Source organism: Planococcus citri, chromosome 2 (genome assembly GCF_950023065.1).
Source record: "Planococcus citri chromosome 2, ihPlaCitr1.1, whole genome shotgun sequence".
In the NCBI taxonomy this organism is placed as follows: domain Eukaryota; kingdom Metazoa; phylum Arthropoda; class Insecta; order Hemiptera; family Pseudococcidae; genus Planococcus; species Planococcus citri.
The window spans coordinates 60,973,651-61,029,983 of NC_088678.1; the positions used below are offsets into that span (position 1 = coordinate 60,973,651).

The window sequence follows — 56,333 nt, forward strand, 5'->3', positions numbered from 1 at the left end:
GGCGGTCCGACAATATAGCACAGATGAAAAAAGTGATTACACTGGAAATTACTGGCAGTAGGCAGTCATAATAAATGGATAAGATTAAAACCATTTAAAACATCTTGTAAGATTGATGTTAATTTCTCCCTCTTTTGTGATTTTCTTAGCAGTTTTTTTCTTCTCATTTTCTTGTTGTATCTGACGACGAGAGGTTTTCTTTTTTTTTTATATTGCATTCTTTTGGTTGTTTAATTAAACCAGAAAGTCTCTCTGAGCTTCGCTCTACTCTTATTACCGGAATAAATTTAATTTATTATGTTTTTCGTAAAAAGATTTTAATTTATGTTTTTTATACTTCTATCTTTTTACAACGAGGTAATAGGTATAGTCGAGGTACCCGTTTCAAAGATACTATGATCCCTAAGGGTGGTCTTTTCATGAAGATACTTCATTATTCATTTATATATTGCAATTGAACGAGATGTTAGAATTCATCAGCAGATTAACGCGAAAAAAGAAAAACGTAAAACGAGTAAATATTTATTAAAATGTTCCCATTATTGTTCAGATAGGTATAACGAGAAATTTTGAAATACCCCTGGGTTGATTTTTATTAAATTAATTCACTTTTAAAATTTTAATTAATTTAATACGCTCTTGAAATAATAAAATCATAGTCTATACCTTGAGAAATTAATCTCCAGTGGTCACTTGGAATCGTCCATTCGATAACCTAAATGCATAGGCGTGAATTTCCGCCCATTCCAGTACACATCACGTTCATGTAAATTATTCGCAAGATGTCTCCTCCTCTTCGAAATAGGGTAGTCGATGGTATATAGGAATTAGAAGGGACGAATCGCCGTCACTTTCCCTCATCGTGTATTATCAAGACACACACATACACACTCGTCTATTTTTAAAGAGAAAACGAAAAACGATGAAGAAATTTTAAAAAACATTACTTCGGTCGAACTGGACGGTTAAAAAAATCGCAAACTAATTCGCGCACATCGAACATGTTTCGAACTGAGACTAGTCGATTTATTGAACACCGATATTACAATTTCTAGGTCAGGGCAGATGTGTTTTTTTTCACAACAAGGGTAGTTTTGCATCATGTATTATTACAGGGTTTCTCAAAATGTTTTCGTATAGGGTAGCTGTAACGAGGTGTGGTGTGGAGCTGGAAGGTGTTGAGTTGATCGAGTAGATCGTAGATATATTTATGTGATTCCTTCAAGTTTCTAGGTTCAGACGAAGTACCTAGATTTGTAAGAAAATTTGCTGAAAGCTTCGGAATTATTTACTTGAAACATTATTAAAAATTTGAAATGGATATCTACTACATGTTACTCTCTAAGATAGAAAGATGGAGGGAGAGAGGGAGGGAGGGGAAGAGTTGAAAAAAGTAAATAAAAAAATCATGCGAAAAACCATCGTCAATCTTTTCAGAATTTTCGATTTTTGATAATTTTTTTAAAATAAAATTTGGGCCAAAAATGGGAAAAACTGAATTTTTCTAAATTAATCTCGTGAAAGCTGAAATTTGGTGTGGATCTTATTTTCGATCCTCCCCAAAAGTACTGGGAACGGTTTCGAAGTGTTTTGATTAATTTTGGAGCCTTCACACGATTTTTGAAAATTGAAATCCCCAAAAAATTAAATGAAAGGAGAATTTAAAAAATCATAATTAGCCATTTCAGGTGCTAACTAGTGAATTTTTGTAAATTAATTGGGCCCAAAAACGGGAAAAAATCAGAATTTTGCTAAATTGACCTTAAAATCTGAAATTCAGTGTTCATCTTATTTTTGACCTTCCCTAGCTTGAATTTACTGAGAACGATTTCGAAGAAATTTGAGTACTTACTCGAAGTTTTGGAGCCTCCAAAAGATTTTTGAAAATTGAAATCGCCAAAAATTAAATCAAAAATTAAAAAATTATCACCAGTCATTTCAGAAGTTAACTGTGCATTTTTAGAATTTTTGAAAATCAAATTCGGACCAAACATAGGAAAAAATCAATTTGGAGGGGTTGTAGGCTTTCTTAAATATCCAAAAACACGTAAAATAGGCCAAAAATCCACTTTGTTTGACCCTGGAGAAAGTTCAAATAGGGTTGGAAGGTTGAAACCTGCAAAAGGCACTTTGGGTTCATCCTCCCATTGTATTGTGAAAATCTGGACCCTCTAGATCGATTTGGAGGGGCTGTAAGCTTCCTCAAACGTCAAAAAACACGTAAAATAGACCAAAAATCTACTTTTTTGACCCTGGAGAGGGATCAAATAGGGTTGGAAGGTTGAAACCTACAACAAGTACTCATGAAGCACCCTCCCATTGAATGCTGAAAATTTGGACCCCCCCCCCTACATCAATTTGAGGGGGAAGGGGGTAAAAAATAGGGGTAAAATGTGGCTTTTCTCACCTTAAATGGAGTGGGGATGACCTAGGAAGCTGAAATTTGGATATGTTGGTTACAATGGCAGTATTGACCAATGATATGATTTTGGACTTTTTTCATCCGTTTGGGGACATATTATGCCCCTTCAAAAAATGACCTTTCTGTAATTTTCATATTTGACCCTCTCCACTTCAGAGGTGAACTCTAGCTCCCAAAAGAACTCTATTCCCCAAGTTTTATCCTATTTCATTCATTAGAACATCTCCGGATTGAAAAAGTAAAAAAATTCAAGTTTCGGTGAAACTGGTATGTAGACACATAAAAACTGACACACTGGAAATCGTCTAGTTTGCGCTCAAAACGTCGAGAAGTCGAGAACTATCAAAATTTTTGACCCCCGACCTTTTTATTCAAAGTTGGGCCTACCGCAATATCCATCATTTTTTACAAAAATTTGGCTAGAAATCAAAATTTTGCTAAATTGACCTTGAAAGCTAAAATCTACTGTGCTTCTTATTTTCGACCCTCCCTCAATCTACTGGGAACAGTTTCGATGCTTTTTGAGTAGGTAGTTTTGGAGCCTGCAAAAGATTTTTGAAAGTTGCAGTTCCCAAAAAATTGAATCAAAAAAGCATTTAGAAGTCATCACTAGTCATTTTAGAAACTACTTAAGCATTTTTAAGTTTTCAATGAATATTTGAAAATCAAATTTGGGTCAAAATAGAAAAAAAAATCAGAATTTTGATGAATTGACTTTGAAAGCTGAAATTCAGTATTTGGAGCCTCCAAAAGATTTTTGAAAATTGAAATTCCCAAAAAATTAAAAAATCATCCAGCCATTTTAGATGCTAACTGCTCATTTTTAAATTTTCGATGAATTTTTGAAAATCAAATGTGGGCCAAACAGAGGGAAAAATCCAAATCTTACAAAATTTACCTACGAGCAGAGCTGAAATTTGATACACCTACATCCTTTATTTTCAAACCTCCCCGAATCGAAAAAAAATTTGCTCTATGTATAGTTACTCTAATTTCAATGCATCGAGTTGACAGGAAGTGGTGCTGTTCTGAAGCTTTCAGCTATATCTTGGAAATTTCCGATTTTCATCGTTGCCTCAATTAGAAATTGAAAAGGCAACAAATAAATTTTATAAAAAAAATTGTAACTTGAAGAAATGATCATGAAAATGTACAAAATTTCTCTGAAAAACTCGTCCATTCGCCATAAAACTCCAACAGAACGAAAACCCCCACCCTTTCCTAATCAATTCCTCACATAGCCTATCTACTCGATCAAGTTCATATTAAAGAATTAAATTAAATCCTCCATCCTATCTCCGCGATCCGCTCGCATCTGCCTTCTCGAACCTCCACCTCGACAAAAAAGTAACTCATCACCAACATAACCTAGCATATATATATTCTCATCTGATTGAAATGCTGCACTTGGAGCAGTATACTTAAGCTTAAATGTTGCCAATTCTATGCACACAGGCTGACATTGGCAATAGCGTTTAAAAATACGACCCAACATTCCCCATTTTTTTCACAAACGTTTTAATAGTTAAAATCCGTGAAAAAAAAAATCGATAAAATATTTCGACGACGGTGTGTTGCATTTTACACAGAAAGAGAGAGGCAGAGACAGAGAATGAGTGAAGCTGCGGCGAAAACAAAGCCAGTAAAAAAAATCGATGCGTGGGGGTTGTAATTGTGCTTGCATATTGAGAGGGTGCATAAAAAACTGCGTTTATGATAAAGAAAGAAAAAAAACGCGGTTAGGGAAGGGTAGCGCAGTTCACCCCCTGGGTGCTGTTTTTTTTCTATGTACTACGAAGGGTAAGGCTCTCATCGTTCCGAGGGTGACGAACGAGTTTTTTTTACGTACTTCTACTTTCCTCTCTCGCTCTAGTCGCGCGTTTCAATTGTGTGTATGTTTTTTAATATATTATAAGTAACGGTAGGGATTACCAAAATTCATCTGCATGTGTAAAAGTCGAACAGCCTCATATAGGACTAGGTATATATAGAGTATGTTTCGTCCTAATTACAAACCCTATACCGAATGTTATAATTATCGTATAGTACTGTCCATTCAGGGATTTCTTTCACACCCTCTTATGTGATATCAAACTGACCGGTGACCACTATACCCACAAGTATTATTTGTATCATCGTGCAGCAAATGAACCGAGCCTTTTTCAAATAAATATAAAGGTATTTTTCTTGCACATTTGTACAACGTAATGCTCGGCCAAGCTTGACCTAAACATAACAACGTAAACAAGATAGTACCTTCCTAACATCTCTAGTGCTATATCCTTTCGCTGACCACTTTTTTATATTCTCGTTCGTGCTCATCTTTTCCTCGCATTCAGTAACATTAAATGGTTAGATTCAACAGCAATAGTAAGTATAGGATGTGAGCATTTCGAGGTGTTGTAATTTTCCAAAAAAAAAAAAATGTCTAAATCCATGCCACATGTCATATGAGTTTTATTGCACTTACTTTATTAGATTGAGCTGCATGCAGTGTGAAGGAAGTCATTACATTTTTATAGCTTAGGTAGGTATTAGATGAGATAGGGATATTAGTCTATACTTATTCTGGTCATCGTCAAAATTCAAATTGGTTTTTTAATTGTCTCCATTATCTCGAATAATCCATCCATAGTTTATTTATATTGCGTATTGAATGTGCATTTCCTACTCTTGAAATATGTACAAAATAGAATACTTCATTAATTAGCATCAGTTTATCAAGTTGCCAAATCATGAACCAGACTACCAGAGTTCCATTAGAAATATTTTCAACGTTTTCGAAAATTACCTTGATTTATCTGATACAGTTCCTCCTTCCCCTAATCGGCATAGCTACTTAATTCAATCGTTTGAAATTGAGTTTAATATAGATGAAGTTGAATTTCTTATCAACATTTAAGTGCATTTGACGTAATCAATTCTGTTCAAAACCTGAGCCATGCTTCTTGGGAACTTCATTGAGTGTCCCTCGTGGATTTTGATAAAAGTGGTACCTACAGATCGGATCTCTTGAGCTACACATTATGCTACCAAAATTGTAGTTGCTGATTTTTTGAGTCCAGCCAGACCTTTAGCAAAATGTTCATACCTACTTAAATAGGTAAGTTGAAAATGTTGAAATCATGAAATGAAAAAATTTTCACTATTGCAATATCTAACATGAGATGTCACACTCCGATTTGAACGGGACCGCGATTTTTGGAAAGAGAATGGTCTAAAACCCCCAAATCAAATTTTCAGCTGTCCAAGTTCATTTTTCGATTTTTGGCGAACGTTTGAAAATTCAAAATTGACTGTTTTTGGCGATTTAGGTATGATTTTTTTTAAAAAGTACGTACTTTATCAGTAAAAATGGTCAAAATAAATCCCAAAAACTAATATCAATTACCCAAATCCAAATTTCACCATTTCTAGCCATTCTGGAGCCTCCAGCGCGTTTTTCAATTTCTCCAGAATTTTGAATTTTCTCCAGAAGGCGTGAATATGCAGTTGGGCAGCTAAAAATCGAGTTGTGTATTACACTCGACCTGTTTAACAAGTTTATCCACATTTGAGCCGATTTTGGGAGTAAATTTGATTTTTTGGATTTTTTAATTTTGAAAAAAGCTGGTCAAAAAACCACTCTTGAGGTGTCACTCCCAAAATCGGCTCAAATGTGGATAAACTCGTTAAACAGGTCGAGTGTAATACACAACTCGATTTTTAGCTGCCCAACTTCATATTCACGCTTTCTGGAGCAAATTCAAAATTCTGGAGAAATTGAAAATCGCACTGGAGGCTCCAGAATGGCTGGAAATGGTGAAATTGGGATTTGGGGAGTTATTTATGGATAAAATACAGCGATTCGCGCGAATTTCAAAAACTTCCACGCAAACGGGAAACTTTTGATTTTTTTGATTTTTTAATTTTGAAAAAAGTTGGTCAAAAAACCACTGTTGAGTAGTCACTCCCAAAATCGGCTCCATTGTGGATAAACTCCTTAAATAGGTCGAGTATAATGCACAACTCGATTTTTAGCTACCCAACTTCATATTCACACCTTCTGGAGCAAATTCAAAATTCTGGAGAAATTGAAAAATCGCACTGGAGGTTCCAGAACGCCTGGAAATTGTGAAATTTGGATTTGAGGGGTTAGTTTTGGACAAAATACAGCGATTCACGCACATTTCGAAAGCTTCCACGCAAACTGGAAACTTTTGATTTTTTGGATTTTTCAATTTTGAAAAAGCTGGCCAAAAAACCACTTTTGAGGTGTCACTCTCAAAATCGGCTCAAATGTGGATAAACTCGTTAAACAGGTCGAGTGTAATATACAGCTCGATTTTTAGCTGCCCAGATGCATATTCACGCCTTCTGGAGCAAATTCAAAATTCTGGAGAAATTGAAAATCGCGCTGGAGGCTCCAGAATTGCTGGAAATGGTGAAATTTGGATTTGGGTAATTGATATTAGTTTTGGGATTTATTTTGACCATTTTTACTGATAAAGTATAGTTCCATGCCTAGACTAGTGTTACAGAAATATTTTTGAGATGTGGCCCTTAGTCAAAAACTCAGTGTGTGATGAAAAAAAAAATTCAAAAATAGACGTAGGTAGTCTTCTAAAATATTAAATCTGGGATTTGAAAAAAAAATCAGTTTGCCTAAAATATTCCAAATTGTACATATGTGAAGACTTCAAACTTGAAAAGCTTCTGTCAAAAATTACTTAGGTACAAGTGAATTCACTTGGAACCCCAATATTTCTTTTCAGTCTTTGACCTGGAGCTCCCCCTCCCTCCTCCCATCACCCCATCGGGCACAAAGGCAGAGGCACAAACATTTGAGTTTGCAGCCTATGTAATTATGAATTTCAACCAATTCAAAGACATCAGAAAAATCTACCTACATATTTTATTATTCAAAATAAAATCAATTTTTAAAAATCAAAACATAACCCAACTTTTTAAAAATTTTTATTCTTGAAATTCTGGGCCCCTATTCTTAAAATTCTTTATCCCCGTTATTCGTGCAATTTGTGTTATTTTTTTTGTATAGGGGTATTCTTGAAATTCTTTATGGTGGGTTATCTGTCGCTATCTGTGCTCAAAAAGGTGTCGTTATGAACGTTATGAGTGTTATTTCTTGTAAAGACAGTTGGCTAAAAGAGAAAATTTCAGTGCAGAAAGTGGAGTTGTCCAATGAAAATGTGATAAGCTAAGGAGATCTTGAATTTTAGAAATTTCAGCTCAGCTTGAAATCAATTTTTTACTCCAGTTTTGAAGTTTTGGGTCTGATTAAAGTGAAAAATGTTCTAAGGATTTATAGAGGTGAAAAATAAATGCTTTTATAAACTATTTTTAGCACGCAAAATTTTCGTTAAAATTTTTTTTCAAGAATACGAATTTTAGATAACATTGATTACACTGATAACGACAATTTTGGGATAACTCAAATTGCACAAATAACAGGGATAAAGAATTTCAAGAATAGGCGCCCAGGGTTGTTTTATCATCAAACAGTAGTGGGAGCTCATAAAAGACCACCTGACTAGAATTTCCAAGCCCTCTTCATGCGTGAGAACGGCAAGAAAAATAAAATTACACGAATACTTAAATTATGGTAGCAATATTTATTACAATAATTTTACACACCTACATCGGTAACTTTTTCACAAATAGTATTAGCAACTAAGTCGGCCACAGGAACCGAAAATATTCTAAAATTAATTTCCTGCTCGTTCAATCCCTTCTGCGTTATCAACGGGTATTTATTACTCAATATCCATAAATTACCAGCCGAGTCGATCTTCAAATCAGAAATATTTACCAATGACGTATCGTTTTTAGCCACAACTCCAACCGTCCCTTCGGACAAATCGTATCCAAACTTTTCAGAATTCCAGCACCCGATAGCATTTTGATTGACTAATCCATAGAATAAAATTCCATTATGTTTTTCAAAAGCCAACGCGGAAGATTGCGAATTTTTACCTTTATGACCGAATACTTTAAATTTATGGAAATTATTATTAGCTTTAGAGGGGTCTTTGAGGATATCAGTCCTTACGAGGAATAAGTGATTGGAGGACTGGGGCTGAAATATGAGCATTTTATGATTACCTTTCGGTCTTGATAAAGCCATACCTAAAATACCTCGATATTTTTGGTAATTCAGATTACCGGTATTGTAATCGGTGGATAAAGGATCGAAATTGAAGAACGCGTGATGAACACGCCACGAGTCGTCATCTTTAAAGCTATAGACGACTAGAGCTGGTCCTACAGGATCGGCTATGTAGGCATAGGCAGATTCGCAATCGGTTTCGTTCACTTCGACGATAAGATTACGAAATGAAGATTTGCATTTGACGTGCTGGCTGAGAATGTGTTCTTTGATGATTATATCGGTGTTTAAATCGATCACGAATAGTTTGGGTGAGATCGAGAAGTTCTTGCTGGACGAGTCGTCGATTAGCCAGAGTCTGTCGCAGACGTCGATATGCATACGATGCACTGACTTGAATGGGCCGTATCGTAAGTGGTTGGCTTTGAGACTCGGATAAGGTAGCAGTTGCGGTGATTTTTCTGTCGTGTCTGTAATTTAATGAAAGTTTAATTAGATGGTTGATGATGATTGAGAAAAGGGGAAAAAAGGTGTTGGTAAATTAGAAATTAATGGTACTAACTGAGATCGATATAGTTCAGGGTGTAAGGTATTTCGGATATGTTCCTTGGTACGCTTATGAAGAGCTTTTGTTTCCATATTTCAAATCCTCGAGGGTACACGTTGGTCGGAATGTTTTGACGAATTCCCTCATCGTCCACTTTGAAGTCTAGTTTATTCCAGTAGAATTTTTCAGTCAAGTCGAAAGCTCCGCTGATTCCAATCAAGCAAAACAGGCCTAAAGGAAGAAGGAACAGCTTCATTGTGGAGAATTTTGAATCCTGAAAAATCAAGAAAACAGGAGGTGTTATTCATTTCGAAATAAATTAAATTGTTCGATACCTTATTTTGATTCCATAAAATCGTCTATTATTGTGCGCTCTTTTTCACTTTCATTTCAAGCTGCACCCCCTCCCCCCCTCCATCAACCAACCTTAGAATGTTCTTTTTTATTAGCATACAATCGTCAACATGGTTATATTTTGGTCTCATAAATAAAAAATTTAAGCAAAAAATACATTGAAATATCATTTTGAAACTGAACGATATTAGTTTGAACAAAAAAAATCCGTAAGTACACATATTCCTTATTCATAATTTCTGGATTTTTTCCATAATTTTCCTGCTGTCATTTCCCAAAATCATAAACAATTTTCAACATCTAAACCCTTTTAGCTTCAAATTAATTAATTAAAATGACAGACGTGACTATCAATTTTCAAATTTTGAGATAATTTTTTCTTGCAAGTTTCAAGAGGACTTTTCCTAAAGAAAAAAAAATGTGAACTCAACTTACAGTAGGAATATTCCTCTTCTCAATCATGGAATCATTTACAATTCCCTCCCCAGCCCTTCCCAACTCCATCGATCATGAAAAATCACTTCTTAGAAAAATTATTGAAGATGAACAGGTTATTCATGAATAAAGAAAAACGTAACATTTTCAATGAATTGTAAGTATTGATAAAACCTAAGCCATGATTGATAATTAATTATTTTTATCTCAGATGATTTATTATTCGTGCCTTCCTGTAGAAATTGAGGCATTTCCTTCATGACATAAAAATAGTATTCTGAGAGTATTTTGACCATAAGTACAATTTTAAGAAAACTGAAAATTAAATCAAATAAGTACGTATCTAATGAAAATAATGAGCTACCTGAAATACGTATATATTTTCCAACTAAAAATTCAATTTTTTAAAAAAATGAATTTGACGTAAACCATTTTTTATGTAAGTACCTACCTATTTTCCTAAAACTAGACCAGATTTAAAAGCATTATTGAGGTGAACTGGTCTTGACCTGAACTGTCTCCAATCCATATATCCTTAATTGATTAGATCACTTTTCTTTGGAGTGTGACGACCCTCCCCTTCTCCCTCTACTTTGACTGCCTGCAATGTTCTTTCTCTTCACTTTTTTGTGAAATATTGGTTCATCAACAAATAACCATCGATTTTCTACATGAATAAATCTTTTTGAAAAATTTCAAATTTATTCATTGTTAAAATCGTTTGATTTACTCAAAGTTCATGAGTTTTCAAATTTTTGATCAAAATATCACGAAACGAAGCTTCATACTCGTAGAATAAAAATTATATCAATGTTTAAATGAAAAAGTATAGGTAAGGTTTTCAGTTTCTTTCAAGAATCAATGATGTTGTTTCAATATTTTGCACAGGTTTTATTTTTGAAATATTTTGAGTAAGTATAATTTTAAAAATTCGAACAATTTCTTTTTTAGAACCTGCCTCACGAATAAGCTACTCTGTATAATAAAAGCAGGAGAGTGGAAATTTAAAAAATATGTGTTTAATGGCCTTTCCAATTGAGGGAGAAGGACAATTTCCACTGGGGAAATTTTTATTTTAATTACCTATAAATATTTGAGATTTTTTTCAAAAGAAAGTAAAGTCTCTTCCCCAGAAAGAGCTTTAAATTACGGATATGTTTTTGGAATTTTTTCCAAATTTATAAGTCTCACAGATTGTATGACATCATTTCAGGGAAAACAATTTTTGAAAGTTAGACTTATTAACTTTGGCAATTTCTAATTATTATTTTTTCAAATTTCTCTGTTAAAATTGAGATTTAAAGCTACGATTTGGTCTATGTCTTATTTTTTATCTCACAAATCGATTAGTGATTTGAAATAATTGTCATAAAAGGTTCTCATTTCAACACAAGAAAACCTAAGTTTCTCCTGGAGACCAATAGCGTAGCCAAGGGGGGACGAAGGGGGCCATCCTCCCACTCACGAGCAAAAATTTAAAACAAAACATGCAAAAGTGGACATTTCTTAGTTTTTTCAACCCATTTTTTCGAAAAATTTTCGCTCTCGTCGCTTCGCTTGAGCAGTAATTTTACCTTCGTTTTCATAAAATTATCACACATTACAATAGGTTTTCAAAAAGTTACCCTTAATTTCGATTTTTTTTATGCCTAAAAATCTGGTTTTACCCTTCCTTGAGAAAATCCTGGCTATACGCCACTGTACCTACCTAATTCGAAGGCTCGAAAGCCATACACCAAATTTCAGCTTTCAATCTCAATTTTATTAAATTTTGATTTTTCTCGTTTAAATTGAGCCTTACCTATGTTTAAATTTTCAAAAATTTCAAAATTGAAATTCAGCCTCTTGAAATTTGGTTTGAGATTCTTTTTTTTATGGAATGAAAGGGCAAATTACAAATCTGCCTGAAGCGAAAAATACTCAAACACAGCCTTAGAGATTCCAAATCGAGTACTTTTACAAAAATAATATTATGTAAGTACAAAGTACCACGTTTTAGGTATTTTTGGAGAAGTCGTGAACCTTGCAACGATTTTAATCCATCGAATGTCAAGTTCTATAGTTTTTTTAAGACTCGTTTTCACTTTCATTAACTTTACAAATGAACTATTTGAAAAAATATGGGAATTTTTTTTCATGAAAACTAACAATTTTTGACTGAAGAAATCCAAAACATAAAACTTCAACGAAGGACCCATCTTTAGACATACTCACTTAATTATTTTTTATAGGTACCTATTAAACATCTTGCTAGACATTGAATTTTCAGCTGATTTTCATTTTACTTTGTTTGAAAAATTTCATCGTAATTTTTTTTCCAATGGGAAAATTTCTGAAAAAAATGCATGTGCCTCTGGTTTTTTTCAGTATGCATGGGTATACTTCTTTAAGGGGGGGGGGGGGGGGGTGAGATTTTCCCAGATCTCTGAGTGATTTTTAGAAACTGTCAAACTGAATAATATACCAATATTAATTTTTTTTAAATTTTGTACATTTTTATAATCTAGGTACCTAAGTACTTAAAATTGAAAAAAAAACATTGAAACAAAAAATTATTAAAAAAGTACGTTTTTTTATGTTATTGAAATTGAGAATTACTACCTACACAGGAATAGCCTCTTTGTCTCAAGTGTGTGAAAATCAGATCAAAACAGTATATGAATATGATTTACCATAGATGTAAATTGGTTCATTTTTACTTGATTAATTTTTCTACTTAGTTTTATTCTCTCTTTTCTCAAGTTTTACCTAGATAACATTTTTTGGCTTTTTCAAAAAAATATAGAGAAGAAGAACTCAGAAAAAGGACAAAACAAAACAAAATAGGTACCCAACTTCACTTTATAGTATAACCTATCAAAAAAAGAACACAAAATCCCATAATTTTTCCAATTCAAATTCCCCCGCATCATTTCATAAAAAACATTACTCTACATTACATTCCTATTTCGACTTTTAAAAAAATATATCATCTCACTATCACTTCCTCGTGTAAAAAAATCTCAATTCAACCTTGAACTCGAACCCGAATCTATTCTGTTTGAAAACAAGACTCGATTTTCAACTCCCGGTTCATTCATCTGTTCGATCATTGACCCTATTCACGATTACTATATGATTTCCTTATGTGAAAAAATTCACGCAATGACCTTGAATATAAAATCGAGTTTTTTTTGTCATCTCCATCTACATATTATACGTAGACGTACGACTATGCGATGGTCTAATCGATGCAGGAGTTGGCTGAAATGCTACCCATGCTCGTTTTTCGTTTCGAATACGTAGGTCTAGGTACGTGTGTATGGTGAAAAAGGGGTTGATTTTACTCTCTCCCCCACAACACGAAGATAATTGTAATAGTCACGCCCATTAAATATGCCAAAGTACAGGGGGATGAAAGTTACAGCTCTATCTGTAGGGTTTACTGGGTAACTTCTACGTATGAGTATGTAATGTGCCCATTATCTAGTATGTAAATGTAAATTGACGATGAGTACGTAGTTTCATTCAATATTTTGAATAAGGAGGTGGGCATTTGAACTTCAAAATGATGCATTAAATTGACTGCAGTTATTAAAAAAAGGTGGATTTTTTTTATCTAATATTTTAATATATATAGATTATGTATTCGAAAAAAGCAAAGTTTTGAACCACCTCTGGTCAAAAAAAAAATTGTGCACATTTTATTCTGATGTCAATATTGGGTTGTAAATTCATGACTTTGAAAAATGTTGAACTTGATATTACTGATCGACTGATTGAATAAAATTAACAAAACTTTCAATTAAAAATACTACACTAAGTACATATCTCAAGTACTTACCCCAGAACCTCGAAAATGATACACTAACAAACTACTCGTACGATGGAAAAAAACCTCGTTTTCTTTATAAAAATAAACAGATAGGTAAAAACAATACACATGCAAGGTTGCTGATCTGTTTAGTTGAAGAGATGACACTGCAGATGATAAAACAACGAAGTGGTATTTATAAGAGTTATTTTATTCCTTTCCTCCGCAAAGTTCATCAACTTGGTCATCCATACAGCTGCATGAGACTTGTTTACATAGAAAGAAGAGTGTAGCCTATCGTCCACAGGTTTAAATTACATAATAAATTTCCGAATTAATTTGCATACGTGAGCTGGTGTCTGCGACTGTAGGACTGCAAAACCTGCACCAGATTATAAAAATAGAAGAATACCTGCGATTAAAAAAAACGAAGGAGAGATAAAAATACACGTAGGTGTATGTGTATTAAAAATATATTCGATCGTCGAGTCTCAGCATCGTACAGGCTGCTGTAAAAACACAGCATCAATGCTGCTTTGCTGCTGTTAGAACATCGAACAAACGAGGAACTTTTTTTTTCCGCCATCGCCATTTCGATTATCATTAAAAGAAGCGTATAGCGAGATAACGCAGGCTATTTTCCGCAGTGTCTTTCTAATAGGGGTTTAATTTAAGCCAATCAACTCGCTTCCACACTTCAAGACAGATAAAGTCCCTTGTCCGGCAATTAGATAAATGACCATTTCCCGTTGTCCATTGTAAAAAGGTGAGCGACTCTCTTTCCTAATGACCTTTTATCTGTCCGTTTTTGTTCTTAATTCCCGATAGGATTAGCTCCCTTTATTGCCATACTACATATAATACGAGTCGAACTCGACAACATTTTCACAGCTCTCGTTTTACACGTCTGTAGGATTCTTTGAATTGCCCCAAAGCACGTGTTTTCAGATACGCTGCGTGGTTTTTTTTTTCTTTTCGTTTTTTCTTTATTGTGTTGTTATGTACCTACCTACCCTATGAAAGTTGCAGGCGATTTTTTCGCACTGGTGATGCTATCTGTGAGCGAATAAGGGTAGTTTTTTTTTCATCGCGGGGAAAGCTCTGTGTTGTGCTGTGTGCAACTGGTAGTTGGGTTAGGACTTAGGAGATTGACGAGAAGGGGGTGTAGAAAATTCTATTTGGTTTTGAATGGAAAAATGTAGTAAAATTTAAAAAAGGGTGAATTGATTTTTGGATTTAATTTTTCCGGTCTCTGCCAGGTCCCAAGAGTGATCTTGAACATGTTGAGAATTTGAAAGAAACTATACACGATAGATGTAGAAAAATATGTCAAAAATTTTATACAAAAGAAATTTCCTGCACCCAAATTGATGAGTGAAAAAATTCTTAAATTTTACCTACATTTATATACTTAAAGTTGGATTTTGAATCATCACTTCTGAATATGCTTTAAGAAGAGAAAAATGAATCATGTGTTCAAATTCACTAACTTATCCACAGGAAGAATTCGAAATTTGTAGAAAAATTTCAACTCCAAACAATTACCTAGTAGATTCCAAGATCGTGTAAGAATTTCTCGCAACAGCTGAAATTTCATGTTCTGAAATCAATTTCTTGAATTCTGAAGACATTTAATGGGTAGGTAGATAAAATCAAATTCAAGTCAATACTTATTATGGCAAAAAAATCACTACCAGAGGCACGGAGGCTTCATACTCAAAAATGGTCATAAATTCGGAAGCTTGCAGTAGAGCAACAGATAATGTAACCTTTTTAGCTTTTAGACCTACCTACGTAGGTGATGAAGTTCATTTTTGGCCAATCCAATATTCGAATAAAAGCATTACTTATACCATCGCTGAAAATTAGGCTACCATAGAGTGATAAGATTTGAGTAAAGACAAAATTTAGCAAAAATGATGTAAAATTGAAACATTGCTACAAAATTAACAAAAAAATGCCGAAATTTCAGTAAAATTTTACAAAAATTCCATTTCAAGGGACAGTGGCGTAGCCAAGGGGGGGGCGAAGGGGGCCATGGCCCCCCCTTGCGAGCAAAAAACTGAAAGAAAACATGCAAAAATGGACGTTTTTTTGTTGTTCGGACCCATTTCTTCTAAAAATTTTAGCTCTCGCTTCGCTCGAGGAGTAATTTTGCCTTCGTTATCATGAAATCACCACACATCACAATACGTATCCAGAAAATTACCCCTCATTTTGAGTTTTCATGCCTAAAAATCTAGTTTTGCCCCCACCTTGAGGAAATCCTGGCTACGCCACTGTCAAGGGATAAGAAAATGATAAAATAGGTATTATAAATAATATTACGAGTATGAACAAAAAACACTTGAAAAAAAAGTGATTTCAGTAAAATTGAACAAAATTTAACAAAAATTGAATAAAACGTCGTTTAAATTTTTTTTAAACACAGGTATACATTTAAAACACTAAAAATCATTTTAAAAAATTAATTAAATTTTTGTGAAATTTGGAAAAAATTTCACGAAGAAGATGATTAAAACATGACATAGAAACACACAAAAAAACAATCAAAATCATCAGAAGCACTCAAACCGTAACAAAATTATGCAAACTGCAACAAAAACTGCACCAATCATGGTTAAAAAGTTTCAAAAAGCATGCCAAAAGTATTAAAATATTTAATTTTTAAATTTACAAACGATTATGAAATTTTGGTAAAATTTGATAAAAATTGGATAGGTACATGAAAACATTGAGATGCAAGCACGTAAAGATACAAAAAAAGCATTAAAATCACCAAAAATTGTTTTAAAAAATATAAAAATTTGAGAGAAAAAATGCAGACATAAAAATATGAGAGAAACATTAAAATTAAAATTATCACAATTGCATAAAACGTTATTAAAATTTTGTTTAAATTCTTCAAAAATATGAGAGACAAAATTGAAATCATTGAGAATTTCCAAAGATTATCTACCTAATAAAATTGCAGTACTGAAACATTATTGAAATTTCTTCTAAACACAAGTAGAAGCAATCAATAAGTAACACTAAAAATTGTTTAAAATTTTACAAAATTTGCAGAAGAAATATGAAAATAAGATAAAAGGACATGAAAAAGCAAGAACATGCATCACTAGCACAAAAAGTTTCGCAAAATTTGCATGAAAAAACTGTTGAAAACATGATAAAATTACATAAAAACGCAAAAAAACACTGAAAAAAAGTGATATGCATCAAAAAGTTTCAAAAAACTTCGTTAAAAAGCTATTAAAATTGGTGCAAATCAAAATCCAAAGTGATGAAATTTCACTCAGTAAAACTTGATGATGAATAAAAACACAAAAAAAAACTAAAACTACATGAGAGTTGCAAAAAACTTATGAAAGTTCAGTCACATTTGCCAAAAATTGTATTGAAAAGTATTCAGAATGCAAAGAAAGCATTAAAATGAAAAAATTGCCGAAACCTGATGAAAATTTCAGAAAAATTTTTCTATACAAGTTTTGCAAAAACTTTTCAAAATCTGTTAAAATGATGTAAAAACGCCGACAGAAGTAGGTAAGTATTAAAATTGATAAAAATTACCTGTTAGAAACTGGTGAAATTTCTGTTCAAGTTCACAAAACCAGGTAAAAATTGTATAAAAACTGAGCCTATGTTTGTACGCGTGATTAAAAATCTGTTGACGTGATATAAATCTATTAAAAAAAAGCGTTAAAATTGCCAAAAATTACCAAAAACTGATGAAATTTTCGTAAAATTGTGAGAAAATTTCGCAAAATAAAACAATAAAAACATCACCCACAATTTATAAATTTTGCTTGAAGAAATGGTACAAAACATGACAAATTGATAAAATTGATATAAAGATACAAAAAAAAAAGCATCATACGTACTAAAATAAATCCTTGCGAAATTCGACACGACTTGACAGAAAAAAATTACCTATATAAAACCATGAAAGAAAATTGGAATGAAATGAAAGTGTAGTTACCTATAGTTCAAGAATTCAGCTAGTGTAAGGACAGTGTTTTGAAAACTTTACCGTATTTTTGACCTTGGGAATAGGTAGTACTTTGGAAAATAAACAAATTTTGTCACTATGAATTTTTGCCCAACTTTGAAATTCAAGGGGCTAGAAATATTTTAAGAGAAAAAATTGAGAAAAACGTGTTTTTGACCTTGAGAATGCGTAGTACATACTTTGGAAAAGTGACAGATTTTGACATGATGAATTTTTGCCCAACTTTGAATTGAAGGGCTCAGAAATATACGAGTATTTTAAATGAAAATATTTCATATTGCTGGCTCCTTCAATTTCAAAGTTGAACAAAAATTCATAATCACAAAATTTGTTTGTTTTCCAAAGTATGTACTATCTACCCATTCCCAAGGTCAAAAACTCATTTTTCTCAATTTTTTCTCTTAAAATATTTCTAGCCCCTTCAAGTTTAAAGTTAGGCAAAAATTCATAATGACAGAATTTGTTTGTTTTCCAAAGTACTACCCATTCCCAAGGTCAGAAATACGTTTTTCTCATTTTTTTTAAAATCTCGATTGTCCCTTAAATTTTAATGATAGGCAACCTGTCCATGTAACGTTTTTTTTTCAAGTCGTACCCGGTTATATCCGAATCTGAAGTTTTGACGTCCACTCATCAGACACCCTGTAGATACAATCATGGGTTTTTATTCAATTACCTACCCATCACATGTTGGTAAGTTTCACAGACATATATTTTTCCATGTTAATTTTTACCAAAAATTTTTTTATTACAAAAGTTACTTTTCTGTAAAAAATTTTTTGGCGAGGTCTAAATTTATTTTTCCAAGCAATCTTTTTTTTTTGTGGTCCGAATTTTATTTGGACGTGGATTACATTTCTTTTGTCGTTAGGTATAGGTATGAAATCGAATTGTCGTTCATATATATTACCTAAATTTTTCGAGTTGAGCTGTCGTTAACAATTTGTCGTTGAAATACTCTATTTTGTGGTTCGAATATCCATGTCATTCGAATCACTTTTTCTGGCATGCCATCCTACAAGATTGCAGGACTGTAAAACGACAGAAGAGCAAATTGAAATTTCAATGCGAGTAAAAAATCAGAGAAGGAAAGTCATTATAGATTTTCCCTCAACATTGACGCATCAAAATACATTATATGAACATATTTTATTCGATTTTTTTCAACTTTTCGTCAGAGTAGAACAAACTTCAAGTAAAATCAGCCGTATAAGTAGGTACATGTGCCAAGAATATAGGTAAGTATAGGTAGGTACTTACAATCTTTCAAGCTCGTAATCATTACATGTGAAACAAAATCGATTACTTTGCATGCATGCAGCTTTTGCCCTAATGACCTTTCTCAAAATTATACGTATATAGGTACCTTCGCATTAGATAAAATATTACCCACCTAGTACCTATACAGATAAAAAAATAAATAACGAGAACTGTTTCGAACACGTAAAAAAATCAAACCACTAAAATGCTTTATTAAACAATAACAAAATTAAAATACAATTTTATCACAGAATTAACATTTAAATATAATAAATCAGTACTGTCGAGACTCGTCGTCGAGATGTCTCGATTCATAAATTAACCTCGGACTTTGACCGAGATGATTTGAATATTTTTATAAATCAATAAGTACCTATATCGATTCAATACTAAAGTATCCTATGTACAAATAGGTATATTTTCAAAACAAATTTTGTCATTCGTAAACACTCGCAGAGCAACTAAACTGATTCACCTAAGTATATAAAAAAATCACTCTCATCACACATCTGATGCTAATTTAGTTCAGTCTTAAGTCTTCCCTTTGGATACGTCTTCTGGTCTCAAAACCTTACACTCTCAAAGCAACCACCAGAATAATCCAAAACACATTCAAGATCTCCGACCGTATCGCAAAAGCTGAAGAAGGTTCGGTATCCGAATCCGATTCCGAATCATCGATGATATCTTGAGGTTCGTTGTCACATTGCATCACAGGGTATTCGAAGGCGGTCGGTCTAGCAAATTTATTTCGTGTATCCATTGATCCTTCGTCTCCCAATAGTAAAATATAAGTACTGCCGTTACCGGAACCGTGATAGTAATCCAAGTCTAATTTAATGATATCGTAACGGAGTGCCGGATTAGCCAAGCCAATGGATGGGCATCCCTGCTTAGATGGGATTTCTTTTCTGACGTTGAGCTGCAACATACACCAAAGCAAAGAAACCTCGAGTTAAATACCGCGCGTTAATGCGTAACCGTAAAAAAAAAATAGAGAAAAAAAATGTGTCCGCCGAGTCACGTACAGTATTATAAACAAATAGCGGGGGTAGTTTTGACCGGATACATTAATTTCCTAAGGTTTTACCCTCGATGTTTACTCGCGTTCTCTCCCTCGGTGTAATTTTTTTTCTCGTTAATTTCCGCTCGATGTAATAACCTCCGGTACACTTTATTGGACGATTTTCTTATAAAATGGGATTTTTTCGTCGAAGTGATTTTTTTCCCTACAGCCAGGTCCAAGTACCCGGATAATTACACGCGTTTAAAATGTCAATTAAGTTTTTATACTACGTAGCATCTGCGAATTACGACGAACACGAGAACGAGTATAATAACGCTTCTCTTCCAATCTTATTTTACCATTACCGAGTTTAAATCGCGAAAAATATTTAATAAATTTAAAAGCGAAAAAAACCTCAAGTACGGAATGAGAGCAAAATTACAAAAACTGTAAAATACTCGTACTATAAGATGAAATTAGCCAGAAAAATATCCGCTAGATTCGTTTCCCCAACGTCGTCTTATACTTACTATAGTAAAGCAGATACCTAAAGCAAATTTATATATAAGATGCTGCTTATCTGGAACGTTTAATTTCTAAGCACCACTTTAGAAAAAGAAATCATCTGAAATGCATCGTCTTCTCTTTAAATGCGTTGCAGGTGGAATTTATGAAAAGTACAGCGTAATCGTTTTAAATTGCAGGGGAAAAAAAGGTAAGTGATGCTGTTTTTTTTTTTTTTTGCTAACTAACGTACCGAGTAACCAAGTACGCGAAAATAATTCTTAGCACGGTTTACTTACTTATCTAGTGCTAGAGAACATTTTTAATACGCGAGCTAACTCGATACAATAGTCTCGTGTATAATGCTGAAGGCTGTGGAATGATGCCAAGTATTGTTTTAGTCAATTTTGCCAGTGAGAATTATAAAACAGGCTGTGTACGAGATTATGTTAAACGTGCCTACATGAAGCATTTAAAAGTAAGTTATATGTACTGGTATAAATCATCGTATTGTTGTTTTGAAACAACAACTTTACCCCTCCTGGAGAGAAGCTTATTCTATCTCATGGTCACCTGACAGCGTCGAGTAGGCAACTTATCAGACATAAGAGCTGAGACTGTTAACTGGATTGTCTAGGTCAATTATTGGTAGTGGGATGGTTGTGCATATTTCAACCGAGAGGTGAGGATGGGGGGGGGGTTAGTTTTGTAAGATGCAGACGTTTCGAATCAGCTTTGAAGGCTGTAGAATTTGAATATTCCAGCCAATTTAAATCCTTCGATAATATTTCGATTTCATGAAAATTATTTTCGGTATTTTTAAAATTTATCAGAAGGTAGAAGGAGCTTAAAAATTTGGTTTTCACTCTCTTTTGAAAGTCGCGCCAACTCAGAAATCTACCGTTTCAACGAATTCCAGTCGGTTACCTCAAGTGTGGTTTCTTGATCAGATTTTATTAAATTTTGATAAAAACGGATAAAACGAAATCTTGCTCAAAGTTTTGAATACTTGGGTGTAATTTTAGGAGATTATAGGTACATTTGATAATGAAGAACTGAATCTGATTATTCAAAACTTTGATAGAAATTGAAAATCAGTCGAGGGAACCAAAATTTTGGACGAGGCCCATTTTTTTCCAAAATGTCTGGAGGTGTCAGTAATGATCGAATTTGGATTTTTTGAAAAATGAAGTTTGAACCTTCCTCTATTACGTAAGTACTAGGTTTGAATTTTGAAGAAAAAAAAAGTAATAATATTAATATTTCATTTGTGGATTTGAAAACACCTCTGAAAAATGGGAATTCTTTGGACTCTACTGATTACGGATCTCGCAACTATTTCATCAAAAATATATATATATTTTTGCTTTGAATGAATTTTAAGCTATAAAAGGACCATATCTTCAACTGTTCTGATCAACAGTTTGTTAGCAGTGAAAAAAAATGCAAAATTTTTGTTATAAAAAAACCGAGGGAAAACAATGAAGTCGATGAAAGAAAATGGTATTTTTTTTTTTCAAAAATGACTTCTCAACCTTCAGGGAAATGAAAAGAATCGAAAAAATTCTAAAAACTACGAGTACATTCATCAACAATGTGGCGACTAATTTGAATGAATTTTTTTTAGTGGTACTTTCCATTCCTTTGATAAGAGAGCATTTTGAACTGTAACCCCAGAGCCATGCTTTTAGTATTAAATTTACGACTATAGGCAAACATTTTTTACCATCACCTCCTCTTCCTCCTCCTCCTCCTCCTCCTCCACCTCCTTTTCCTGACAGAAGAGATATTCCAACCAGGAAAATTTTTTGAATAGGGCATTTCAAACTACGTCATCCAAGTCACGTGATAACGAACTGGTGTGTAAACCAAGTCGAAAAATATACAGTACTGAATGGAGAATCGTATTGTGCTCGCTGTTTACTAAAATTACTCAAAATGTTCAACGAACACATTGATATTTTAATACTGCAAAATGTTCGTAGTTTTATCCTCTTTACATTGATTTTTTCCCGAAAGCTCTACCTTTTACCGTTCAAAAGTTCTTGAAGTTAAAAGTTGCGAAAACAAGGAAAAAACCAGCTGCGGACGGCAAGTAATGAACTCTTTTGGCAACTTTGAACTGCAAGAATTTTTGAACGGTCAAGGGTAGAGCTTTCGGGAAAGAATCAAATTAAAGAGAATAAAACTACGAACATTTTACCGTATTAAAATACTTATGTGTTCGATGAAAATTTTAAGTAATTTTAGTTCAAAGTTCAATACTTGCCGCCCGCAGCTGGTTTTAGCCTTGTTTTCGCAACTTTAAACTACGAAAACTTTTGAACGGTAAAAGGTAGAGCTTTCGGGAAAAAATTAATTTAAAGAGGATAAAACTACGAACATTTTGCTGTATTAAAATATCAATGTGTTCGTTGAAAATTTTGAGTAATTTTAGTTTAAACAGCGAGCACAATACCTAGTACATTTCGCATCGTTTGCACACCACTTCGATTATCAGACGAGTGTGACGTCACTTTTAAGTGCCCTATTGGATCAAACATAACAACACAAAACGTGCAGAAATATGTACACCAGCATCAAGCCCAATTTCAGACCCAGAAATTTAATTTTTCTATTGTTAGAGAATTTTAAAAAATTTAAATTTATAGGTAGTCTAATTTTTATGAAAAAAATTTCTTATTTATATGTATAAGTAACTGAGATAAAAAGAGGTAGGTAATGTTTGTTTTACAAAGGTCTAATTTATGTCCTCTCAAATCGACTTCACACCATTTCAGAGTCTCCAACATATTTTTTGATTTTCCACTTCCTGTGTGGAAAAGATTCTGATTGCTTACCTAATATTTTTATTAAAAAATACAAATTTGGTGAAATTGAGGTAGAAAGACAGTGTTTTTTTCATTTTTCGAAATTGAAAAGATGTAGAATTTTATTTTAGCTTTTTTTATGGCAATTTTTCCAAAAATAAAAATCTGAAAACCAGCAGGAGATCTTGAAAGATCTCAAAGTTATCACTTATCAATCAGATAAATAATAAGGCATTATCAAATTTTAATCTTTTCATAAATTATATTGGTAGACTTTTTAATTCTCAAAAAATTTGTGAGAAAAATTGGAAAATGAAATTTAACAGGAGGTTTTTTTTGGATTGTGTGGATGCTCTTGCAATTTATTTTTTTTAGGTATTCGATCTAAAAACTTTTCTGCCAGCTGAGAGACTTTTATAAAGCGAATTACCTAGGTAAGAAAAAAAATCATAACATCGACAATCAGTATAATTTTCAAAATTTCCAGTATTGCTCAAGACGAAAAGATGTCCTAACATCCTCATAACCCCAATCTTAGGATCTAAAAATCATTTTATAATTTTTTGAAAATTTAAAAAAAAAACAAAAAAAAACAGTTTTTATTACAAATTTTTATATTTCTTATGATTGTTTTTTTTTTCAACAAAATGAAGCAGCGTTAAAAAATCATGTCATCTTACCCCATATCTCTTCTTTTTGAACAGTAAGTACCAGTTTTAAAACATTCTAAAACCTCCAACAAGTTTTCAATTTTCTCCAAAAATTACAAATTGCTCCGGAAGAGCCAGAAATGAACTCTAGCACCTATATCTTTGGTTAGTGTGAGAGGCTGAGAGCTGCGTGCTTATTGGACACTGTTTCAGCCATTTTTGGTGGTTGCTTGCCTTGAAATTTCAGAAATTTTAGCTCAAAAGTAAATTGTTGACCAATTTGTAAACTTTAGAAAAAATGAGGAAAAAATAATTTTTCACATTGGTTCATTTTGTTTGAAAAAAAAAAGAAATCATTTTATGTAAAGTTGAAAAATCTCCATAAAAACAGTTTTTCAAGTTTTCAAATGTTTTAAAAATTCGTTAAAAATTACCCAACTTTAGTTTCAATAATTATGGTTACCCGAGAGAGGGTCTGGTTTCGTTCAAATCAAAGTGTATCAGTTAAGGAAGTTCTCTTGTGAGGGCAGAAAAGTGATTTTTATTTATTTAATTATATGCAACAAATGAAGAGAAAAAATTAATAACGATGATACAAAATATTCTTTTAAATTTTGACGCTATGGAATATTTATCTATAAGACAGTTTCTTCAAGAGTTGCAGGTTCAAAATTTCCAGAATGATCGTCTGAGCCCGTTTGACCTCTAATGATATCTCTACTTTTTCAAAATTTGAAAAAAAAAGTGCAAAAACAACTAGGATTCTGGTGATGTTTGATAGTGTCCTAGTTGAAAAAATTGACCAATCATGTCATTTATAGGAAGGTTTCTTTAAAAAAATATTACTTCGTTCAACTTTTTGTCAAAGCTAAGTAAGTATGAATAGAATTAGGATCCCTTAAAACAAACATAGGTATTTCTAAAATTCAAGATGAATTATTTTTGTCAGAGAAGTAGAATCCAAAAAGTAAATAAAAAATACACTTATTCGAACTCAACAAGAAGATTGGTAATTTCACTCCAAATTTTCATAATTTCTCAATTTTTATTTTAAAATTGTAGGGGGGAGAGCGTGCAATCAAAGAGCATTAACAATACACATCATCGATTTTTTGGTGTTTTGACAGCATATTTAAATGAAATGGAAGGGAAGTGGATTCAGATCGAAAAAATAATCACATATTTGAATTTATAACATTTAAATTGGAAAAATGAATACACCAGCCTCTTCACTTTTGAATTTATCTTGAATTTTGGGTAACATTTTGGAACCCCCCTCCCTCAGTTGCGAATAATATTTCTAATTTATGGTCCTTCGAGCCGGATATGAGAAAAAATTAGCTTGGGTGATATTTTAGGCCTGGTTCCCTGCCAAAATTGCAAATATGTTTCTAAACAATTTCTCCTTACATTTAAGTAATACCCACAGTCTGAGTCCGCATATGTAGGTACTTCTTCATGGTCCTTCGAGCCGGATATGAGAAAAAATTACCCATTTTTGTGCTACTAAAGCCTCTTTGATGGTGCTTGCACCAAAAATAATGTCATAAACGTAATATCTATTGATAGAATAGATGATATACTGTACTCTATTTTCCCTCCCTTTGTAATCTCCTCATTGAGGAGGATTTCGAGAAAGTAATATAAAGTCGTGAAACGTCATATTCAAATTATTGGTAAATCATAATTTCAATCAGAAAATTAGTTGGCCCAAAAAAAAAAAAAACAGAAAAAACCTTCACCTACACTAATTCTTTTGATCGATTTAACCAAATAAAAATTATTTTAAAAAAAATAAGAGTATTTACCTTCCAATAATAGGCAACTCCACACTCCGGATCAGTCTCAATTTCATTCAGAATAGTCTGATCAACAATCGTCAAATAGGATTTCTCGATCCGAAAAGCGATCTCAGTTGCTCCGCTGACAGTTTCAGACGCACCACCTTGTATGTAGTGACCTAGAGTCGTATGGATCATCAATAAACTCGAGCAGGCATAATTATTGTAATATTTAGTCTCCAGTTCCCAAGTTGAATCGTACTGATTGAATCTGTAACTTCGGATCGTATGCAGCCCTTTTGATCTCGGTTCGCAAGTTTGACTGATCCATTGACCGTTGAAGTAAAGGGGTAATGTGGGTCTGGCTGTTAGGACGGGTGTGTGCATGTTGGTTTTTTTGGAAATCACATTGCAAACGTAGCAGTCGCTGGTCTGAAACATGTGATCAGAAAGATTCATCATTTTCATCAAAATTCGTGTGCCAGAATCACGACGTATAATTTTCATAGTGATAGAAGATACTTTGGATGAAAAATCAGATATAAAAAAATCATTTCAAAAAAATCCCACTATTGATTAGGCAACTTATTGGACACTGATGTCATATAAATTGCATAATCATTTTTTAGAAAGGAAACATTTTGGTGGAAAATTCAATAAATCCCATAAAAGTGGAAATTGGGAAAAAAATTGGTGATGTTTGCAGTTTGAAGTTTTGAAGGAAGATGTACCTATCACAATAATACAAAATACGCATTATGCATTAATGAGAATAACATGTTCATTAGATAGGGAGTCTAATTTGATAAGAATTGACTATTGAATCAGATAACCCACATCTGCTGAACATTCAGTCGAGTTTTTTTTTTTTTTTTTTTTTTCAATTTAATACTTGAAAGTCCCGGGACGTCTTATATTATTTAATCCACCGCTGTTATAAAACCCCTTCTCGAAAATATTCAAACACAAGAGGAAAAAAATCCAGCAAAAAAAAAATTAAATTAAACATCTCTCGCCAAAAAAAAAATCCCATTAGCTTATGCATAGGAAGCTCATAAAGGCGAATGGAAAGGAAGTGGAAGAAAACTAAGCGACCGAAATAATTAGGAAAAATTTGATTTATTACCTCGTTAAGTAAAATTAATGGTAACTGAAATTTAAGAAGCGTCGTTTCGCGCTCTTTCTCTTGGTACGAGCTACCGAGCAACAATTCGTATCTGGCATTTTTCTCATCAATGGAAGGTCGCCTTTGGACTCGTATACTGGACAATTCATCGTAAGATATGTTCAACGAAGATAAACATTCGAATTCGGAGACAGCTTTTTTGGAATTTCTCGTATATGGAACTTGAAAAATACACACGATGATTGGATTAAGTGTAAATATACAGAAAGTCAAAGGTCAATCGTAAGTTTATCGAAATGAGATAACCTACTTGTGGTTCTAATGGGCCACGTATTGTCTTCCAAAGGTTCTGGTGTTTTTTGAGTTTGCTCTAGGACTACGTGCTCTTTGAAATTCTTCCAATATTTGGCGACATTTTCCGGACATTCGGGACTGACCACAGATGGCAATGAGTGCAAGTAGGGGTAATCGTGAGGTGTTATCGTTATTCTGGTAGCCTTATAGTATAATTTTGACGAAACGACGTCTTTATAAGTGTAATATCCTTTGATTGAGACGACATGAGTTATGTAGGAGCAGAACTCATCGGCGTAGAAATATTGCAGCAGATGGAATGTATTGTTTGGATAAAATGTATAGCTTCTTAATAAATACAGAGGGCCAGTTCGTACTTCGCACCTGTAAACAAAAGAGAAAATTATGTATTATTATCGGGTAGGCATATTTCCTTTCGGATTTACATTATGTTTACTTTCGATGAGAATGACGCGTATGTACACAAACTTATTGAACAACTGACGTCATTTTGATGAGAAGAAAAAAATTGATGAATGAGTAGAAATCATATTGAGCGTATAATTAAACGACGCCTTTGATCGATAAAAAGTCGCATTCTTTGTATAGGTAATTTTCACATTCGTGGAATTCTTTTCATCTTGTAATTAAATAGTTATTTATTTATATAATACGTAATAATCGAAAGTAATTGTCGAAGAGATAAATACACCCAATAATTAGATGCGAATCTCTACGAATGATAAGAAAAAGTGTCGGACTGTCGGTTTCCGTTTCATCCTAACCCGAAACCTTTTTACCTACTTTTTTCGAGATGAAAAAAAAATACGAATACGAATCATTCATCGTGAACGAAAGGGGAAAAAAGTGCTGTATTTTGACTGACATTTAATACTAATTACTTCGCATGGTATAGCGACTAACGACAGATACGTTGCGTTCATTTAAAAGCAATTACCCAGTCTTCTCTCATTTACGTCTTGAGTTTTAACATCATAATTGTCGTTTATTTCGAATGTGTGGGTTTGGGCAACATTCGGCTATCACTAGACGTGTGTACTTGTGTACTTTTCTTATCGTTGAAAAATCAGCCAGCCTTGTCGCTGTATTAGTTAATTAGCTCGAGTAATAATTCATTTCGCTTTTCGAGATTTGAATAAACATTTTCTGAAAATTTTTTTTCCAAGTAGCAAACAATTTGGTATTTAAAATAAAAATTTTTATTTAGTGCATTTAAAAAAAAAAAAAAAAAAAAAAAACTTTGAACTTTTTTATAAATTTTTATAGACTTGGAAAACCTTGTGGGCAAAGTAGGAAATTATGATTTTAATTCAGCTTCCGAAATTTGAGAAAACTGTCCAAAAATCATACATTCATCCAAAATTCCACTATGAAATCAGCAATTGTCTAAAAGCTATGAGATCATTTGAAAAATTTCTTAAAAACTGATTCAAAATTGTCTACGAATTGAATGCAAACGTGAACGAAAAAGGTAGCACAATACCATCTAAGAATTGATCAGAATTATGAAGTATGTAGGTAATCAATGATTCATGAAAAAATTTAAACGATATTGTGAGATTGTCTAGAAATGCATCAAGAATTGAAAAATAATCGGATATTCATCCAAAAAACTTCCGCAGAAATTGATAAGACGTATGATATCATCTCAAAATCATCGATGAATGGATTAAAAATCTGAATTTAGTTCATTTTTATCTCAGAATCACTTTAAATTTGAAAATTATGCAGTCATTGTTCAAAAAGTCGACTGAGAATCGATTCAAAATCAACACAGAACCTATTCGAAAATTCACCAAGAATCCATACAAACGCTAAATCCATCAGAGGCACAAATCTTCCTAAATAAATTTTTTTAAATCCAAAAATACGATAATTTCTAAAATCAATTAGGTAGGTACCTGTTGAGTTGAAATGTTAAGTTCAAAATTCAAAAACACTTACGAATTAATTCAAAATCAATACAAAATCATCAATAAATTATTAATCTCTCCAAATATGCTCTACAAATTCAAAAACGGTTTCAAAGTACGTAAAACGTTATTCAAAAACATCTGACAAGTAAGGATTGTTTTCAAATCGAGGCATTTCTAATTCGAAAATTTTCTAAAAATCTATCCAAAATCATTCAAAAATCATAAATTTTTCCAAAAACCTTCTGAAAATTTAAAATTGCATCTACTGATCAAATCATAAAAACATCCAAAACTTTTCAGAAACCAGATTCAATCAAAATTGTTTATGATCCCTAGAACTTGATTCAAAAATTGAGAAATATATTTTTTTAATCATCAGGAAATTGATCAATATAAATCCTTCTAGAATGATGAGAGAATTGATGAGAGAAATTGATTTCAAATGAAATGACCATCTTTAAAAACTAAAAAGTAAAAACACCCAACGTCAGAAACCTCTCTTTAACGATTTCAAATGTGGAAGTTTTTTTTATAAATTTCCTAAAAATACACCCAAAATTATATAAAAATTTATTTAAAATTATAAAATTGCTTTAAAATGATCTAAAAAATCAAAATTTAAAAAACACAAAAATCTATTAAGAGTGAAATCCAAACATTTTTCAAAACTCAATTCAAAACTGCAAATATTTAACAATAGAATCGTCAAGACACAAAAGTATACCTATTCCAATATCGTCTATAAATAAAATTATCAAAAAATCTATTCAAAGTTCTCTGAAAAACAATCCAGAATTGGAAAATCATCGTAAAATCTCCAGAAATTAATTCCACTTAGAAAGAAACCTCAGAAAATCCATGTAGAATGATGAGAAAATTTATTTTAAATGAAATAATCGTTTTAATTAAATATAAACAAATCAAAGTATCACTAACAGGAAAAAATGTCTTTAATTCCCACAATGCAAATCAAAAAAAATAAATAAAAATCATAAGAATTGTTTTAACATGATTTAAAATTGATCCAAAAATATGATCCAAAAAAAATTACTTAATAAAATAATTTTGCAATTATGTATTTAAAAATCAAAATGAATGATTTTCAAATCTTGAAAATTGATTTAAAGTCAAATCATAATTCCAAACCATCAAAATATCCAAGTTTCTAAAAATGCCCAGGGGGAATATCAGTAAGATCCAGACATTCCCAGACACCATTTATAATCTGACCAGATCTGATCAGGTCAAATGTTTTGATCGGATTAGATGTGTTCAAAGCAGATCAGATCCAATCAGATCTCTCTTATTGGATCTGATCAAGTCTGATCCCATTTGATTTGACCATATCTAATCAAATTAGGGTTTTAATCGGACTATTATATATATCTAATCAAATCCACAAAAAAAAAAAAAAAAAAAACATGAAAAATCCATAAATTAGCAATCTACAATTAAGTATTAAGAAATTAAGCTTATCCAAAAATTTTCTGCAAACCAATACTGATCAAAATTTCCCACGAAAATGAATAAAAATGTAAAAATATTCCAATATTGTATCAGGAATGAAAGATCATAGGTAGATCAACCCACCCAACAATTCAGAAAAAAATTTTCCATTTCATCACTTGATCACCGGGCACCTTCCTAAGAGAAAAAGGGGAAAGGGGGTGATCTAGTTCATTTCAGTCGTGTTTGGTATAGGTACCTAAATTGAATTCAACTCATTTTAAAAGCTCATTGTAAGTAAGTATTTACATTTTGAAAAATTTGAAAAATTTGGAAAATTTGGAATTTAATCTTTTTTTTCTCCATGTTCAACTTTTGAAATATTAAACTCACACTCAAAACGATACCTAATTTAAAATTCTAAAAAGAATGTAAAGAAGTAATTTTCAATGCCAAATCGAAATAAGTATAACTTCAACCGCTCCCCAAAAATGGGTAAAAATTTGAAGAAAAAAATAGGTGTGTAAAGTCTCATCCCTGATGAGGAAAGTTTTAAACCATGTATAAGGTGTTTTTGCTCAAGTTAAATTGACTCAATGTCAGATTGATATCTAAAAGTTTACCAATAGAATTTTTCCAAGTTTTCAAAATCAACGTTCGTAAAAGTCAACTTCCATTTTTTAAAGTCTAGTAGGTATATTAATGTCAGAAAATCTCATTGATTTTTTTTTACAAGTTTTCAAGTCAATTCGAAGTAAGTACTCCTCGAAGAGTAAACAGGAAGTTGTGAATTGGTAATTTCCAGAAAAAATTTCATCAGTCTGATGAAGTGATGAGTGATTAGAATTTTGACTTCATTTTTCAAGTACCTAGTATATTCCAAGAAAAGGAATAGAATGAAAATAAATATACTGCGTTTTTCCAGTAGACTAAAAGTATAATAGAGAGAGGTTAAAATTAAAATATAATGAATGAAATTCATTTTATCAATTGTACTCATTTTTATCAATTTATTGCTACTAATTTGAATTCATACGTTGATTTTAAATATTAATATAACTTATCGTATGAAGAAACCATTTTACCACCGGATATCCCATTTTTTCGAACGTCATTATTGGTTCAAAGTTTAAAAATCTATCTCTACGAACAGATAGGTCATCGATGTGTCTTTCAATATTGCATACCTATATCACCAATTTGTTCCAAAATCCGATCACTTACAAATGTTTCAAAAATGAATATTGAATAGGTACAGCTGACCTAATGTGCTAAGAGTAGATAATTATTAATTAGGTAATTAGTATGGTAAAAATTGATTTTTCAACAGGTTATTGCGTGTTTGATTAAAAATGACCCTTATTGCTGTATTCACCTAACTGATTAAAAACCAACTTGCAAGAATACTTTTACAACTCAAGTACCTAACTATTGGACAAGAAATCAAAATGTACGATTAGATACATAGTATTGCATTTAAAACATCCTTTGATCCTTACGTTATGAAATAATTAACACAAGTCACAAGTCCATTTTCAAATACCTTTGTAGAAGTTTTAAAATCTTATCACGCTGTCAGTATACTTTTATTGATTCGTATTAGGTATATCGAAATTCAATGCGTTTTACAAGTTTCACCACAATAAACGTAGGCAATTTTTAAAAAGAGGACACACGAGTAAATTTCAAAGGTTTTTCACTTCCTTACTCTCCCATTTCAACTGTGTATATTTCTCTTATCAGCGAATATTTATAAAAATTTAAAATTTGTACACAAGATAATGTGACTCGTGGCTGAAAAATTTTCCAATTTCAACCTTGATTTGAATTAATTAACGTTAACTTAATGATTTGGAAACGTAAGCTAAATTGATTCATCGAAAACATTGGTCGAGTTTGGTTCGAATATATAGGTAGTATTTTGATGGATGTTTGGCGTCAAAAGTATGACGCCAATACGAGATAATAACCTTTAAAAATCTAAATTTCAAATTCACAATGACGCCATTACGAATTTACGACGTGATATTAGTATAGGTATGTAGAAAACGATGCTCAGGTCTTGTGTACCTAGGTGTAGGTATATCTTTAATAAATAAAATTGCAACCAATTAATATTCCAAGAGTACTATAAACGTGCATACCTATCTGATACCCATTTACCGGTGAGCTGAGGAGGAAATATAATCTGAGTTTGTAAATGATTATCGGTTAAATAATTCATACGTCTGGAACATTCAGTCTCGTCGGAAGGAGCATCCGGTGGGTAATTTTTCGAGCCTAAACAAAAGCAAAGATGAAAAAAAAAGCACGGATTAGCATACGACGACCCAGAAATAAAAGCAAAAGAACTAATAATAAATTAACCTTTTTACATCGTACGATTGACATTTTCAGTTTGGCATATAGATGCTGGCAAATTTACAACGTTGAAGAGTTACAAACGTCGTCGTTGTCGTTGGCATTATGTAATAGAAATTTATTAAAATTCTATTTGTCTGCTATAAGGTTTAATACGATATTTGTTATGCGTAACGTATAGAGCTAACACCGAGTATAGGTACTCTATTCTGAGAATATTTATCGGCTTGGTAGCCTTATCAAATGATAATGGCGTAATTATTGTACATACTAGATACGAGATACGTTTCCGTTCAACGCGTTATACTCGTAGAATTGGAAATTAAGAAGGTGAAAAAATAATGAAATGAAACAAAATAACAACTTTCCGCCCGCTATACGAGAGTAGGTACCAACAGTAGGTACGAGTTTAAGGTACCTACCTACCTATAATAAACGTAGGTAGGTTGGTACTTGGTAGATATTTTTTGAAGAATTTTTTTCATGTGTCTGGAATATGAGGATGGTGTTTGTTGTAACGTATGGTGCGAGGACGAGTGCTTAATATTCGTCGCAGATAGAATTCGTAGTCCCATATGTATTTGTTTTAACAGTGGCAAATGTCAAGTTGTGTTTATTAGCGAAGAACTTCACCTCATACCTGGTGGATAAGGTCAGGACGTGAACTTTTTTGGAAATTTTCGATTGGTTCAGTTGACGAGATGAGATGCAAAACTCAAGTCAATTACGCAATTTACCCAATTGAATCACAAATTGTCAAACACGCGATGAAACTATCTCAAAATTTCGTGAAAATGACGAATCATCCAAATCAGTACCTAGATAATTGTTTGAAAGTTGTGAAAATAGTTCAAAATAACACTAAACTCGGACAACCCACTGTAGTAGCCCCTTTTCTCACACGAAACCAATACGCACCAATAACACTCGAATAATTATTTTATTTGACTATATGACAATTTAAGGTTACGTACACTTTTGCAACAACCGAATAATTGTCTTACAACACTCGATGCGTGCGAACTGAGGAGATAGAGACTACCACAAATGGCGCCCCACGTTGGGCGCCATTTGTGGTAGCCCCTTTTCTCACATGAAATCAATACGCACCAATAACACCCACCCCAAAAAAAAAATTCAAACTAGATACCTATCGAAATCATGTCAACATCGATCAAAACACTGTGAAGACAGTAAGAAATTGTTTCTATGAGAAGGGCTAAAATAACAAGAGAAACCAAGAAATTTTTTTATTGTTGCTCATTTTCACGTTTTTTTTTCTCAAATTGTCATGCTAACCTGTTTTTAACTATATTTTATCATTTTAGTGTCAATTTATACATTATTTTGATTCAATTAAAAATCATTTTTCATACTCGTACTTGATTAGAAATATTTTGAAAGTATTTTTCCAATTTTACATATGGCCCATTTTAATGTTTTTTTTTTTTCATAAACCATAACAGTTTTTTTCTTATATTTTTTTCTTTTTTCAATCAATCAATATTTATTTATTTCTAAAAATATTTCGAAATTACAAAATACCCCCCCCCCCCCATCTATGTACCAATATTTAAAATTTTGTTAATATTTAGATTTTCAAATTATTTTAGAAATTTTTAAAGTCTGCAGTTTGACAATACTTTTTAAGTTTTAAATGCTTTAAAACAACTCCTTTTTCAAAAATCCTGCAATTTAATGGAAATTTGCTCACTTTTATTTTTGAATGAATTTTACAAGATTAGGTATTGCATGATTTTGGTAAGATCCAAGCTCTTATTCATTTTGCCCTTTGTGAGAATTTTTGAGCAATTTTGACAATGCAAAAGTTTAAATTATTTGTTTTTCAAGTTTTATGACAGTTTTACAGTCATTTAAGTACATTTAATAACATTTCAACTATTTTTACACTCCTAATTACATTTTTTATATTAGTTTACCATTTTTTTTCAAATTTAAAGTCATTTTAGTTGAATTTTCAATAAATTTTACAATTTGCTTCTTAATATTTTATAATTTTTTTAACATTTGTTTAATTTTTTTGTGCTTTTCTGCAGAATTTCTGATACTTTTAATTGAGCAATTTTAACAATTTCCTCAAGTTTGTAAAAATCTTGACCGCTGGTTATACATTTATACAGCATATCATTCCAATTTTAGAAAAAAAATTTCAACTTTTCTTATGTACTTTTTGAAAAAATTATTTTTGATCACTAATAAGTACAATATTGTGATTGCAATTCCTCAATTCTTACATCACTTTTTACCGTTTTTATCCCAATTTATGTTCTTCAAATGCTTCAACAATTTTAATGAAATAATTAATTAGTTTTTTAGTGATTTATTTCAACATTTTTTATGATTTTTTGGACTTTTGGATTATTTTTGACGATTTTGAAGTAGGTAGGTAATTTGTTTGATATTGTTTTCAAGTTTTTACAAAAATTACTCAAACTTTTTTGTGAAGTACAAAATCGATTCCACGACTGACTAATCCCTTTGTCAATTCACTTTCAAAGCAAAATTCTTCATCCAGTTTCTGTTTCATATTTACAATTTCGAGGCTTTTTGAATTTTTAAATTTAAACCATTATCAACACATTTTAAGGTCCATCCATGTATTTCTCAAATTCTTGAATATTTCAAGTAAGTAGGTAAACTTTTAAAATGAAATTCGCGATCTTTTCCGTTATTTAAACGATTGTTTTAGGCCAATTATTATGTAGATTCTCAAGGGGGGAAAATCCAAAACGTTGAAATCTTCGTGTTGTTACATTCTAATTCTGATCATTAAAATGTAGTTTATTTTCATCTGAGAAGTTCTACTTAATAATGATGAAAAAGGAGACCTTTAGCCCAACTCAGTCTTTCTCTCCCTCTCACCCTCCCTCCTCCCCAAAATGATGAAAAAGTGGAACTCGACTCTTCAAAACGTAAGAAAAATCAAAAATCTGTTTTCATAATTTTACTATTATTTAATCCCTGAGTTCGATTTATATCTATTCATCAGAAAAGCACTGTTTAATAATTTTGACGACCCCCCCCCCCTTCACATGCTCGAAAGGTGGAACTTGAACCCCTTAAAAAATCTTAAATTTTCATCAAAAAAGCATCTTCTCCCAATGATGGAAAAGTGAAAGTTGGGTCTCCCCAAATTCTTAAAAATGACTCGGTTATGTGAAGAAATTCTGATAGAAAAATTGAAAATTGAAAAACAAAAATCAGCAGGTACCATAGAAGTTTTTAATCATTTATTTCGTTTTTTTTTTCAATTTTGAGGACCTCTGTTTATATTTTTCGGGAGCCAAAGAAGGTCTTGGAAAAAACATATTATTTTTAAAAGAATTCTCACACAAAGATTGAAATTTCAAAAAAAATTACCACCATCATTTTATTCAATTCTTGTGAGTAGTTTTCTCAAATTTGAGAACTGTGTACAGAAAGGACTAGACCTAGCATTGTTTGAATGGCCAGGGGAAGTTTTTTCTTCTAAAAATGTGAGTTAACCAGAACGTTTTCGACCAGGAATTGAAAATTTTCAAATATTCTTTTCAGACTTCAATTTGTTATTCTCTTTTTCAATTTTTTCCCACTTCAGGGCCCGAGCCAATACACTTTTGTAGGCTGGGGAAAGTTTCTTCGTGAAAAAGGCGATATTTAGAAAAATACTGACACTACAAAAATGATAAATTTTCAACTTTTTTTTTACCAAAGATTTATTCAATATTTTTCTCAATTTCTTTACGCTTGGGGGGTGGAGGAAGATCTCATATCTGAATACAAAGAGGCTGCCTAACACAGCTTGGGGGACCAGGAGCATTTTTTTCAAAATATGGATTATTATAAATTCTAACGAACGTAACGTAGAAACGAAAAATTTTCGGATGAATTTGAATTCTTTCATTTTTTCTCAAATTCCCTCCAATTCCAAAAAAAATTAGAAGAAGTTTTTTTATGAAAATGCAACTCTTGATAGCTACGTTTTTTTTGTGGGATGACAAGCGAGTCAATGAGTCGTAAAATTTTAGGATTCGCTCAAATTCCTATACAATCAAATTCTATACCTAAACTATGGTTTGATTCGATGCTGTAAAACTGCCTCGTCTTTTTTTTAAAAGACTAACCGCATAACCCTTCGATATGTCAAATCCGTCAGATTCTTTTTAATTAATTTTCACAGTAGTGAATAAATAAATTTTACAGATAGGTAACCATTCCCTTTAGACAGTTCTACCTGAATTGTTTTTCATGTTCCTCACCTGCTCACTCTTTTTTTTTCTTCAAAAAAAAAGGCTCACGCCATCATATCCATACATCTTGAATTATCACTTTTATCTATTTCACCAAAAACTTGTAAAAATAAAGAACCCATCGAGAAGAGGGGAAGAGTAAAAACCCCTGGTGTACCATGGTTAAAATTTTAGTACACGGCAGGCATACTCTTATATGTATTTAACTAAGTAGTAAGTATATACATAAAAGGCAGTCTAAAAGTCGTGTTAAAGGTAGGTATTTAATTTCCGCTCGTGTTCACATTTCACCAAACACCCCCATTAAGCGATTTAAAACTAAAAGCAAGCATCTTACATATACTAAAAATGAAATGTATGCCATCAATAAAAAGTACAACGAGGTGCATTTTAAATATACAACTGGTTCTCGTTAGCCAAGACTTCTTATGTAGTACGTCTAGGTACCCGTTTCCTGCGACCCTTTTTTTCCTTTTTCAGTTCTTGTGCTCCTTATACTCGAAGTAGGACTACCCAACCCACGTATTAATCAGAAAGCAGCAGGGGTTTCTCATAAGGGTAGTTTATTTTGAAAGTGACACTTCTAACATGTCAGTGAATTATTAGTAGTATATTTTTCGGTAACTTATATACCGCGTAAAGAGGAAACGATTACGTTATATCGATATCACGCTGCGTGCGTGGTTTTTTTTCCATAATTTTTCTCGTTTTTTCGGGCCTATCGCATCTCCATCCTCGTGGTCACGAGATGATCTGAATTAATTCGTAATTTAATGAATTTCCTATATCATAAAAAAAGCCATTTTGTTTACTCTGTGTGTTCTGGTATTTTTTTGGCGCGATGGAAACATTCGCAATACCTATCCAACGTATAAGTAGATAGGTATGTACAAGTCTAGTCTTATGCGCAGTCTTTAGGAATCCGGACAATGATAAAATACGCTAAAAGTGTTATTAATCTTGAACGGTGACAAATTATGGAGAGTAGATTTCCTACCCGAGGGATTTCGTCCGTGACAATTTTCATGAAATGGTCCGTTTCGAAACATAAGATAAATTTTATCGTTCATACGAATAAACTATAAGGGAGGAAAGCCGAGGGTAAAGGTTTGGATGAATTTATTCGAGAAAGGCCAGCAGAAAGAGATAAGATGAGGGAGGGAGGAAGGGATTAGGATGAATTGAAATTTATTCCGTTAATCGTAGATTTGCAAAAAATAAATAAAAATGATTTAAATATTTGAAGATTTTAACAAAAGGGAAAGAAGGAAGGAGGGAGGGGGAGAGATGAATTGAAACTTATTTTGTTAGTTGTAGATTTGCAAAAAAAATATGGTTTAAAGATTTGAAGATTTTAACAAGGAGGAGGTTGAGGGGGAGGGTTAATTTGCACATTTTCGGTGTTGCATTTCATGTTTTTCATTTCAGGAAATGTTTTCAAAATCTCAAAAAATCAAAAATTGAAATTGCAGCAAAAAATTGATATTATTTTATACGCTATTTTCGATTATTTCTCTCCTTTTCTACTCCCCCTTCCCTCCCCTACCAACCAGAAATGAAATGATTTTCGCTTGTTCCAGAGCATTTATAACATTTTTGGAATCTGTCAATTTTCAAAAAAAAAAAAAAAAAACACACACACACACAACATAAAAAAAACTCAAATCAAACTCTTAATTAATTTTTCTGAAAATAGTTTCGATCAATCTGGGACTAGCCACAATTTTCCAAATTTCATATCTGTTTGTTTGTTCTCGAAGACTACATCTTAAACGTATTTTTGTAGAAATGAAAATCCAGAACTGTTCTGAAAACTTTAAAAAGTCTCGATAATATCGTCGGTTGATTCCTGCCATTAAAAGTACAGCTGCCTGCCTCGATTTGATCAAATTTTGATCTTTTTTTTCATAAAAGATTATATGAGGATCAAGTTTTAAAATACCTAACAGAAATGGTCAGTGGAGGATATGACCAACGGGGATGGGAAAATTACCCCTTGGGCCAGTGAGATTAAGGGCGTCAGGCCCACATAATGTGATACTTTTTGAAGAACATGAAGACTGGAGCGCCCAAAGTCAAGAACAGTGAATAAAAACCTTGACGTTTTAGGGACCTGAGCTCTCGAAGTTTAGAATCTCATCCTCGCGAGGTTTCAAGTCATGTCATAGGACTGTTTTGAAAACTTGTGAAAATTTCTACCCCTTGAGCAGAACAACGCCACTTTTTTTAAACAAAATTTCATCCCATTCACGTATTTTTTGTTTTTTGTTTTTTTTTGAAAATTGCAGTATTTGGGATTTTTATAAACCCCCAACAAAAACGTTGAGGTTGTTTTTTTTTCAAAATAAAAAATATAAAAAAGAGAATTTTTTTCCCAATTATTGGATACCCAATTCAATTTTTCAAAATTTTGCTCTTACATTAGGTCTTTTTCCAATACAATTTTTAAAAAGTGAGACAGAATAAGTTATTATGAATTTTATTTTAAGATTGTCAAAACTTGATTATTTCTAACAAAATTCGTTGAAAAAAAAATTCATTTTTGGCTCAGACACTTCCCATTTTTAAGGATTTTTGGTGAATGAAGAAGGAGAATATTTGATAGAAAAAAACGATTTATTTAGTATTCCCTGAGAACCCCCCCCCCCAATCGATAAAACCAGAACTTCAAAAAATCACAGCAACCAGTGGACCCATTTTTTTTCATATTTTTTTGAGAATCGTGAACAATTACGTAAGTAGAATGGTAAATAGGTAGGTAATATCAGAGGAAAAATTCCTTATTTTCAACTCTATATTCCTCCAGGAAAAAAAATTCAATGAGTAAGTAAATCTAAAAATTATTTAAGTACCATCTTGTATTTTACGAGTCAATTGCTGAAATAAATTTCTAAAAATGTTCAAGAACTACTTACAATTGAAAACAAAAAAAAAACAAAAAAAAAAACTCACCATTACAACCCCACACAATGGACAAAAAAATCCAAAATTTCGGATCCATTTCACCGGAACATGACAACTGCAGACGAGACGGGGTGAGAGCGAGATACAAATCACTCCGAATTACCGAACGTTCTAAGCTGGGTACTTCATCTCATCTAAATTACAACTGTTCCGCACATTGAGAGTAAAATTTACATCACATCTTGTTATCACATTGAAAGATTAGAAAATAAAATAGAAGAGAGAGAGAGAAAGAAAGAGAACATCCGCGAATAATTTCACAAACTATACTTTTAACGAACGTTGTCGTAATGGAAAACAATCTCGAAGGGAAAAAAACTAAGAAGAACATTCATCATTCGTTGCGAAACGGAACCTTACAAGACACACTTTATCTTTAACACGTGATTTGGTTTTCATCCACTCAATTAACGTTGGTTGGTTCTCTTCTCGCCGATGAGTCTGTATCATTCTGTTTCTGTATAGGAAGCACATAACGCAGTGATGTTCACCTAGACAAACTAAATGATTATTCGTTTAGGGATGATTTCTGAATACTTTTGATCTAACATGGTTTTGGGATCTGATAATTAATTGAACTGATACGTACGAATACGATGTAAAGTCGCGAAATAAAATTGGTAACGGAATGTTGATGTCGAATTTTTGACACGTCGTTCGTCGTCGTGAGCAACACGTGGATCAGCTGATGTACTTTGGGAACCCTTGGTGTGAAACTTGGGGACTTCGGTTAATAACTTTTAATTAATATCGTTTAACATTGTTTATACGCTACTGTATTAATATGCTCGTGTTCTTGGTGTTTTTTTCATTAGCTTTAATTGTTTTTATGTGATTTTTACGAAATGTTTGATGATGCCAATGAATTTTTCTGAGCCTTGAACGAAAATATTTCAAATGATAGGAACCATCGATAGTTTTTACTTTAATGTAACTACACTACACATTCGATGAAAAAAAGAAAAAATGTTTACTATCGGAAAATTAATTAATCATTTCGAGATTGTTTTTTTTCAAATTTGCAATATTTAATTTGGTTCTGAAAATTTGGATTTAAAATTTAATATTTGGAAGATTTGGAATTAAGTATGTACAAACCTAGGTACCCCCAAAATTTTCAAAAAAAAAAAAAAAAATCAAAGTAGATACATTTTGTCAGTAGCTTGATGAAATAAATAATACAAATAAAATTTCTTTCTCGCCGAAATAGATCACAGACTTACAAAAAATGTTATTTTTCATTACTTTGACGAAACTACCTTGAAAAAATCTTGAAACTTTTTTAAAAACGTAAATGTATCAAATAATTTTCCATTGCATGTGAACTGATATATGTACAAACAAGAAAAAATCCACCTCACACCTCCTTTTCTCCGAAATCGAGATAATTTTTTGATAAATGGTATTTTTCGTCTCATAAAATTTCATAAAAATTAATGTACCTAGGATTAAAAAGTTTTCAACATTTTTAAGAATAAATTCTAGATATTTTAAGTACGAGAATAAATTTTAGGTACTCATCAAAATAATTTCTAAAAAATATAATTTACTTGTACCTAATGTTAATCTATATGTTCTATTTTACCGAGAAAGAAATAGTTTGTCTTTCTAGCGAAATGCTCACAAGGAAGGATTTTAGGAGCTAATGTACATTTCTTCGAATTTTTTAAAAATGAAAAATGAGACAAATTGAGTGGTAAATAAAATGAAACTAAGTTCGCTATAAAAAAAAAAGAGAAAAACAAATTTATTCGTAAAAAATACATCATTTAACGTTGACGTTTTGAATTCGATTTCTTACTCTTGAACTGATTCTTGCCTTCATTGTTTCCCCGAAATTTCTTATTGGTTGGAAATTTCGCTTCGTTTTTTCTGCGGAAATTGTTATTGGATTGACTTTTACCTTCATTTCTTGATTGAAATTTCTTATTGGGTCGATTTTTTCCATCGTCTCTTCCTTGGAATTTCCTATTGGGTCGATTTTTTCCATCGTCTCTTCCTTGGAATTTCTTATTGGGTCGATTTTTACCGTCATCTCTTCCTTGATATCTCTTATTGCCACGATTGTTGCTGTCCTCTCTGGGTTGATACTTTTTAAATTTCTTTCCAGTATCCTGGGAATCTGCTTCAGTTTTCCTTTTTCGCCAACCGTATTCTTTCTTCTCTCCGGATCCGGATGGAGTTGCGAATACACCTGAGACAAAAACAAAAAATGTTATAGAAAACTAACGAGAGAAAATTTTTCAATTTTTTAGCAGTTCAATACCTTCGTCAGGATCTTCTCCGACTTCATCGCGGTAATATTGAATATCATCGTCGTTTTCTAAAAGTTCGCCGGTTTCTTCGAGATGTTTACGTTTCATTCCTTCGAGTGATTTTTGTTTATGAAGTTCTTTCATTTCTTGTTTCTTTTGAACGTTTTCTTCTTGAGCTGCTTTACGTTGCTCTTTAAGACGTCTGAGAGAAAAAAAATTGCATTCAAATAAGATGAAAATTCATCAATTACCAACGTCAATAATGGAGAGAAGAATTCAAAGTACCTCTTTTCTGCCAGTTTTTTACGAATTACTTGTTTCTCTTTTTCAGTTTTGTGAACTAATTCGTGGAATACTACTTCGCCGTTGAGTAATCCTTCTTCAACTTTGATCAACTAAAACAGAAGAATAATATGAATGATGCGCTGAAGTCTATTTTTCAGATAAAATTCGTCGAAGGTGATTAAAAAAATACCTGTAAGGTGAGTCTAGGTCCTAATTCACTTAATCTAATCGACGACTGTTGAGATACCACGTTACCTCGAGATGGTAATTTTTGAGGTACTTCGACGTGACTGACTGGGTCATCTTCCATCTCACTTTCAGATAACATACTCGGTCTACGAAGGAAATATTGATATAATAATACGCGTACGTTAAAATATACACTCTAAAAATATACTGAACGTACTTGGTAAGAAATTCGGAAATATCTTCGTATTTAGCAAGATTAGGAATTTTACTAGTTACTATTTTCTTAACACTTTTAGAAATACCAACGGGTACTGCTTTAATGGCATAATGTCTAAAATCAATTAATTTCGTCTCCGGATTATAATTGAACATAACACATCTCCTTATGTCTGATAATTTCACCTGTAAAAATACAACATAACGTGTAATATTAATCAGATACTACTTGAAAAATGATTCGTTCAAATCGTACGTACTTTAGTAACGTTAATGGTAGGAAACATGTTTTGGAAAACAGAAGCCATTAATTTGACATGCGATCCTTCGCCAGTAAAATTATTTAAAATCGCTAAAGGAGCATTGGTGAATAACTTCTTATTAGTCATTTGTTTCTTGAGAGTTGACAGTACGTCTCTGCCAAGCGAATAATTATGAATTCTGAACATTAAAGTTGGTCCATGAGGTAATCTAGCAATACGTAAATAAGGTCCGATTTCCGAGTTGGTGAATATTATCAAATGGGATACTTTCAAAGGACCCGATACCGCTACGAAATCTTTAATGGTGTTTCTCTTTTGAACCTGGAATACACGAGTGATTCAGTATGAAACAGTGAAAAGAAAAATGACGAATTGGTGAAGAAACGAATGAATTTACTTGTAACTGAGATGCTGTATAAGGATCCATAACTTTACGAAAATCTTTTTCTAGTTCTGAAATATATTTTCCTACGGTTCCTCGATGGATCACGAACGAATGAGGGGCTCGTTTCACTTCGTCTGGTTCTTCGTATTTCAATTTCACTGGCTTCTTTCTGTGCCTTTTTTGCTTCTGAAAATGAAATAAGAATGGTAAAATAAAGCACATTGATAATGGGCTGAAGTAAACGTGGATTACTTACCGTTTTAAAAGATACTTTCTTATTACGATGCTTACGTTTTGCTTTGCCCATGATGTTGTATTATTTAAAATAAATTCCAATATTTTTGAGCCGATATTTAATTACGAAATTTCAAAATGAAATATTCCACTAGCAAAATTTTTCTAATCAGAAAAACACGAAAAACAAAAAAGCACGTGTTTATAAAATTTACAACTGGATTGAAGAAAATGAATTTCTGAAATTTTCTGATCTGCGAAAACAACTTTAAAAACTGTACATTTGGTTCACCTTAAGGTATTCTTTCTCGATTCATTTTGAAAACGAAAATTGGTAGGTAAATGATTTCATACCTATTTGTCTGCGAAAAATTCTCTTTATCCAGGTTTGATGTGGTATAAAAAATCTATGGAAAAAATGAATTGATAAAAAAGTTTACAAACTGAATTTCAATTTCGAATTTGTTTGAGCGGTTGGTGATGGAATTTTGACGAATTATCCGTATATAATTAGGTAATCTTACGTGTAATTAATATTCTGGACTGAAAATTGTGACATCTAATTGACTATAAAACATTCACCATGAATGACCAATCGATTGTAGACAAGACTATGCGATCAGTTTTCGGTGAGTTGATGTTTATACCGGCATTTATCATGGTAATCCATCTCTTATGAACTTTTAATTCACTTTTTACATTTTACAGTCGGTAATATACCGTACGAAGTATCTGAAGAAAAACTAAAAGACATATTCAGCGAAGTTGGACCTGTACTTTCGTTCAAGTGAGTTCTTCTCTCAGCTACCAAGGTGCTCGTTGAGTTAGCAATTCTGAACTCATCGTTATTTTTGAATTGACAGATTGGTTTTTGATCGAGATTCCGGTAAACCGAAAGGTTATGGATTTTGCGAGTATAAAGATCAAGAGACAGCTTTGAGTGCGATGAGAAATCTGAATAATTACGAAATAGCCGGACGAAATCTTCGAGTTGATAATGCTTGTACTGAAAAATCTCGACTAGAAATGCAATGTGAGTTTATAATAATATTCTGAATTCTGATATAACAGATGTAATTTATTATGTAATTAAATGACATTTTAATGCGAATATTTTTACAGCATTAATGCAAAGTACGCAAGTTGAAAGCACGTACGGTGAATCTATCAATCCGGAGAAAGCTCCAGAAGTTATTAGTAAAGCTATTGCGACACTACCACCGGAGCAAATGTACGAATTAATGAAACAAATGAAGCATTGTGTTCAGGTAATCGAATTTATTTCAAGTTTTTGAGCTGTATTGAATGATTTTTAAAAATGTTGATCATTTTACAGAATAATCCTACGGAATCTCGAGACTTATTGTTACAAAATCCTCAATTGGCGTATGCTCTGTTACAAGTAATGATCGTTATGAAGATAGTTGACACGTCGACTGCTTTGGTTAGTATTATTGGTTCAAAAAAAACTCATCTGTATCGATTCACGTATCAAATTTATGATTAACTGTCCAGGCTATGTTACATCCGGTGAATGTAATCCCTCCTGTATTGCCATTATCAACTACCACTCCATCGACGGTGGTAAATAACGCAACATCGACTTCATCGTCATTTTCTGATACTCATCCAGTTTCATCGAGTGATCCGAAGACTTCATTTTGGAGTAACACGAATAACAAACCGTCCGGTCCTGTATCTAGTATGCCTTCAATTCAACCTCCGCCTCTGCCACCCATGGTCTCGAGTCAAGATATGGATATGCGTACACCGGATTTAAGTATGAGTAATCGGTTCAACGATCAAGATCTCAGAATACCTCCGATGCCTCCGTTTCCTCAACCTGAAATGTACGTAATCGAATCTGATTCCTTCTCAGTGGTTGAAGTGATCACTTTGGGTATTAATATTACAGCATCTGGTTTTCTTTGTAGGTTTAAAAGAGATCCTCGTTTACAAAATCAACAAATGCCCGATGGTATTGATATGAGACAGCCATTCCCTGGCTTAGTTCCTCCTCCGGGTAAGTCTTCGATGAGCATTTCGATCAATAATCGATTCAATTCTTCATCGCTTATCGTCATTCCGTAGGTATGATCCCGCCACCGAATATACCGTTGGGATTAATGCAAAGTATGCCCGGTGGTATGCCCGTCTTACCTCCTAACATGCCTAGAATGATGCCTCCACCGGGACCTATGCCACCTCTTTCTAGACCAACGCAACCTCACAGTGGATCTTCGTCTACGTCGGTGACCAGCGGTAGCGGTATCAAACCTCCTTCATTACCGACCGGTGGAAGTGATAGCGAAAAGGTGAATCATTACTCGATATAATTTCATTTTAAATTGTTCTAGAAATCGAAACTAACCTTGATTTGTTTCAGGCTGCTTTAATCATGCAAGTGTTGCAATTGACTGACGAACAAATCGCATTATTGCCGGTAGAGCAAAGACAGAGTATTTTAGTACTGAAAGAGCAGATCGCTAAAAGCGCTAAACGATAATTTGTTTGGAATTTCTTGTATTTTTTCAACATTCAGTTACCGCAGAAAAATATTTTCAGTTTATGGAATTATGACCGAAGTTTGACAGTTTGATTTTTGATTTTGACTTTGACTTTGAGAAGTTCGAGTGTGGATTTTTTTTGACCGGCTTGCCGGATTGAGTGACGACAGTGTTCTGCGATTATTTTCTTTACTTTCATTATTACCTCATTAGTCTTGTATATGTTTATTTATTATTATTTTTGCATTCTCCAAGAAATAAGTATCTTATTTTTTAGTTCTTTTTTTTCAATTAAATCACTTTTTATTTTTTTGAAACATTTTTACTTCTTTTACGCTTCCTTCATTACGTACACTAAATCAATCATATTTCGAGAATAATTAATGTTTAATTCAGACGAGGCCAAAATTCTCCATAAGAAAATGTTGGCCTCGCTTGAATCAAACGTCAATTAATCTTCTTTAACGTTCTATGTACAAAATAATAACCTATAGCTGAAAAAAAAAGTAAAAAACATATTGAATACATAAATTTAAAGTTAAATTAATTTGACATTAAGTAGAAGTAACATCTTTGTTCATTATTTACTTTAGATTTTTCGTCGCTGTGGAAACTTCAGGTTCTTTTAGAATAGCGTGTACGCAATCTTTTTCGATATTATGATTTTCAAAAATCTCACCCACCATGGCATGAAAAGCTTCTTCCATTTGTTTCTGACTTATCAGAGTATTTTCATATTTCTTTTCGCCTGTATGGTGCTCTAGTTAGTCCACACGCTGTTCATTGCATCTCCGATTTCGTAGGCATAATTTAATACTTCATCCAACTTATCAACAAAATCGATAAATTTTTTTCCAAAAAGTTTTTATCGACGTGATTTATTCGAAACATTTTAACTAAATTACGAAACCGGCAAATTGATCGTTTAAATCTTCTTTAGATAGTAGATAACCGTCGTAAAAAGTAATCATTGTCGTAATGATCGGTATTATTTTTATTTACTTCAGCAGCTATGGCTGTCCACTTTTTAATTTTGCCATATAATTCTGTCATGGTTGAAGACTGCGTTTTCCAAAACGTGTGTAATTCTTCGACTGTATTTTTAAGAGCGTCTGTAGGTATGCTTTTGACATGGAAATGTGCTTTACGTTAATGCAAAATATTTAAAAATTAGATGGTATCTCGTTCGTTATTCTTTAGGTTATTAAGTTCCGATTCTTCGAGACGAAAAATAAGATCCGCTGTGCGTATATCGATCATGGCTCTCTTGTAGAGAAAGCGCAGTTGACTTTATTCGGTGGGTGACTATTCTTTCTCTCTGACGTTCGAAACTTTGAATGACCTCATAAATCACTTAAGTTGCATATGTCATCCTTTATTTTCAAATCGCGATGTACTGTTGAGTAAATCTTTTATGGTATGTCGCAGTTGAGGACACAGTTTCAAGAATTCTACTTCTCGAAACACGTTTTCGTATGATACTTGAATACTGCTCCTGAAAAATACCTATAGGTAAGATCATTGATTGATACAAGTGAGACTGTGAGTTTTCACAAGCCTTTCGTCCTCCTTTCGCTCGGACATCGACCTTCAGGAAATAAGGCAAAAAAAAACAAGTTGATGTCATTGCAGCTCAATCGCTTTTTTCGTTTTTTTTTTATTTTTTTATTTTTTGAATAGTAATGTTAATAATGACATCAACTTGTTTTTTTGGGCTTGTTTCCTGAAAGTCAACTTGTGAGGAGAATATCTCAATTATGAACTTACGACTTTCGGTGTCTCTGATTTCCGTGTCTTTTTGCTGTAGATCGCCTGTCAGTTTCGATAGTTCGTAGTTTAAGTTCTGTAGGCACATAATTGTCTCTGGTCTTCACTGAATTTGAATTTTTCCGATGATTTTTGCTGTAGATCGCATTTCAGTTTCGATAGTTCGTAGTTTAAGTTCTAATACTTATCGAGGTACCAACCGACTTATTAAAATTCTTTCTGCAAGGAATTTTCTCGAAGACGAAGAGAGATACATAAATGCAAGATAACTATATACGTATGATAGTAGAAAATTTTCAAACTGATCTCTTTTCTCGATCTATAGGTATTTTAATTTTCTTAATTAATATGGGTTAATTTGATTATAATCTATACTTTATCTACATACCTACTTAATTGAAAGTTGAAACCTTCAAAAATCTTCTAAAGCATGTATATAAAATCTTACTGAAACATGTAGAAGGAATGTGCAGTAACTGCAGTAGCGTACTAGCCAAGGGAGGCGAAGGGGGCCATCATCCCCCTTACGAGCGAAAATTTAAAATATAACATGCAAAAATAGACGTTTTTTGGATCGATTTTTTCGAAAAAATTTCGCTCTCGGTTCGCTCAAGCAGTAGGTAATTTTACTCTCATTATTATGAAATCATCACATGTCACGAAAGGTTTTCTGAAAATTACCTCTAATTTTTTACTTTTCATTTCTAAAAATCTGATTTAGCCCCCTACTTGAGAAAATTCTGGCGACGCCACTGGGAGTGTGTAATATATTGTACTTTCTTCGTACCTAGTCGATTAAAACATTTCTTCGTGCAACGTAATAATGTATATCGGTCAATTCGTGTGTATTTTAGTAAATTTGTATATTTTTGATGCGACCAACTACAGCTTCCAGTCATTAGAAAGATTTAAATTCAATCAAAACCAGACAGAATATGTTATAAATATAAAAAATCAGATTATGAAACTTGATGCCAACTTATCCAAAGTGAATAGCGCCTTGAAACAAAAAGAAGCCATCATAATACAGAAAGAAAGAGAAATCAGTGATCCTATGTCGGCAATCGTAAGTTAATAAGTAGTCGTTTTAAATTTTAAAGTTTGCTCGAATTTCATTAAGTACCTACTCATTTATTTTTAAATTTAAAAAAAAATTATATTTCATTAATAATTAGATTTTAATTTTTAAAAAAAGGATTTCAAATTATTATAAAATTTTAATTTAAAAAAAAAAATATATTTTCATTTTTTCACATTATATTTAAATTTATATAGGTACCTACCTTTTAATTTAAAAAAAAAACAACATTTTTTTGAAACACTCATTGTATTTACCTTCTTAATATTTTTCAGAACCGATGGTCCCTTCTGATAAATTTTACAATCTTCAAAAACAGAGTAAAATATTATGATAATTTGCTTCGTGAAGTCGCATTTTTACAAATTTGTCCTCAATTACTACACACCATGAAAGATCTGCTTAATAATGATACAATTGATACAGCTCGATTCAAAAAGAAAGGACCAAATTTGTATCAAACGATTTTCAACGATACTCATGCAATATGCGGTAAAGAACGGAAACATATTAGATTCGAGTTCACTAGAAAACAAACATGGGCCATTTACATACATTGGATGGTATTTCGCGTAGACGATTCCGAGCTTAATAACCTTGCCAATTCGTCACATCCTTCAGTATCTAAATGCTTCGCATCGCTGCAAACCTCCTTCAAATATCAGATACACAGAACATCGCCATATTCTTCAGTTTCTAAATGCTTAGCATCGTTGCAAACCTCCTTCGAAAGTCAGAAACGCAGAACATCTTTGAAGGACGTAATCTCGGAATTGTATTCGTTTTGGGAAGCACGAACATCGCTCATGACTTTTCTGAGTAGGCAATTTCATAAATGGAAGGCGATCATTGCTGAAGTCAACGTCGATACAGTCCATTATGGTGATAGTTATTTTTTACGCAGATTGCTACCTGATGTAGAAATAAATAATGAATTCCTCAGTCTCGCAATTTGGCTGATGTTTCGAATCAATTATGCCGAAGATGTCGAGCTCTTTAATGAGTATAATTGTACTGAACTCGCGGATTATGTTTACAAATTGAATGCAGTGTTGAATTATGCCTATGAAATGGGGGATGCAATGGATAGTTCGTGGAGTAAAGTGAATTCGAATCTAAAAGAGGCTTACGATGTTATTACGGTTCTGGAAGGACGTGCTTTTCGTGCGTTGAAATTGGATATTTTTATGGATAATGGATTGGAAAAAACATGTTTTCGAGCCATATTAGATAGTAAGCCGTTTAATAAAACTCTTCTTGAAATGTACACCATGGGTGCCATGTTGCCAGAATCGAAAGAGAACGATTTAATATTAGTATAGATATGAAGTACTATTTACATTCGCCTAATTACTCACCTTGAAATACAAATTAGTTTTCTGTTACCTACTTTACGTTTTAACAATCTAAAAATATGTACAAACCTACTTATTGCTACTCGCAGTCAATATAGGTACCTATTAAACATTGGACCAAATTCAGCAAAAAACTTCATTTTGGGTAGAAAGTTACCCAAAAAAATTTTTAGCTCTGAAGATGCCTCTGGAGGTGCACAAATATTTCTCATTAATTAAGCCAAAATATTGAAAGGTGATATTCCCGAAACTGGGGAAATATTTTGTGAAGTAAAAGTGCCAATTTTTTTGACATTACTACCAATTTTAAAAAATTTAGAAAAATAGCCTAAAACTTATAGAAAATTTTCGATAGTTCGTAGTTTAACTTCTAATATGTCGACCTAGGTACCAATCGACTTATTAAAATTCTTTTCGCAAGGAATTTTCTCGAAGACGAAGAGAGTTACATAAATGAGAGATCTGCTTATAAGAGTAGAAAACTTTCAAACTAATCTCTTTTCTCAATCTATAATATTTCAATTTTCTTAATTAATGTGAGTTAGTTTGATAATAATCTACACATTATCTACATAATTGAAAGTTGAAAACCTTCAAAAGTCTTCTGAAAGGATATGTATACAAAATCTCATTGAAACACGTAGACGGAACGTACAAAGGCGTAGCCAAGGAGGGCGAAGAAAGCCACTGCCTCCCCGCCCCCTCCTTTCGAGCAAAAATTTAAGATACAATATTTATGCAAAAATAGACTTTTTTTGTTTTTTGAACTCATTTTTTCAAAAAAATGTCGCTCTCGGTTTCCCTGATCGAGCGGTTATTTACCTTCATTTTCATTAAATCATCACGTATCCCTATACTTTTTTTTTGAAGGCAAATTTCGTCTTTTGATTTCAATTTTTTAATATTTCTTGACTTGAGACTTATATCTAGCTATATTTTATGACGTCACCCCTGGGAAGTGGGAATTGTACATGGTTGATGAAAACTAAACATTTCTTCGTGCAACGTAAAATGTACACAATCGTTCGATTCGTGTGTGTTTTAGCAAATTTGTATATTTTTGATGCGACTAACAACTATAGCTTGCAGTCATTAGAAAGATTTAAATTCAATCAAAACCAGAGATATTATGTTATAAATTTGAAGTATCAGATTTTGGAACATAAAGCCAACCTATCCCACAAAAGTTTCGCTTTAAAACGAAAAAACTTCACTATATGGCAGAAAGAAAGAGAAATCAATGATTCTAAATCAAAAGTGGTAAGTTGATAGTTGTTTTAAATTTCAAGGCTTGTTCAAATTTCATTAGATAAGTACTCATTTATTTTTAAATTTAACAAAGAAAAATGTATATTTAATTCGGGCCGAGCACGAAGCATCAAGCGGGAGACCGCATGAAATTTCACTTTTTTTCTTATAAAAACATCTTAATTTTTTCAATTAATTTTTGAAACACGTAAATTTCAAACAAATGTTGCCTAGAAATTATTTTTTTCCTTAAATAATGTAAAATTTCAAGTGGCCTCCCGCTTGAGTTCCCGCTTGCCTTATCAGCATGCTCGGCCCGAATTAATAATTGGATTTTAATTTTTTTTTTAAAGATTTTAAATTATTAAATAAAATTTTAATTTAAAAAATGACTACCTAATTATATTTTATTTTGTATAATCTATATTTCAATTTATATTATTGATAATAATTTTAAATTTTTTTTAAAAAATTAAAAAAACTCATTATATTTATACCTTGTTAAATTTTTCAGAAACAATGGTCCATTCTAGCATCCTATACAATCTTTAAAAGCAGAGTAACATTTTACGATAATTTGCTTGGTGAAGTCGCATTTTTACAAATTTGTCCTCAATTACTACACACCATGAAAGATCTGCTTAATGTTGCAGCTCGATTCAAAAAGAAAGGGCCAGATTTTTATCAAAACATTTATAACGACACTCAAAAAATTGTGGGTAAACAACGGAAACGGATTAGATTCGCGTTTACTAGAAAACAAACATGGGACATTTACATACATTGGATGGTATTTCGCCTAGACAATTCCGAACTCAATAACCTTGCCAATTCGTCATATTCTTCAGTTTCTAAATGCTTTGCATCGCTGCAAACCTCCTTCGAAAGTCAGAAACACAGAACATCTTTGAAGGACGTAATCTCGGAATTGTATTCGTTTTGGGAAGCACGGACGTCGCTCATGACTTTTCTGAGTCGACAATTTCATAAATGGAAGGCGATCATTGCTGAAGTAAACGCAGATACAGTCCATTATGGTGATAGTTATTTTTTACGAAGATTGCTACCTGATGTAAAAATTAATAATGAATTCCTCAGTCTCGCAATTTGGCTGATGTTTCGAATCAATTATCCTGAAGATGTCGAGCTCTTTAATGAGTATAATTGTACTGAACTCGCGGATTATGTTTACAAATTGAATGCAGTGTTGAATTATGCCTATGAAATGGGGGATGCAATGGATAGTTCGTGGAGTAAAGTGAATTCGTACCTGAAACGGTTTCATGATACTGTTACGATTATGAAAGAATACGCTTTTCGTACGTTGGAATGGGATATTTATTGGAATAATGTCTTCATTGGCTGGGGAACAGCATGCTTTCAAGCCATATTAGATAGTAAGCCGTTTAATAAAACGCTTCATGAAATGTACAACATTGGTACCATGTCGCAAGAGTCGAAAGAAAACAACTTACTATTGGTATAGATAGATAGCCTACCTAATGTGATTAATTTTTCCGCATTATGTAAGTAATTTAAGTATTTATATCCATCCTAATTACTCACCTTAAAATACAAAATTAGTTTTTTTTTGTAGGTACCTACTTTCCTTTTCAACAGTCTAAAAATACTTATTGCTATACTCGCAGTTAATACATACATTAAACATTTACATTAGAGTTCATCCTGAAAAAATCTGCGGATTTGGACCAAATCCATCAAAAAAAACTTCACTTAGAGTACCTAGAAAGTTACTCAGGAAAAATTTTAGCTCAGAAGATACTCCTGGAAAGGAGGTTTGAGCCCTCTAAGAGAGAAAATTTTGAAAAAATCGCGTATTTTTCGACTTACGATCTCTGATTTTTGGAAACAGCTTTATAAAAAAAAATCAAAAGTGTCCTGTTCACGAGAAAATTTTGAAATTCGCACGAATCGTTGTACGTCTAAAACCAACCCCCCCCCTCTTCAAAATTTGGCTGTTTCAAACCATTCTGAAGCATCCCCAGGAATCTTTCAATTTTTTGACTACCCATTCCAATATTCCCTTATACATACAAAAGCATGCCAAAAAACACACTTGAGGTTTTCGCATAGTAATCAACTACTGGATTCAAATATTAAGGATAAACGCGTTAAACAGGTTAAGTACCTATGTATAAGGCACAATTCGATTTTTAGCTGCTCCAGTCAATTTCCACGTCTTCTAGAGACGTTTCAATATTCTGGACAACTCGAAAATCGCGCTGGAGGCTCCTTAATTGCTCGAAACTATGAGATTCGGATTCGGATGTTATTATCACTTATCAGTTTCCGGACTTATTTTCTGGATTTTCATTTTTCACAATCTTTACAGCTCAAATACGTAGTTATCAAAAAAAAAAAAAAAAAAACTCATAAATCACTGCTGGTCTGGTTAGGGCACTACACAACATTGTATAGTGCCCTAGTCTGGTCAATTTAGGATTTTCAAAAATTCGCTAGAATTCGAAAAATGAATTTGGGCAGCTGAAATTTTGGTTATGAGGGTTTCAGTTTTTTCATTTTCAGCTTCAGACCATACTTCTTTCCAAAAATCGTGGTCCCACTCTCCCACTGCATTGAAAATTGAAATAAGAAAATGAACGTCTCGAGTAGTGGTTCCCTTGAAAGTAGAAAAAAAAAACAGTTGAAAAATGAAAATTGAAAACCAACTACGTAATAATTTGACAGAGGGCAGATTGGCCCCACTGCCGTAAGGTAGTGCTTATGTTATGAACCCCTTATATTGAAAATATTGGTAACGTCTGAACTACTTTAGGAAATAGGCTAAGTACAAATATATACGCGACATACTCGCGCATACAAGGCGGCACACAGTGGGATGTGAAAATATTTAGGAGGAAAAAAATTGAAAGTTGGGGTATAGGGGTTTTTTGATGCGCTGAACACGATTTTGAAGGTATTTTTACTCAAAACCCCAAAGGGGGGTAGGGGGAGGGGGTAAAAACTCAAAATTTTGAACATTTTCATGTGAGGTGTCTAAATCTAGGTTTTTTGATGCGCTGAACACGATTTTGAAGATATTTCCACTCAAAACCATAAGGAAGTGGCAGGGGGAGGAAGTAAAAACTCGAAATTTTGAAAATTTGTGGATGTCTGTATAATCTAGTCAAATTAGCTCATATGAGAACTCAACTCGGAATAAATTGGGGGAAACATTTTTTTTTATGCTAAAATGCTCAGAATGGTGTCCTAAATGACATACTAAAACCCACCTTAAATCCGCGTGGAGCTTCTCCCCCCAGACCCACATTTGTGCCGCCTAGCACAGTTTTTCGCGATTTTCTCGCGAGGAGTTGATTTTACGTCGAAAGTAGCTTTATTTTTGTGTTCTGCGTCAAATTTCCGATCTAGTGATATATGAACTGTCCTTCTACCTCCAAGGGGAGTGGGGCTAGAACCATTCAAAAATAAGGGAGGTTTCCTGAAAAATACATAACGGCTATAGACGCCTAAGAGGGGTGAAATGGTCCCCGAAAGCGTTCGAGTTGATATTAGCATGGAAGATGGGTACCATTGAGAAACTTTCCACTAAGGATATATGTACATAACATACTGAAAAATTTTCAAAATCGGTTAAAATGGGGCTGAGAAAAGTGTTATTGAAATTAGTGGAGAGGATGTGGATCTGAAATTTTTCACGCGGAAGTTTCTCAATGGTACCCATCTTCTATGCTAATATCAACTCGAACGCTTTCGGGGACCATTTCACCCCTTTTAGGCGCCTATAGCCTTTATGTATTTTTCAGGAAACCCCCCTTATTTGAATGGTTCTAGCCCCACCCCCTTGGGGGTAGAAGGACAGTTGATATATCACTAGATCGTAAATTTGACGTAGAACACAAAAATAAAGCTACTTTTGACGTAAAATCAACTCCTCGCGAGAAAATCGCGAAAAACTGTGCTACGTGGCACAAATGTGGGTCTGGGGGGAGAAGCTCCACGCGGATTTTGGGTGGGTTTTAGTATGTCATTTAGGACACCATCCCGAGAATTTTGGTGTAAAAAAATTTTTCCCCCAATTGATTCCAGGTGAAATCCATATTTGACTGTATTAGTAAGTACGTATGTACTACTGGAAACTTTTTTTTTTTATTTTTTGAATTATGCTCGTTTTAAGTAGCCTCCTGGCCTTTAGAGTGTCAATTTTTACCCACCAAACCCTTATTTTCAAATAATCGATGATTCGTAGCAATAATACATCAGTTTTGGTTGTATTTTTCTTGTTTTTGCCCAATGTTGCGAGTTGTAGCAAAAATTGATAAAACCATGTAAAAGTACACATTTCAGTGGTTTTTTTCATGAAAATAGTTTTTCAGGATACATCAAGGCTTTTTTCAAAATTTGAAGTTTATGTTGAAATTACATAGTAAAATGTCCTGACTTTAATTAAAGATTACTCGGCCTATGGAACATCAAAACTAAAAAACAAGCATATTTTTGAAATCTACGTTAAA

The 56,333-nt window shown here is 32.7% G+C and overlaps 5 protein-coding genes and 1 long non-coding RNA gene across 7 annotated transcripts; 2 read left to right on the plus strand and 4 right to left on the minus strand.

Annotated features, from left to right (window-relative positions):
- Positions 1-8,014: 8,014 nt before the first annotated feature.
- On the minus strand, positions 8,015-13,849 carry LOC135836899 (protein yellow-like). The gene is made up of 3 exons (XM_065351968.1): positions 13,688-13,849; positions 9,091-9,349; positions 8,015-8,998 (listed from the first exon to the last, which is right to left on the minus strand). Exons 2-3 carry the CDS (start codon positions 9,329-9,331, stop codon positions 8,049-8,051), a joined length of 1,191 nt encoding a protein of 396 aa, XP_065208040.1. The 5' UTR covers positions 9,332-9,349; positions 13,688-13,849; the 3' UTR covers positions 8,015-8,048.
- Positions 13,850-19,118: 5,269 nt separating this feature from the next.
- Positions 19,119-40,464, minus strand: LOC135836901 (protein APCDD1-like). Its single transcript, XM_065351972.1, has 6 exons — positions 40,044-40,464; positions 32,625-32,760; positions 27,114-27,481; positions 26,804-27,024; positions 25,705-26,109; positions 19,119-19,848 (listed from the first exon to the last, which is right to left on the minus strand). The coding sequence occupies exons 1-6, from the start codon at positions 40,090-40,092 to the stop codon at positions 19,498-19,500; spliced, it is 1,530 nt and encodes a 509-aa protein (XP_065208044.1). The 5' UTR covers positions 40,093-40,464; the 3' UTR covers positions 19,119-19,497.
- Positions 40,465-41,771: 1,307 nt separating this feature from the next.
- ppan (Brix domain-containing protein peter pan) lies at positions 41,772-44,068 on the minus strand. Its single transcript, XM_065351971.1, has 8 exons — positions 43,905-44,068; positions 43,661-43,834; positions 43,261-43,584; positions 43,002-43,186; positions 42,786-42,930; positions 42,596-42,705; positions 42,322-42,512; positions 41,772-42,249 (listed from the first exon to the last, which is right to left on the minus strand). Exons 1-8 carry the CDS (start codon positions 43,953-43,955, stop codon positions 41,825-41,827), a joined length of 1,605 nt encoding a protein of 534 aa, XP_065208043.1. The 5' UTR covers positions 43,956-44,068; the 3' UTR covers positions 41,772-41,824.
- A 229-nt stretch (positions 44,069-44,297) lies between these two features.
- LOC135836902 (cleavage stimulation factor subunit 2-like) lies at positions 44,298-46,706 on the plus strand. Its single transcript, XM_065351973.1, has 9 exons — positions 44,298-44,511; positions 44,591-44,669; positions 44,746-44,915; positions 45,005-45,150; positions 45,219-45,326; positions 45,398-45,732; positions 45,817-45,905; positions 45,974-46,197; positions 46,269-46,706. The coding sequence occupies exons 1-9, from the start codon at positions 44,466-44,468 to the stop codon at positions 46,386-46,388; spliced, it is 1,317 nt and encodes a 438-aa protein (XP_065208045.1). The 5' UTR covers positions 44,298-44,465; the 3' UTR covers positions 46,389-46,706.
- Positions 46,420-48,292, minus strand: LOC135836904 (uncharacterized). The gene is made up of 2 exons (XR_010557096.1): positions 48,157-48,292; positions 46,420-47,884 (listed from the first exon to the last, which is right to left on the minus strand). It is a non-coding gene; the product is annotated as an uncharacterized LOC135836904 (long non-coding RNA).
- A 143-nt stretch (positions 48,293-48,435) lies between these two features.
- LOC135836903 (uncharacterized) lies at positions 48,436-53,433 on the plus strand. Of its 2 annotated transcripts, XM_065351974.1 has the most exons (3): positions 48,436-49,222; positions 49,510-51,849; positions 52,352-53,433. In XM_065351974.1, the coding sequence occupies exons 2-3, from the start codon at positions 51,529-51,531 to the stop codon at positions 53,321-53,323; spliced, it is 1,293 nt and encodes a 430-aa protein (XP_065208046.1). In that variant the 5' UTR covers positions 48,436-49,222; positions 49,510-51,528; the 3' UTR covers positions 53,324-53,433. The 2 variants fall into 2 exon arrangements, with proteins under 2 accessions (XP_065208046.1, XP_065208047.1); XM_065351975.1 differs by lacking the exon at positions 52,352-53,433 and having other exon boundaries at positions 48,582-49,222.
- The last annotated feature ends 2,900 nt before the right edge of the window (positions 53,434-56,333 follow it).

Bases quoted from the DNA above. Each gene is read 5' to 3' on its own strand.
- LOC135836899 (XM_065351968.1), bottom strand. From the start codon at position 9,331: ATGAAGCTGTTCCTTCTTCCTTTAGGCCTGTTTTGCTTGATTGGAATC. The intron at 8,999-9,090 runs GTTAGTACCATT...ATTAAATTACAG, and splicing joins CCTGAACTATATCGATCTCA to ACACGACAGAAAAATCACCG.
- LOC135836901 (XM_065351972.1), bottom strand. From the start codon at position 40,092: ATGGATCCGAAATTTTGGATTTTTTTGTCCATTGTGTGGGGTTGTAAT. The intron at 27,025-27,113 runs GTAGGTTATCTC...GTATTTTTCAAG, and splicing joins GTGGCCCATTAGAACCACAA to TTCCATATACGAGAAATTCC. The intron at 19,849-25,704 runs GTAAATACTCTT...TGTATGTTGCAG, and splicing joins GAGTTGCCTATTATTGGAAG to CTCAACGTCAGAAAAGAAAT.
- ppan (XM_065351971.1), bottom strand. From the start codon at position 43,955: ATGGGCAAAGCAAAACGTAAGCATCGTAATAAGAAAGTATCTTTTAAA. The intron at 43,585-43,660 runs GTAAATTCATTC...CGTGTATTCCAG, and splicing joins ATACAGCATCTCAGTTACAA to GTTCAAAAGAGAAACACCAT. The intron at 42,513-42,595 runs GTACTTTGAATT...TTTTTCTCTCAG, and splicing joins AAAAAACTGGCAGAAAAGAG to ACGTCTTAAAGAGCAACGTA.
- LOC135836902 (XM_065351973.1), top strand. From the start codon at position 44,466: ATGAATGACCAATCGATTGTAGACAAGACTATGCGATCAGTTTTCG. The intron at 44,670-44,745 runs GTGAGTTCTTCT...TTGAATTGACAG, and splicing joins GGACCTGTACTTTCGTTCAA to ATTGGTTTTTGATCGAGATT. The intron at 45,906-45,973 runs GTAAGTCTTCGA...GTCATTCCGTAG, and splicing joins TGGCTTAGTTCCTCCTCCGG to GTATGATCCCGCCACCGAAT.
- LOC135836903 (XM_065351974.1), top strand. From the start codon at position 51,529: ATGACGTCACCCCTGGGAAGTGGGAATTGTACATGGTTGATGAAAACT. The intron at 51,850-52,351 runs GTAAGTTGATAG...TAAATTTTTCAG, and splicing joins ATGATTCTAAATCAAAAGTG to AAACAATGGTCCATTCTAGC.